At 37.9% G+C, this 72089-nt stretch overlaps 3 protein-coding genes and 1 long non-coding RNA gene across 9 annotated transcripts in view; 1 reads left to right on the top strand and 3 right to left on the bottom strand.

Moving 5' to 3' along the window:
* The first annotated feature begins 5865 nt into the window (after positions 1 to 5865).
* LOC307006926 lies at positions 5866 to 7707 on the top strand. The gene is made up of 3 exons (XR_013799547.1): positions 5866 to 5989; positions 6135 to 6247; positions 7262 to 7707. It is a non-coding gene; the product is annotated as an uncharacterized lncRNA (long non-coding RNA).
* A 7035-nt stretch (positions 7708 to 14742) lies between these two features.
* Positions 14743 to 28430, bottom strand: pik3r6a (phosphoinositide-3-kinase, regulatory subunit 6a). The gene is made up of 6 exons (XM_079628915.1): positions 27967 to 28430; positions 22955 to 23075; positions 19490 to 19563; positions 19069 to 19183; positions 16754 to 16824; positions 14743 to 15784 (listed from the first exon to the last, which is right to left on the bottom strand). The coding sequence occupies exons 1-6, from the start codon at positions 28043 to 28045 to the stop codon at positions 15675 to 15677; spliced, it is 570 nt and encodes a 189-aa protein (XP_079485041.1). The 5' UTR covers positions 28046 to 28430; the 3' UTR covers positions 14743 to 15674.
* Positions 28401 to 53932, bottom strand: pik3r6 (phosphoinositide-3-kinase regulatory subunit 6). 4 transcript variants are annotated; one of them, XM_079628913.1, is made up of 20 exons: positions 53745 to 53932; positions 50931 to 51035; positions 50308 to 50397; positions 49483 to 49574; positions 48582 to 48650; positions 47837 to 47969; positions 47563 to 47632; positions 46362 to 46545; positions 44884 to 45028; positions 44550 to 44636; positions 42984 to 43446; positions 34868 to 34967; positions 34589 to 34711; positions 33673 to 33780; positions 33310 to 33412; positions 33105 to 33172; positions 32794 to 32884; positions 32627 to 32679; positions 30204 to 30310; positions 28401 to 29663 (listed from the first exon to the last, which is right to left on the bottom strand). In XM_079628913.1, the coding sequence occupies exons 2-20, from the start codon at positions 50977 to 50979 to the stop codon at positions 29507 to 29509; spliced, it is 2292 nt and encodes a 763-aa protein (XP_079485039.1). In that variant the 5' UTR covers positions 50980 to 51035; positions 53745 to 53932; the 3' UTR covers positions 28401 to 29506. The 4 variants fall into 4 exon arrangements, with proteins under 4 accessions (XP_079485039.1, XP_079485038.1, XP_079485037.1 ...); XM_079628912.1 differs by lacking the exon at positions 53745 to 53932 and adding an exon at positions 51990 to 52131 and having other exon boundaries at positions 50931 to 51032; XM_079628911.1 differs by lacking the exon at positions 53745 to 53932 and adding an exon at positions 51990 to 52131.
* Positions 53933 to 63653: 9721 nt separating this feature from the next.
* Positions 63654 to 72089, bottom strand: part of pik3r5 (phosphoinositide-3-kinase, regulatory subunit 5) — a 26806-nt gene continuing 18370 nt past the window's right edge. For all 3 annotated transcript variants that reach the window (XM_079627432.1, XM_079627431.1, XM_079627433.1), the window contains exons 10-18: positions 71999 to 72089; positions 70459 to 70584; positions 70060 to 70191; positions 69581 to 69674; positions 68767 to 68843; positions 68559 to 68652; positions 68091 to 68173; positions 67416 to 67531; positions 63654 to 65348 (exon numbers count right to left, since the gene is read on the bottom strand). The exon at positions 71999 to 72089 is cut by the window's right edge and continues 778 nt beyond it. In XM_079627432.1, the coding sequence (XP_079483558.1) occupies positions 65201 to 65348; positions 67416 to 67531; positions 68091 to 68173; positions 68559 to 68652; positions 68767 to 68843; positions 69581 to 69674; positions 70060 to 70191; positions 70459 to 70584; positions 71999 to 72089 (961 nt within the window). In that variant the 3' untranslated portion in view covers positions 63654 to 65200. The remainder of the gene's footprint in view (positions 65349 to 67415; positions 67532 to 68090; positions 68174 to 68558; positions 68653 to 68766; positions 68844 to 69580; positions 69675 to 70059; positions 70192 to 70458; positions 70585 to 71998) is intronic.

Here is a 72089-nt window from a genome sequence, read left to right on the forward strand (position 1 = left end):
TCCATTCACACCAAACACTCATCCTAATCTCGTCATGCCATTCTGACGTGATTCTTGTGACATGTTCTCGAAACATGTTAATTTTAATACTTGCTTTCTTACAAGCCATAAAGGCCAGTTGTTTACAATTTTTATAGGTCTACACTTTAACTTGCGATACATCTTTTTAGATTGAATAACCTTCCACATGTTGAAAAAGCTTCAGAGTGGAATAAGAAAGGGGGTGAATTACTTGCTGGCATTACAATCCATGTCACCCAGGCAGAAGTGTGAGGAATAGGCCTATGTTTCCTTAATTAATGCACAGAGACTAATGAGAGGAGGCTAGACAGGCCAGTTTGCTGATTCTCCATGTGGGATAATTCAACGCTATCTCACGACCAATTCGTACGAGTGATTAAAAGGTGGCTAATTCGTACGAATTTGTACGACCTCACTCGTACGAATTTGTACGATTTGTCTAAACCCACGTGACGGTTGGGTTTAGGGGCGGGGTCAGGAGTAGGTCATTCGTATCAATTCATACGATTTTGGCAAATCGTAAAATATGTACGATTTAGCAAAAAACGTACAAATTCGTACGAGTGAGGTCGTATGAATTGGTACGAATTAGCCACCTCGTAAAATTCGTACGAATTGCCGTGAGATCGGGTTGGATAATTACCCAGTTGGGCTTGAATATGATATTTCTGTGGTTACACTGAAGTTCAGTGACTGAACTCTGTCAATGCTCCGTGGTCGCACTTACTTCAACTAACTGAAGCATCCAAGTGCAGTTAACCAAAGCCTCAGTGTCATGGTAACAATCTGAACTGAAAAAAAGGTGTTAGACATATTGCAAGAGGTGGGAGTTGTCGTGGTCTGTTGTTTTGCTCTTGAAGGGCCTTTTGGATCTTCATTTGAACACTTTTCTTGAAAAATAATAGCTTACAACATTTGTATTTACCAGCTTTTCAATATGATCACAGTCCTGGATGACTTGTAACATCAGTTTCCTATTATTTATGCACTGGTTTTAAATGCTAATATTAATAAATCATGTGTTCACACCCTTCAATTTCCTGTGATCAGTGAAACCTGTGGGTGAGTCATCAGACTCTGCAATGCACCACAATAACCTATACTGAGGGAGGGAGGAGACTGACAGAAGCTTCCCATGAGAGCTTTGGTTCCACCACAGACACAAGCTACATAAGATCAGATGTAGACCATCATGGTGCTGGCTGAATAGTGGGCATTTCCGATGTGTTTTTGTTTGTTCACTAGTTTGTTTCTCTGTTGTACACAACACACACTGAACGAACAGGCTCTCATGAAAATGCCCACAGCAGCCTGATGATGTGAAATCAAAGAGGAGGCAGTGTGTTCTTGCTCTTACATGCGAAGACTACTGGCAAATCAGAACATCACTGCGTCTGCAACCAGTTGCTTCACTGTTATACACGATTATCAAGGAGGAAAGTGACTGGATACCAGTCTGATGTACTCAGTTTTCCATGATGCCATTTTCTGTGGGAATATTATGCAGAGGACTCGCTGACACATTGACTGAAAAAAACCCCCTCAATTATGATCAAATTTGCATTTTCGTCCTTTGGCAATTTTTTTTTTTACAAAAAAACAAAACAAAGCACACAAGACTCAAAAAAACTTAATTCACAGAAGACAAGGTTTCCATGGTTATTCATTGAGTTTGCGCTTGTTCCTAAGTTACGTTAATCATCCCCTGTCTGTTTAAGCCCTGCAGTGAAATCATTTATGTATGGATAAATAGAATAATAAAAGGTCCCACTTTATTTAGGGTGTCTTTAACTACTATATACATTTAAATCAATCATTTGATACAATGCACTTATTGTGTACAGTTAAATTACACTTATATTTAAAAAATATGAATTAATTAATTAACATAATTCATTTATGTAATTACATCTATTATAACACTGTTGACTCTTCTCTTAACCCTTACCACTAAACCTGTCCCTAACCTTACCCGTCTCCCACCTCAATAGCAGCAAAAGTGTTTTGCAATACAACATCAACACACAATACATTGTACTTATTTTGTGATGTAACTACATAGTAGTTAAAGACACCTAATATAAAATGTGACTGTTATTTAGGCAAATAGAGTACAATGCACAAGACTTCTGTACTCAAAATGGAATGATTAAACACTCAAACTACCATGGCAACCTTATATGTCTCAGACTACCCTCAGTATTGCATATGACAGATATGCATATGCATACATATTTTGTGTAATCAGGCATTTGCATGCTATTCTGGTCTACATAATGTGAGAAAAATAAGCAGTGAGATGGATTAGTGTCTGACATCGCCCTGAATCTGAATGAATGGATTTATCGCACTGGCCGTGTGCACCTGGACTCTTGAGTACCTCATTGGCAGGAAGCACCCAAACAAAAGCCTTGGAATGATTCATTTACAAAACACATGTATCATAAATCTAAGGTTTATTTGAGCCCTGAGTACAGGAGCCAGAGACATGGTTCTGTTGTGTAATGTTCAGAGCACATCTGTAAACAGCTGAAGTACAAACTCTTTTATTTGAACATGTATACAGATTTTTACAGATTAACACTGTTCTTCTTCACAATGGGGAAATGTGCTGGCTGGTCCAGGTGGGTTTGTATAGATCTGTGAATAAAATATGAAGTGAAAAATCTCTCAAGGACTTAAAATGAGATTTCACACATCATACAGTGTAAGTGAATAAGACTGACGGACGTGCTGGTGTCATTAATTAGGGAGACAGACACCCTTGGGTCATTAGCATGCATATTTCATGATAGAGGGACTGGATTTATTGGAGTGTGTAGCCTGTCCTGTGCAAAGATCAGATATAAACGTGTGCCATTCTAATAGGGAGCCATCTGATCAAATAATGCCCATCATTTTCAGTGTGTTAATTTATCATTAAAATGTATCCTTCTTATATAATTAAAATGCAAAAATCATAACCAGTGTCTGATCTAAATGAAAAACGGCAATCAATCTAGAGCATTTAGAGATTCATTATTTGAAATAATAATCATGAAATAAATATTTACAGTAATACAATCAGTGAATATATCGCTTTTTTATCTTAGAACAATGATTTAATCTGTCTGTTTTTTTTAAATCTGTTTTTTCTCAAGCAACTGACAGTCAGATAAGCATAAATTATTTTGTGTGGTAAAAATATAATGGACCCAAGAAAAACCTAGACAACACAAGAAAAAATTAACACAAACAAAGAAAAACTTAACACAAGCACATCAGTATGGAAAGCAATCGCTGCCAAAATAAGAAATAAATATCATGGCAGCACATTTTTTCCCCCCATAAAAATATGTAAAAATAATACTACTAAAAAGAAAAAGGCAAACAAAGGAATACATAGTAAAAAAAAAAAAAAAAAAAAAAAACTTCAAGGAATTAAAAGTTTAATACAATTTAAAGAGTGGAAGTGCTAAGACTACAGTGATGATGTACAGTATTAATGCCATCAGCTTATTCATCATTAATACTTCAACTTATATTGTGACTTAGCAAATTACGAATATACTACATAATTATTAACAATTATAATCATTCATGTTAATGTAGAGCTGCACGATTAAATGACATTGATTCGGCTATGTCTATTAAATCTTTGACAAAATCACAGTAGAACATTCAAATCTGGGTTGGCGCTGCTACTGACCCAGAGAGAGCAGTTGTCATGTATAGATGTATGACACAACTTCAAAGTCTTTTCAGCCACTCATTTTGTGTTTCAGTAATTCTAATGATCACAGACGTCCTGATAAAAGTTTATGGTTCGGATATAAAGCGCTGATGTCAGGAAGCGTTCAAAATAGAGTAAATCACCTTATGAATGTAACTTTGATATGAACCCAGTCTCACGGCAGTTCGTGATATGGTCACGTAATTTAATCTATTGATTCGTGGCACGGGCACGTTTATTTCGTTATTTTCGTAATTCCAGCACGTTTTTTAAAACTAATGTATTTCAATGGGAAGCATCTTTCGTGATCAAAGCACGATTCTATCTGCCTATCGGGATGCAGTAGAGAAGCTGTTTAATCAACATTTATTCACGAGATCTTATCATGGTTTATGTATTTATTTTAATTATATTATTTCGTTCTTATTGCCAGGGAAGCTGGATTGCTTTGCTGTTTATTGATATTTTAAAAAAATATGTTATTAGTAGGAAATCGCGCTGAAGAAGTCTCATTCCGAACACCTCGCGATATTTGGCATCAGTTCACGTGTGCCAGATGTTGGTAAGTAGTCGTAAATACGCTGTCCTAATAATGTTTGATATAATGTATTTTCTGTGTGTCGAAATTAATCAGATTAGCTCAAGTTCAGTCACTGCATTATATCTGTCATCTCAACGGAGGCTTTGCGTTTCATTGCTTTCTATGAAAATGGTTTCTATGGTGATTAAACACTGTCTGTCACGTGATGTGCTATACAGTAGGCCTAGAGTAGACCTTCAATCAGTTAATCATATTCATATCAGGTTTTTAAGTTGTACAATTAGTTCCAAAGTTGTATGTGTAGTAGAAGCACAGTAAAAACAACACCATGCTTTTACCACAGTAACATTAGTTTTACTGTGATAAGTAGTAAAAAGACAGTAATCACACAACTTACCATGCTTTTACCACACTATTGGTAGTTTTAATGTGGTACTTATTGTAAATGCACAGTAACCACAACACTAACCATGCTTTTACCTCAGTAACCTTAGTTTTACTGTGATGGGTAGTAAAGGACAGCAATCACAAAACTTACCATGCTTTTACCTCTGTATTTGGTAGTTTTAAAGTGATAATTGTTGTAAATTATGCATATTAACCACAACACCTACCATGCTTTTAATGCTTAATAATGTAACATCCAATATTTGTAAGGAAAATCAGTACTTTTTCCTTTAAATAATCCTATATATTATACATAATGATATTTTATTTTCTCTGTTTTCAGCTGAAAAGACCAAAAGGGCCTTTCCGACTCAGTCAGCCCATTATTGTTTGAGGACAAGTAAACGGAGGAGACGGACCACTGCAAAGACAAATATTCGCAATGGTACGTAGGCTATGTGTTGGTTTTAACCCTAAATCAAACATTTTATCAAGCATTTGTTGTTTCTTAAACCTGTTCTTACAAAACCCATAGCCCAATCAGTATGAACAGTCTCAAAGTCTTAATAATTCACAAGATTTAACAAGTTGTCAAATTCGTACGATACTAGTACATATTTGTATACTCGTACATAATCCTGCAGCTTTTACTCCTAGTGCTCATTGGCTACTGCCTCAATTCCTGTACATATTTATCGCAATATTTATAAATCAGTTGCGCCCCTTCTTGGATAGCAGTCTGATGTCCCACACACTGTCAGAAAGTTTATATTAATTGCATTGTGTATTCATTAAAATTATTACAAATTAGTCCCTGTCTGTTGTGTTCATGTTCCAATGTCCAATGATACATGATGTCTCTCCACACCTCATAACCTACCTCTGTTTGCAAGAGTGGAAAAGCTCATCTGACTTGTCACATGACATCAGATACGCGATTATTTTGTCGTAATCAGATCAGTTACACTGCTGATAACTGTCCCGTTTCCATATAAATCATGTTATTTTTAAACAAGTTCATATGATTATTGCTTGCTATTAAAGACATACTTTTATTAGAAATTCCCACATATCAGTGAACGTATAACATAAAAATGCTTTTAACATTTAATTATGCAACACTCTTTACAGAAATATATCCTACAGTTGTATAACTGACTGCTTGCATGTAATGTAATAAAATTACCTTCCTTTCTGTATTGCAGGATTACTTTGTCCTTTTTTTTTAGATCTCTACAACATCAAACTCAACAGCTCTTTTAAGAGCCAACCCTGACACGAGCTACTAGTGAGTCGCAGCGGATCTTGCCTTGATCAGCCCTTCCCAGGTAAAGTTTCTAGAACATTTCAATCAGTATTTACTCATCAAATGCTCTCTCCTGAATCGTAAGGTAAATTATAACTGTCTTAATTTATGTTTCAAGAACAATAGTAATTGCACGAGTAAGTAGATACTTTCTTGTTTTATAGCAGAGAAGGAAGACCAGTCCTTATATCAACACAAGCTAATCGAATAAGTCCTTTGTTTCGGGTGAGGAAGGAACATCTGGTGCCCAAAGAAGACAGAAAGGTGCGCAAATCCATTGGTATGTCTTGTATTGAAACAATGCTGTAATATGTAGTACATAATTTGATGTTGACAATTTTACATTGTACAGGTTATCACTTGATTTTTGACCAAGTGAAGCTCTTGAAACAAGTGACAGAAGAGTATGTTGTCTTGAAAAAAATCAAGCATTACTTGCAAAGGCAAAAGGGACCATGCCTTTCTTAAAGATATTTTAAAATAGGTTGCTGTTGATATGGGTAAAACATTTTTTGTTCAGTACTTAGCTTATATAATGTGCTGAAATATTATATATATATATATATATATATATATATATATATATATATATATAAAATAAATCAATGTGTATATTATATAATGTACTGACTGCTGCTTTGTAAATTTAAATCAGGAACGGGCAACTCTGGCCCTTTTGCGTTCTCCTTTTTAAGGTTGAGAGTTTACCTCCAACCCTAATTGAGCACATCTGAAAGTCTTCAGCTTTACTTATAGACAATAGGCAGGAGGGTTTGAGGTTGGAGCTAAATCTGCAGGACAGTGGACGCTAAGGGCCAGAGTATCCCATCACTGCTTAATATATCGCAGAACATAGGCCCCGTTTACACGAAGTGAAGACACCGATATTTCCCTGCGGTTTGGCCTCTCGTTTACACGAAAACCCAGTTTTTATCACAGAAAACGATTATTTCTAAAAACTCCGGCCAAAGTGGAGATTTTGGAAAACTTTGTTTGCATGTAAACTGAGAAAAACTGAGTTTTAGGCAGCGACGTCACAATATGAGACTATTTTTGGGATTCTGATTGGCTAACGTGGGCTTGAGCTTCTCGTTACACTGCCACCTACAGGTTTGGCATGCTCTGGACGGCATATACACGGGTTCGTGTGCACGATGTTATTTTTGAAAACGAAGAGGGGTGAAATGTCCGTTTATGAAAATAGCCATCCGCGTGTAAACGTAGCCATAAGCTGACCTGACTGTCCATTAAACAACTTAATTTGTATTGTTTGTGTTTTTTGCTTTACTTTCAGACCAGGACTGGGGAACGCCTGACAATGGGATGTTGAGACTTCTTCCTCTGGTTGAGAAAAAGCTACACCACATCAGTGATCACATCTTCTGTTCTTCTGTTGTACTGTAGGGTACACCTGAACAAACTGTTTAGACGAGGAAGAAGAACATGAACATGATCGAGACATGTACAGGGAAGAGCAAGAAACCAGTTTAGCTGTGATAATGAATCATTATTTTCCAACACAATATCAAATCTGTTTTCTGTATCATAGGTGACTGAATATGATTATCTGGCACTCATTTTGTGGCTCAGCAGCTGTGAATGGATTAATATGATGTTAATGTATTTTTGAAGACACATTTTTATTTATCTTGAATCTCATTGTCTTTATGCTACTTTATCAACTTTATGCTGTGTCCTCCAATAAAGTGTTGTGTAATAAAGTATGGTGAATATTGTTTATTGAAAGTGGTGTTTGGTACAGTAAATAAAAACAATATTTGAGAAATTTTAATTTCTTATTTCTTTAGTTTAGTTCATAATTTAAAAACAACTACATATAATTAATTACCATGATTCTTTTTCTTAGGACATACACATTTAGATCTGGTTAATGATATTTGGGACAAAAATTGCAACAAAACAATGCAACAAAAGTTGCACATACTTGCATGTATAAGCTGCAACTGCAATGTTTGCAGTGAAATAAAGGGAAGCTATGTGAATAACAAGAGGCTGCAGTGGCTATCTTGCTATAAACACTTCAAGCATAATTGAAGATGATCCATGTTGATCATTCTAGTACATCTACTAGCCTACTGCATTTAAAATGAAAGCATAGACGTTACTGATGTCAGGCATATAAGCAGCAACCAGAGGGGGTGAAAAGGAAATGTAGGCACTGTTTTGTTTTGTTTGTTTTACTGAATGGTGCATTATCCCTGTGTAATAGTGTGTGTAGATCTGTGTAGATTGTACTGCACTTCCACCCCCAAGGGCCCCCCAGAAGAGCAAAAAACTGCACATTTCAAATGGCTGTAACTCACAGTCCGGTTAGTGTATCAAAGAGAAAATCGGCAGGACAACTGCTTATGCTATGTTTACTAAATAATGTTGGGCCCAGTTTTCTGACATATACGGAAAGCTGGCATAAAGGTTATTTTTAAAGTGCTCACAGTAAATTATCAAATTTCAGCCTGTCCCTCATATATGTCATAAAGGTTTGCACAATGAACTAATTTAGATATCCAGTTGTCCATTAAAGATATTATGTATTTAACATTTATTGTTTCATTACTAAACGTTTTAAACTACATTACCCACATATCTCTGTCATGCTATCAATGGAACAGGAAACATTGTCCTGTAGTTCATTGAAATGGGCAGCCATGCTTAGGGTTAGGGTAGGGATCTCAGTAAAGGAGCAATTTCTCACAAAACAGAGACGCTTTATCATTAACTTTATGTATAACTAACGCAATAATAACACCAAAACATACTTTGTAACATGAAGCGCCGTTTTATATGGGTTAAACGATAGTCCAATCACAGCGAGTTCTGCGATAAAGTCACAGCCAATAACAATCCAGCTGTACAGATGCGTCACACTTACTTGCCCATTTATGGTAAATGATGACAGATCTCTTCTGGTTCCGGCTACAGGGATAGATACCTTAAATATTTCATATTTAAACCCAAACAATATTTGGGCTGTAATGTATTAATTCTAATTAAATTATAAAACTCACATTTAAAAACAAAAGACTCCTTTGTGTGGTTACCATCCAAAAACGAGATCACATGATCAATGACACAAATGTTTTTATTTGATTAGACTAATTCATAAATACATTTGAAAGATAAACTTTTTTATAAGCAATGGCCTACAGCAGGGGTAGTTTTGCAGTATTTTAATTAAAGATAATTACATATACTAAAGTGCTTCTAACATTTACAGTGTATGTATAGTATATCAAAGGTATATCAATTATATTCAAATAAATGTAACAAAATCACAATGAATGCACACAATTTTGAAAGCATATTCCAATATTTAATGTCAAACTGTTTAAAGACAAATGTAGTGCCAAACCTACTGCACAACAGTATAAAAATAAGTTAATTATATAAAAATATATTTTTTTATATTATATTTTTACAAACCAAGAGATGAGATTCAACTTTGTTATGTGAAAATATATTTGTTTCTTCGCTTTAAAGAACAAATAGGCAAAAACGTAAGCACAACGTTTTACATTCTCACCTTTAATTCTATATCCTTGTGATCATTAATCACTTTTATTGTCACTAAATGAAAGGCAACTTAAAATAGTTAATGATTATAAACGTCAGTAAGAAAATGCTTCAATAAAATACATTCACGGGTATATTACATTTACATTAACCAGGTAGTGATGTAATGATGATACCATAGATGTAGTTATGGTGGACATTTACTATAGTGACCACTGTAATAAAAGGTTTAATGAAGCTAAATGTAAGACATTAAGTCCATCTAAATGTAAAGGTAACAAACTCAGAATAATGTCCATTATGTCAAGTGTCTCATTTCTGTAATATTCTTTCAGCACCAATAAGATTTCCATAAATATGGATTGTTTTCTAAAGGTTTTCCTGAACACTCTCACTATCTTCAATTGTTCGGACAAACACCTGCCATACACTTGCAGAAATATACATGTGTCTATTGCATCATGAAGTCACTGCATGACTAGAACTAATGGATGGCAATGAATATGTCCTTTAGCAAAACACCTGATGCGCACTGACACTTCTTTGATGAAGGCATTAGGCAGACATCAAGCACAGTTTATGAAGCTGAAAAGAGAAAACAAAATGCTTTAACAATATGGAAAAAAGATAAATCACTATTTTCAATATTGGTTCTGCATATATCAAAGAGATCCTGAGGAGGAGTGGGACTTCACATGAAGACTTTCAGAAACTGTGACAGAGCAAAGGGTGCACCTCGCTGGACACATCCGACACATGCCCAAACAACACCACCCAAAGACAGTGATGAAGTGTCATCCACCACCAGGAGGATGCAGGAGACAGGGAAGACCAAGGAAGACATGGAGACAGATGTTTCACGAAGACCTGAACAATGTCAGTGTCCCATGGGAAGATGCGGAGAACTTGGCATGCGGAATCACGGATCGAATACGTTGGAGGACACTTGTTGCCCAATGTGCCCAGCACAGGACTTGATGATGATGTTGGGAGTTTATCCATAACTGTAGGATATATTTCTGTAAAGAGTGTTGCATAATTAAATGTTAAAAGCATTTTTATGTTATACGTTCACTGATATGTGGGCATTTCTATGAATAAAAGTATGTCTTTAATAGCAAGCAATAATCATATGAACTCGTTTAAAAATAACATGATTTATATGGAAACGGGACAGTTATCAGCAGTGTAACTGATCTGATTACGACAAAATAATCGCGTATCTGATGTCATGTGACAAGTCAGATGAGCTTTTCCACTCTTGCAAACAGAGGTAGGTTATGAGGTGTGGAGAGACATCATGTATCATTGGACATTGGAACATGAACACAACAGACAGGGACTAATTTGTAATAATTTTAATGAATACACAATGCAATTAATATAAACTTTCTGACAGTGTGTGGGACATCAGACTACTATCCAAGAAGGGGCGCAACTGATTTACAAATATCGCGATAAATATGTACAGGAATTGAGGCAGTAGCCAATGAGCACTAGGAGTAAAAGCTGCAGGATTATGTACGAGTATACAAATATGTACTAGTATCTTTACGAATTTGACAACTTGTTAAATCTTGTGAATTATTAAGACTTTGAGACTGTTCATACTGATTGGGCTATGGGTTTTGTAAGAACAGGTTTAAGAAACAACAAATGCTTGATAAAATGTTTGATTTAGGGTTAAAAGCAACACATACGTACCATTGCGAATATTTGTCTTTGCAGTGGTCCGTCTCCTCCGTTTACTTGTCCTCAAACAATAATGGGCTGACTGAGTCGGAAAGGCCCTTTTGGTCTTTTCAGCTGAAAACAGAGAAAATAAAATATCATTATGTATAATATATAGGATTATTTAAAGGAAAAAGTACTGATTTTCCTTACAAATATTGGATGTTACATTATTAAGCATTAAAAGCATGGTAGGTGTTGTGGTTAATATGCATAATTTACAACAATTATCACTTTAAAACTACCAAATACAGAGGTAAAAGCATGGTAAGTTTTGTGATTGCTGTCCTTTACTACCCATCACAGTAAAACTAAGGTTACTGAGGTAAAAGCGTGGTTAGTGTTGTGGTTACTGTGCATTTACAATAAGTACCACATTAAAACTACCAATAGTGTGGTAAAAGCATGGTAAGTTGTGTGATTACTGTCTTTTTACTACACTTATCACAGTAAAACTAATATTACTGTGGTAAAAGCATGGTGTTGTTTTTACTGTGCTTCTACTACACATACAACTTTGGAACTAATTGTACAACTTAAAAACCTGATATGAATATGATTAACTGATTGAAGGTCTACTCTAGGCCTACTGTAAAGCACATCACGTGACAGACAGTGTTTAATCACCATAGAAACCATTTTCATAGAAAGCAATGAAACGCAAAGCCTCCGTTGAGATGACAGATATAATGCAGTGACTGAACTTGAGCTAATCTGATTAATTTCGACACACAGAAAATACATTATATCAAACATTATTAGGACAGCGTATTTACTACTTACCAACATCTGGAACACGTGAACTGATGCCAAATATCGCGAGGTGTTCGGAATGAGACTTCTTCAGCGCGATTTCCTACTAATAACATATTTTTTTTAAATATCAATAAACAGCAAAGCAATCCAGCTTCCCTGGCAATAAGAACGAAATAATATAATTAAAATAAATACATAAACCATGATAAGATCTCGTGAATAAATGTTGATTAAACAGCTTCTCTACTGCATCCCGATAGGCAGATAGAATCGTGCTTTGATCACGAAAGATGCTTCCCATTGAAATACATTAGTTTTAAAAAACGTGCTGGAATTACGAAAATAACGAAATAAACGTGCCCGTGCCACGAATCAATAGATTAAATTACGTGACCATATCACGAACTGCCGTGAGACTGGGTTGGTTATTAATGTGCTTTAAATAAATATTGTATCAATTACATCTTTGCACCAATAGGTGACTGTTAAAAATGTATTTGTCATTGCATCATTCATTCAAAAGATTTGCCAATTCATCCTGTAATGAAACAAGTGAAGTTTTTATAAGTGAGTCATTGAATCATCAATTCAAACAAAAATACATAATATATTTTTTTACATTTTATCAGACCCTCTGGTAAATTACATGCTATTTTGTTTAGTTGTCCATTTAAAATAGTGAGAGAGTCATGATTTCTATATTTTAAGGGAAAAAAAAGAAAAAGGAAAAAATGATCCAGAATCATCCAGCTCAACTTTAATGTAAATATACTAAATAAGATACCAGTTGCTAAAGACAACAAAAATAGTTACAGTTTTGCTCCAGCAGTTTTATCAAAATAAATTTGACAGTGTAGCATAGCAAGACAACCTGATGTAACCACTGAACATAACTGTAAGATCGTGCATGAACTACAGTGTCTAGCAAAAGCAAAAGAGATGAGAGCGATATGAAAGAACGCATCAGAGTGCAACCTGATGCGAACTTATAATTCCATAAAGGAGACGACCTCGGGGGAAACAGTTACTCTAATTGTAGTTGCAGTTTTCTATATACTTCAAGTCATTCAGAGACACAGCCTTTATGTTTTTACATCCAGTCACCATACTGAAGGCAGCAGATGTTTTCCAGATAAAATTTAAAGGGAAATCCCTTCGGGCCACAGTCACATTGAAAAGGGATATCTGTTGTTTGTGGATCAGAACTGAAATGACAACCATGTTATAACTAAAACTAAAATGATTGTAAAACATATCTCAAATTAAGTATAAATGTTAGACGTTTAAATGAAATAAAACTAAAACTAAAAATTTCAATGAATGAAAACTATTTCATTAGAAATATTAAATAGCAAAAATGACAAACGCACATAAAAAAAAGAATAATAATTGAATTCAAATTGAAGCTAATTCAATTAATAAAAACTATATAAATAATGCTGACACACTTTCATGACAATTCACTTTTTGGCGAATTGATAAATAATGAATTAATATAAATCCGTATATATCTTTCATACATTTTCGGTTGCAATTTTGTCCAGAGACTTTACACATGAAGAAAAAACAGGAAAAAAAAGAAATCACTTAATTCAATACAGGTTAATGGCTTATTTTTTTCATATGTAAAAAATAAAATAAAAAAAATGACAGAAAAGAAAGAAAGTACAACATAAAACCAAATGGAATGTTTAACAAAAATGAAAAATAGAAGTTCAAAAATCAGCTCATTTCATGTTTGATGAGCAGAAGAGACAGACTGCAGGCAGGTGATTAGTGTATGAGTGACAGGCCCGACCTTTAACTAGCGATAAAGACTCACTAAGACCGGAGTCAACAGGGGTTTCCACACACAATGCTCACCGCTGAGAACTGTGGGTCACAGCAGTCTAACATACTAATTAAAAGGCTCCTTAAAGCAATGCCTCATGATGCTTATTAATACCGTAATTAATCCTGTAATAAAGTAGATAAGCATAATTAAAATTCGGGGTCAAAGCTGATTAGTTGAATTATTGATACGTTTTAGTACAGTCCTCCACTCATGCAAACAAAATCCAAACTGTTAACCATTATTCTTGGATCCACCTGGTCATAATGGCCTGTTGATCTTTTCCATTGCCATCCACAATTGACTCCTGATTAACAACATTTTTAGCTACTACTAAAGCGACTAAAGATGAATTGTTCTATGCGCTGGTTGCTATGGAACCTTGTCTCCGCAGAGAAGAGCCCTTGACACTGTTGAAAGCACTCTACTAGAGAACATAAACAAGTGCTTTGGCACTGCGAGTGATGCTGGACTTCAAGCTGTGGATATACAGGCTCCTAGTGTGACTATCAGATGATGTTCAGCAGAATGAAATGTTCTTCATTTAATTATTGTGTGTGTGTGTGTGTGTGTGTGTGTGTGTGTGTGTGTGTGTGTGTGTGTGTGTGTGTGTGTGTGTGTGTGTGTGTGTGTCTGCACTCCTGTGAACATTTTTACGGAGAAAACTATTGTCAATTATGGAAATTGTTGTAACATAATAAAATAACTAATTTAGCTTAATTGTTCAACTCGTGGTGTAATAACTCATTAGCCACAATGTACAAGGCAGTTTGGAAATACATGCCTCTACCTCTATTTTTGCAAAACTCCAAAAACGTACCTATGCATATACAGTACAATTCACTTCAGTCTCCATCTGAAATTAACATTAGAGGCAGTCAAATGCCAACAACTTTTATCTCACAAAGTATGATTATAGGGCAGATTACTAAATAATAAAGGCTTATTTTCGCATGGCTCATTGCACAACACAATGACCTCAAAACACTTTTATCATATCCATGGATTGTGAATACATTTAACTGTTCCCATCGCATAACCAGCTCCATATGTAAGGCTTTTCTGACATACAGTAGTAAACTTGCTTGGTAGCTCATCTGGAGCAGCTTTGGGACACAAGTCATGATAAAAGAGCTAAAAGAAGCAAGTTCGCATGCTTGCTTCAGCAAATGCACGTTTATGCTTTTGTTAACACAGTCAGTCTAGGTTTAGGGTAAGGTTTAGGTGCTACATCATTTTTAAACACAACAGAGCATTAACCTTTTAGTGCCACTATCTAGACATTTCGAAACCTCAGCAATACTATACAAATGTTGCCAGATTCACGTTCATCTTTTTTTAGCCCCACTCAGTGGATATTTCACTTTGAAAGTGTCATGAAACTTGCAAAAAGCAATGTAATATATTTTTGTAGAAATGTCGCCACAGGTATACACCACTGGTACGGAATGTAATCTCTACTGAAACTTGAGCATTTATGGATGATGAAGTCACAGGTTCTGCAGTGCGGTGGCAATGTCTCCTGAGGGAAAAGATAAGGGTAGGGAATGACAGCAAACCAGCTGAGCTGCTGACAGCAGGACCCAGGAGAAATGTTCTTTGTAATGCAGTCAAACAGAATTTTGGACAGAAGAAAGCAGTTACTGTAGGTATAGAAAGCTAGCAAATTGGAGCGAAAGAATATAAGAAAGATGCATGGACCGCTTTTCTTTAACAGACAACTTCATAGCTTCGTCTTTCAGAGACCTCTAGTGTTGGCTTCTATTCTTTGAGTCTCCTGATGTCATTAAAAGGTCACCCTCTTCCAAGGCTCCAGAATCGCATTGTGTTCCTGCTGCCACTGCCCAAAGTGTGTCTTTTACATTATAGAGCAGGTGAATCCACAGCACTCTTTCAGTAAAGTGAGGCCAGTCTTGGTTGCAAAGGGAGTTGTGTTCTGCTGGGCTCTGCGGGGTCTCCTCATAACATCTACATAAAGAGGTTCATAGACAAAGAGCTTCATATACAGTACACATGATGCAGTGAGTTTACCAAGGGAAAATGTGTAGGTTGTATCATGGCGAGGACAGTTAGGATATTTTCCCACCCACCCTAAGGCAATAAAAATACTAAATATGATATACTGTAATTATGATATTAATTTTTACTGATAAAAAGTTTGAGGGCGGAATGATTTTGTTTTGTTTTTGAAAGTATATAAAGTATATTATGCTCACCAAGGGTGCATTTATTTGATTTTTTTTTTTGAATATTGTGAAATATTATTACAATTTAATGGACTGCATTTATACCCAAACTTCTGAACAATATTGTATGCCAATCAGATTTTTTCATGTAACTTTTATTTTCTTTGTCTAACGACATTCACACTGTCCCAGGTTTCCCACAGTTTTTTATTAAACTGGGACGATGCATTATTGGTGAACTGGGAAAGCCACTTATGTCATTTTAATGAGGGGAATAAATGTGTACTTGACTGTCATAAGAGTAGAATTTCGAATCATATAATTCATATAATTCATGCGTGTTAAATACATTTGCTTTTCAGATTTATTAGTTAGCTCTACTTGTATGCTGACCCATTCACTAGAATAATGAAGCGCATATTTCAGAATCCACAATAGACATTAAAGGAAGAACAGACCAATGAAGGCTGAATGTTAAATCAGCAGAATCTAAAATTACTTTATTGTTAATAAGTTACAATGTTGTGTTATTATTATTATGCATTTTATTAACATTGACAGTTAGCCAGTAAGGGCTGGAAAATTGTGATTTGAGGTCTTCATGTTTGACGATAATATTTCATATTTTTGTTTAATAAGTGTGTTAACCTTTAGATAGCTTACTGAGTAACAGTTAGTAGATAAAATATTCTATTCATAAAAATTGAAATAAACATTACTTTGTTTAACCAACCATAAAAGAATGACTTACTCTTGGTTTGCGAGCTTTTTGGTAATTTGGACTTAAGAAACTCAGCCATCTCTTTGTCCTCCTCCCGTTCCCTGTGTAGCAGAGGTAACTATGATGATTATGGTGCAAAGCATTATGGGAAGACTGACTATTTCATTAATGTTTGCATGGTTTTCATGTCTTTCAGTTAGTTCAAGGTCTGATATTACTGCTGGGAAATTAAATCTAAAAATACAACATGTGCATTCATTTATCATGCATTTCTGTTTATTTATTTATTCATAGTATTCTGTCGGCTTTAAAAAGGATTTCTGCACACTGGAAGGAAATAGTTTGCAACTTATTTCATGACTTCTATTCCAGCTTTTCAGAATTGTCTGGTAATGGACCTAAAGAGCCGGCAACAGGATGGTCACTGCATCTTTAACACCATGCTGGACTAAAAATACATCCAGTGCTGTTCAATCTTTCCGCATCTGATACTTCTTATCATGGTGCTGCAATATAGTAATTGTTATTTAGCACCCATAATAAGAATGTACTAAAACTGAAAGAATAGATAAAAAAAATAATACATTAAATCTTTGAAGCATTTTTGGGGTCAGCTGCCTTTAAATTATGTAAATATAGTACCATAATTATAGACAACCCTTACTTTAAAAAAAGTTTATTATTATAGCTCAAGTGTGCTATGTGTATATATTTATTATAACTAAAAATAAGAAAGTATACTTTCAGTCCACTTTTTATGTACTTATTATGTACTTCTCAGAAATATACTTACACTGCACTAAATGACTTATACTGGCATAAAAGTCTAATATACTTACTAATATACTTGCGAGATATACTTAGCAATATAATGAAGTATTCTATAGGCAATACTTGGCTTGTAGATGTGTTTACTCTTTTGATTGAGTAGCCTATTACATACTTATTTCACATAGTTTTACATACTGTCTTATAAACTAACATTGTTTTAAATTATTGAATTATAAAGAAAAATATGTTCCTAATTCTGAGTATTTAATTTTTGAATCATTTACTTCAGTTCAAAGCCATTGACTGAATTTTTCGGCTATCCATTTTTTCACTGTTATACGGTATTACACATTTTCTGTAATAGTACAGAATCTCTGGATCAAAGCACAGAAGAAGCAGATACACGTGATATAAGATTGCTTACGTAAATGTAAAATAACGCGATCATCATCAAACATTAAAAAGCATATAAGTTCAAAGTGCCTAACGTTATAGAATTAAATATCGAAACTCATAAAGAGGGAACGTCTGTAAGGCTTTGGGGGTGTTGATACACACGATCAGCTCCATCTGTGTTTTGATCATTGGTCTGAATCCCATCCAGATTTGGTCTTTGACAAAAAAATAATTTTCTCAGCTTTTGTTTAAAATGCTGCTTTTTTTCAAATGAAGCTTCATAGAATAAAATATTTAGGTTTTTTTTTGTATGGAAAAAGTTAAAGGTATATTTTAAGTATAATTTTTTTTATACCGAAATAGAAGCATAGTAAAATACTTAAATTAACTATGTATGATAAGAATGTTCACTTAAAGAAAACTTACAAGTATACTGCAAGACAAGTACAACTTAAGCAGTTGTTTACTGACAGTATAATTCGAAGTGTACTTTCATAAATAAAATGAGCTACAAGTATTTGACTGTATAAGTACTTTTACTTAGTATAGTTGCAGTACAAATGAAAAGCTTAGTTGTAAACTAGTTGTGTACTCAAAGTTTACTACTTTTACTACTAAACGATATGCGTGAGCATTCTGTCCTTTTTTAGAGCAATCACATCAGGGTTCGTTTTAATCGAACCAAACATGCCAAGTGTGAACACACTCTAAAAAGTGGGCCAATTTAGTCCAAAGTAGTATTGAAACAATACACGTACAAGTAGTACATTGATATTAGTTTACTTACTATATACGTAAAGTATATTTTAAAAATATACCTGAACTTTACTTAAGTATAGTTAATAACTTGAAGTATAGGCTACTTGTTTTCTGTAAGGGAAGGCAAAACATAAACATATAAACACTGAGTCCAGATTCAATCACAAATTTGTGGAGACGCCACAACCACTGAGCAGAATTTCTCAAATTAAATTCCTGAAATCACAGCAGCCTGGCTTTATTACAAATACAATCCTATTACTTATGTACATAGAGTGTGAGTAATGTTTTTTTCCCCTCAGGCCTTGGACAGAATCCTGTCTGCCTCGGAATTGAGCTCAGTCAGAGATTTAATAAAGGGTGCAAATGAATTGTGTGTCAGCCTGCATCTTTTTCCAGCATTGCTGAAATTGGCTCACCTGAGGCGCTCAAACTCCACGTCATCTACCAGGAAGTCTCTTGCCTCCACTAATTTATGAATTTGTTTCAGAAACTCTTCCTCCTTTTGTTTGTCTTCATTAGACTTGTCATTATCTGAAAATGGATTTTAACACTTCTTACTCAAACAGAAAAAAAACGAAACAAAATAATCTATGCAAAATGAGGTTGGGATTTAGTGGTTTAATTAGTACTGCATGTTTTCTTGTTGTGCTACTTTTAGAAAATTGTAAAACATTTTAACACACAGAGAGAGATCTCTAATTGACTTTAGCAAAGGTACAGTGAAAGGGACTTTTAAATGGGTAAACTGTAACAACAAAAACATTGATCGCTAATAAAGTTTTACTTAGCGTGTTCATTTTATTTTATTTTATGTAATTTATGATTTTCAGATCTCACCTGGGATAGACAGAAGCTTTTGAAGCTCTTTCTTCAGTCTTGTAATTTCTTTACATAACTGGATATCATCCATCCTGCAAAATAAAAGGACACGCAAACATGTTAAGTTCATATTGTTCTAAAGCATGAGAAGCATTTAAATTCTTCACTAAAAACAACACCAATGATAACCTATAAAGCTTAATTTAAATTAATTTTTATTTTACTCTAAATTAAAACTGAGCAGAATGTCAAAACCAAACATAATCATTACAAACACTTTACACTGCCTAGTTAAAAAAATGATTAAAAAGTAAAATAGTAGGCATTATTCTACCATTTACATTTAAACAGTTGTTTTCTACACTGTTGTCACATGACCTTTTCATGTTGAAAGTATAATTCAATGAGTTGTCAGATAGCCAGATAGTTATTTAGAATGCATTTAGTCCGTAAACCTGTTTGCTCATGTCATTAATCACTGTTTTCTACGCATTTCAGTCCCATAAGAAAATATGCAGGAAAATGGTGAAGCAGAATTTCTCTCTCTGGTTTAGTTGAGACAGGCAGTTGAGGCTGAGCACCAATCAAACACTCGGGAAGAAATGCCCCACTGATTTTGTAATAGGCAATGCTCTTCCCCAAACGATTGTGAGGGGAAACCGATATACATGCATTAGACACTCTGAGTCTGGCAGCATCAAAAGCAAAGCATTAGCATTTTAATGAGGGGCAGCTGGCTGATTGTAGCTCTTGTTAATGGGAATAAGGACGGATGACTGTACATGTGATCTCAGATCAACTTTTCAAACCGCTCAAGGCTTGTGCTTTTGAGTTTGGCTGTTGACTATCATTTATAATTGACAAAACTGTTTTTTGTTGCATTCATTAGTAGTTTATTGTCCATGTAGTCATTGTGTTTTATTATATCTGGAGTCTGAAAATGTATACTAATAAAATAATATTCATATTATTGTAATATTGTTGTTTTGGTTTTATTTTTAGTGTTCTGTTCCTGGTTGCCTGTGTTCCCTTTGCTAGTCTCCATGGTTTTTGATTGAGCTCATACATGTTTCTAGTTACGTTAATTATCCCTGTGTGTATTTAAGCCCTTACGGTTGCATTTATGTTGACGTGGTTGTGATTTATTGTATTCCTGAGTATTTGCTATTAAATATAAAGCTTTTTGAAATCTCCTTGGTCGTGTGATTTCTATAGCCACCAACCGAACCAAGACTGGATTTTTTTGTAGGATTTTTTCTCCCCCTTCACTATTGACCAGCCATCCATCCAACTGCTCTGTCTTGAGCAAAAGGACCATTTACTTTTTTTACCCCACCAGCCTCAGCGAGTGGTCCAAGGCAGGGTTCGAAGCGAACAGTCCTCGGGAAGATTTCGATGCATATGTGGAGTGGGTGCTGGTGAATATCAGATCGGCATTCGCCATCTGTCGTGCTGAGGACGACATCACCAGCCCGACTCCGAACCCAGAGTCCAGCCAGCCACCACCCACACACTGCATGGAGCTAACATTAGGGTCCCCCGCAGATGGAGAGCCCGAGTCTGCTTCTATGCATGAGCCAGTGCCAGAGAAGAGGACTGAGCAAGACCATCGCCCCAAACCCCACATAGAGTCTGACCAAGTGCATGAGCCGACAACACTGTAAGTGAGTGAGCTCCAGCTGGCCTCTGCAAATATTTATGAAGATTTGGAAGAGCATATTTACCTGATTCTCCCATCCCCACTGGTCCCACCCAGCTCTAAGTATTCTGTGCCTCCAATGGATCCACCCAGGTCAAAGTCTCATGTGTTCCCGCTGGTTCCATCCAGCTCGAAGTCTCCTGTGTCTCCAGGGTTCCACCCAGCCTCCCTCTCCCACCTCCTCTTCCAAAATCATCCAGTCTGTCAGACCCACCTCCGCTAATTCCTTTCAGCTCCTCGACTTCTCCTCTAATACCACTCTGTTGTGTGAGCCTACCTAGCTCCGCCCAGCTAAGAGGATCCCCTGGCTCTGCCTCCAGCCTCTGAGCCCATCACTCCACCTCGGCCTGTCAGCTCCTCCCTCCCTCGGCTCCACCTGGGACCATCATCCTTATGGCTCCACCGGGCTCCCTCGTCCCTCCGGCTACGCCTTTGTCAGTCGTCACCCAGTCTGCGCCGCGGACTTACGGGCCTACTTACGTAAAGTGTCCCTTCACCTCTTAGGCTCTGTGGGGCTCCGCCTTCTCTCCAGGTCCAACTTGGTCGCTCAGCCACATTCCTCCGGTGCCCTGGTTCCACCTCGGATGCTCGTCGCTGCGGCTCTGCCTCAGTCTCAAGAGCCATTGGTGTTGTGTGATCACTTTAGCACTCCGTCTGCACCCTGGTCTCCTCTTTCATTGGCTCTATCTCAATTAGTTATCCCCCTGGTTTCATCATTTAAACCTCCACCTTGGCTTCTCCCTCAACTTCGCCGTGGGACATCGTCCTGGCTGCACTTTGGTTGCCTGTCTGGCTCCTCCAGCTCCTGGCTTCTGTCTGGCTCCTCCTTCCCTCCACTCCACCATGGACTGTTCTGCCTGACCCTGATTGGTTACATCCCTGTCCAGCTCCATATCCTCCACCTCAGCCCCCTCCCTTTTGACTGTTAAGTGTAATCTTCAGTCAGCAGGATATTATAACAAAATAAACCCTGATGTGATCTGGGCACATTTATTACATTGCTACTGTACCTACAAAATAAACACATACAGTATATGGCACCAGGATAATTGATTCACGTGCTTAGAAAGAGACTGTTGAGTGATTCAAGAAAAATGTAAGAATTCAGTTGCCTGGGACAACAGTGAGTTGTACAATGGACACAGCAAGGATGATAATAAGTATAACGATAACTATAACTACAAAGTTTTAAAGACACAGAGGAATGATATCATTGGAATCACTTTCAGAACGATTCCTCTGATGTAGTAAGTATAAATACAGGGTCCAAATTTAGGTTCCATATGTCTAAGGCAACACTGAAAATATGCCGTTCAAATTCAAATTTAAACCTGAAAATACAATAAAAATTTTAAGATTGAAAGAAAATGAAACCCACAAAATGTTGGGGTCTATTGTTTTAATAAAGAACATACAAAACAAATTGTGGTTAATTAATATTATTTATATTGACATTTCCAGTTACTTCTAATACATTTTCTTAATACAAGCTGCTTTGTCATAATTACAGCAGAGCATATAACCATATAGCTTGTATGGGGGGTATTTGATATTTAGAGTTCATGTCAGTTCAAATGCTGCTGACATTAAATTAAAAAAATAAATTGAAAAAATATGAAATTCTGAAATTCATGTATGCCTACATTTTTAAATTAAACGTTTCACCGTTGGCCCTAATAACATAATGTGTAATACAAAAGAAGAAGCATTTTCACTAGTGGTTACAGGTATTTGGGCCCCACAGTATATATTATATGTATTTACATGAAAATCAGTTTACTCACATGTATCTGAGCTCAGATTCCCTCCTGACCAAAATGTCTCTGATCCGTTCAATCTTACAGAGTTCCCCCTCAATGTCTCCCACTGTGGTAGTAGAGTCCGCCATTGAGACCACATCTGCTTCTGTAAACACAGAAACAAGAAGATCTGGACTGAAACCACACTGATCACAACCACAAAGATATGAATAGAGCTCAAATTGCATTCTATAAAAAATATCAGATTTGATGCAATGTCTCTCTCAAGATTAGCAGTGCTTGTGCAGAATTTCTGAAAAGTGAGGTACATTTGATTTGAAGATGCACCAATCAATAAACAACCACTGAGCCTCTTTAAATAGCACACGTAAAGGAAGCGCAAGTGTAAAATAAACCTCTACAATTCCTTCAGGTCTATCATTACTACCTTCTTCCTTTTCTTTAAGAAGTTCTTAACCTCTTAAACCTCTTCACCAACTTCACCCGTATCCCTCCTGCACCAATTAATCAAAGCTTTAGCAGTAGGAGAAAATTGCAGCATGTCGAGGTTACCAGCCTTGGCTGTCAGACAACAAATTATTACTTGCAAGGGTTTAGGAGGCCTAGCATAACTCTTCGCCCGATCCTACAATTGGTAATGTCACTGCTACTTTCTCATGAGTGGCATGGTAACCATCATGCAATGCAAGGCTGAGGCTAATATGTTCTGTCAGTTTTACATTTACATTTAATCAGACGCTTTCATCCAAGGCAAATTAGAATTGAGGAGAACAGAAGCAATCAAACCAACAATAGGGCAACAAAATCAAAAGCACCGTAAGCCTAAGTAGATTCTAGAACCATTGGCACCAATGGTCTCTACGATCAACTTAGCTCTCAATGCTTTTGATAAACGCAGCCCTGGCCAATATACAGGGGTCTGTTTTCTAGAAAACAAATGAAGACGCTCTATATTATTTGGAGAAATATTCAAATAATATTATATTCATTGTGGGCTCTCGTCAGTGTGTACGTTGTGTTGGACTGCTATTCTAAGGGGGCTTTCACACTGGTCTCGTTTGCTGCTGTTCCCGGCGCCCCCCGCAGCGTTGGTCTGGTTTCACACTCAACTTGAATCTATCGAACCCTGTTGCGTTTGCGTGCATAATAAGTCATCGCAAACGTGAACGACACATGATAGAAAACAGAACGCGGGTCAGTATATTGTGTTTTTTATTAATTCGGTGCTATTATGTGCAGTTGAGTGAACAACAAAGGTTTACTGTGCATGTGTTGCATAAGGTGGTCTTCTGCTGCTTGCAAACAAACTATTTTGAGGAGACAGTGGAATTCCAAATTTGTTGCCCTGATTCCACGCACTATGCGTGAATAGCCTACACTGCAGGCTCACTCTCGCTCGTATCCAAAGTAAATCATCAACACTATCATCCCTTACATGTGTTTTATTTAACTTAATACATCATAATCAGCTAAAACGCATGCGCAGGTCACTTTACTTCCTGAACAAGTGCACACCCGAGTCCGTGTTGCTTTCACATTCCGAAACTCAGACCACCTCCTCCAGGTAGTCTCGGGTTCGGTACCCTAGTGCGCACCCGGGTCCGCATGACGGCGTTCACATTAGCGATTTTTCATGCGAACCACGCCCCGTTCCGAACTAAACTGCCAGTGTGAAAGCCCCCTAAGTTGAAATTTGCCTTGAGGATTATTAAAAACCTGTTATACTTCATCTTCTTCGTTGTGCGTTTGTCTTGCACCACACAACCCGTGACAGAAGACTTGAAAGTAAGCGGTTTGCCTGTTTTTGTTTGTTATGGACATCCCTGCTGTGAAGCTATTGTGCCTTGAGCAGGGAGAACTCTCCCTCAAGGCTCAGCTAGAGGATTTCCTCGATCTGGCCTACCTAACGACTTTCCTGGACGACTGCCTTATCTCGTTTCTGCTCACTGGACTGAACACATCAATACGAGAGCAGTTGTACAGGGAGGCTCCTCGAGGGAGCTTAACCGCCTTTGTGGAGTGGGTTCTGGTATCCTGTGGATCTGTATTCACCGTGGATGACGTTACCTGCCCCACTCCCAACCCACTGTGTGGAGCAGCATAAGCCTGTAGACGTCGAGCCCTTCTCTGCCACGAACTGTGAGCCAACACCATCGAAGGTGTGTGAGCTGAACATCGCCACGATGCCTGAGTTGTGCAAGTCTGGCCAGGTGCGCGTGCCAGCTGCGCCATCTGCCGCCAAGGGAGTGTTTGTGGAATCAGAGGGCAAGGATGAGAGCCCCGCCTGCCTTACCGCCACTGAGAGTGAGACTCTGGCAGCACTAAATATTGACTGTGAGGCTGTGAGAGAAAATTATTCCGTAAGTATTACTACCCCTTATCTTGTTCGCATAATCTTCCATCTGTCTCGTCAGTCCCGCCCAGCCTCCCTGTCCCACCATCTCTCTTAACCACTATAAAAGATTTGACTGGTCTCATTAGACTATTTATTATTCTCCAGTTTCGTCCTCAGCCACTCCTGCCACCCAGTCATCACTGTCTCTCACCAATCCCTCTGTGTCATCTCCTCTTCTCAGTGGTGTGGTTCCACCTCGGGGCTGCTGGGAGCCATCTCCTCTTGAGCGAGAAGAGCCTGTGACTCTGCCTACACCCTCTGCGGACTTCGCTCCTCCTCGACCTGTCGCCCTGGCTCCTGCACTCCTCCCGCCCTCGATTCCAGGACTTCTCCAGCCCTCTAGCCCTTTGACTACGGCCCATGCTCAGCCCTCCCTCAGTCGCTCCAACTGGCCTTCAGAGTTCAGACCCACACTTCCATCTTGAGAGGTCGTCTCTGCATTATCCTGCTGAAAGAAGCCTCAGCCACCGGAATACAGTTTCCATGAAAGGGTGTACATGGTCTGTAACAATGCTTAGGTGTTACTTGTCAAAGTAACATTCACATGGATGGCAGGACCTAAGGTTTCCCAGCAAAACATTGCCCAAAGCATAACACTGCCTCCGCCAGCTTGCCTTCTTCCCATAGTGCACCCTGGAGCCATGTGTTCCCTAGGAAAGCGACGCATGCGCACCCGGCCATCCACATGAAAACATGATTCATCAGACCAAGCCACCTTCTTCCATTGCTCTGTGGTCCAGTTCTGATGCTCACTGTTGGCGCATTCGGTAGTGGACAGGGGTCAGCATGGGCACCCTGACTGGTCTGCGGCTATGCAGCAATGCGGCTATGCAACAAACTGCGATGCACTGTTTATTCTGACAGCTTTCTATCAGAATGCTGCAGCATTCATTTCTTGAGCAATTTGAGCTACAGTAGCTTGTCTGTTGGATCGGACCACATGAGCAGCCTTAGCTACCCACGCGCATCAATGAGCCTTGGCCGCCCATGACCCTGTCCACCGGTTCACCACTGTTCCTTCCTTGGACCACTTCTGATAGATACTGACCACTGCAGACCGGGAACACCCCACAAGAGCTGCAGTTTTGGATATGCTCTGACCCAGTCGTATAGCCATCACAATTTGGCCCTTGTCAAACTCGCTCAAATCCTTACGCTTGCCCATTTTTCCTGCTTCAAACACATCAACTTTGAGGATAAAATGTTCACTTGCTGCCTAATATATCCCACCCACTAACAGATGCCATATTGAAGAGATAATCAGTGTTATTCACTTCACCCGTCAGTGGTCATAATGTTATGCCTGATCGGTATTGTTTGCCCTGTTATTCTTGTATTATTTATACCAGTATTTATGAACATTTTAATGTGTGTGTGTGTGTGTGTGTGTGTGTGTGTGTGTGTGTGTGCGTGTGTTGTTTTTAAACAGATTAAACAGCTCTTTGGTATTCCTGTACTTTCTACGAGCCAGAAGTAAGAACAACATGTTATAAATTTCTTGTCTGACTCACTGATATTAATGGTATGACCTTTTCCTCTTTCTTATTTGGCTCACATGACCCTATGTATTTCCAAAACATCAACAGGCATCTTAAGGTAGGTACTGAGAAGACACTACTATCTAGATTACAAATGCTTGCAAAAAGAGAATTTCAAAAAGCCAAGAAGCAAGTGGCTCCGTCATGCACAAGTTAACTACTCCACTGAAGCATTGAGGCTTTTTATGTCAAGATAGATAAGGAAAAAACATTCAAATGCTTATACTCTGAGTGAGAAAGTAGTAGAACGGATTTGGTACAGTACAGAAAAGAACTTGGATTTTGAGATATAATAGAAAGCATGTAAAGGAAACAAAATACAATCTGTGTCACGCTGAAATTTCCACAGATGTCCTTTTACTGTTTTTCTTCATAAATCGTGGTCATTCAGTTCTTACTTCAAAAAAGCATATATTTGACAGTAGCCTATTTTTACGGTAACAATAACTAAACATTTACAAGTTCATCATACACATATGATAAGGTAACAAATTAACAGTTTTTTTACTGTAGCATTTTTCTGTATAAATGTAAAAAAAATAAAAATTTTAAAGTGTAGGTACAATTGATTAGTTTAAATAAAACAAAATGAAATTGCTTATTTGAGTGGACCCTTTACCCTGATGATCTCCATAAGTTTATTTAGCAAAAATCTATTAGTAAGGTTCAGTAGCTTCTGGGAGATAGCAGAAGGTTTACTGCCCTGTGCTAGAAGAGCAGAGGGGTATACACACATTTAAGCAAATTGAATGAAACCAAGACACTGTAAACTCAACAGCAGCACCGGGAAAAACACGTTCTTTCTTTCCCGAATCCCCTTCATACATCTCTATTTGTGACTGTGACTTCAAATGATCTTTTGTTACTAAATCCTCATTAATACGATAATATCAATCGACACATCCTCCAAAGACAAACGTAGAACATTTAAGTTATCAACGGATAAACTATGCTATTTTCAGATCTCACCATAACATCTCTTTTGACCTGAACCCAATCTCTACATGAGCAGAAGTTCCACCTGTGGCATTCAATCTGCACAAAGTCCAAAGAAAATGCAAGTGTTCTGACAGGTTTTGATACAGTGACAGGTGTAGGGATACCTGTTTGGTCCACATCTGTTTTCCATTTCGTGCATTCCAGGGATCCATACTGACAGGATGCTCTGCGCTTTTCATCCATCACGAGTCACTTAAGCCTTGTCTTATACGAGTATAAAAAACAAATCCTGACTTAGTTGAGATATGCAAAGCAAGAGAGCACGCTAAAATAATGCAGCGGAACCAGCGGTTCTCGTTACTGAGGAAAATAACGACGGCAGAGGATTACTTGGACATCATTACTGCTGTTGCACTGCTGTTCCTGACTCGTTGGCGACATCGTGTGGTCATTGGAAGAACAAAAACAATAACAAAATTCAAGCTAGCATTCCTTCAAGGTTTGTGCAGTATTATGATAAACGCTTCTTTTTCTTCTTAGAAATATATGTTTTTTTCTATTTAATTTGTGGTAAAAGTTTTATACATTGTAACTGTGTGAATAAATCTGGATCCATGCTTATTGCAGGGTTTTGCATTTGAAAATGCTATATTTATTTTTAACATATGCATTTGCAAATTCAAATCACAATATTTACAAAACCAGAGGTCAAATCAACAACTGTGCAAAATGTTGGCATGAATGAAATCCATAAAAATAAAAGACATAGAGCTCAATTAGTTTGGCTAATTATATTGTTGAGATTATGTTTGTTCTTCAAAAGAAATGGATACTGGAAGACTGGAAAGATAAAAAACAAAATACTGTACAGAGAATGAAGTGAGGAAGTCAGATCAAAATATTTGCACCAATAATTGTTGAAAGAAAGATTTTCACTCATGACCAGCTTAATGCACAACACAACCTTTCAAAGATTGAACCATTTGTGTAACAATACTAGTGCTGTTCTACACATCAGTCACATAGACAGTAATAAAAATGTATATCCACTATGCTTTATAATTTTAAACATAATATATTTGATGCTGCAAAACATGTCATTCTCATGAAACACTCCAAATGTAAACAAACATCATCACCAAATGTCATCAAATATGTATCAAAGAAGTGCAAAACATGGGGGTTGTTTAAGGTAATGTCAGTTTCTCTGAAACACTTGGTCAAATGGCATACGGTGTGCAGACTAACTACTGCACATCATTCCTGCATCATATTGTAATAAAACATAATTTTTAATGTGGAAAATCCTGATGAAAGACTTGGCAAAACTTGGCGTGGAGAATTCTCTCTTTCACATGCACTTCATTTTTACACATTAAGGAACAGGTTCATTGTTAATGCAGAGAACAAGGTCAAACAAGTTCAAGTAACTCTTAAGTCTTTGAGAAACTCAATACCATGACTACATTTAGTGTTAGTAAGTTAGCTGTGTCGCAGATTAAAATACTTCCTGGATTGATCAACTTGTGATTCACAAAGTACATAATGCAGTAAAACCTGCTTGGTGAAGTGTCTTAGCTGATCATTTGATCACATACAGACACTACTGAATAGTGCATTGTTTAAAACACAATACACATATTGCAAGAGTCCAGAACTGGCCTTTATGTTTGCAGCAACCTCTCTATCCTGATCTTTGATCATTTAGTCGATTATTCCGGCAAACGTGTTAATGGGCAAAGGCAATCCTTTGCTCATGTATTTGCTCAGTCCAGCATCGCCGTCGTCTTCTGTCATGAACTTTGACTTTAAGGATTTTTGAATATAATATCCAGGGTCTCGACATGGAGAGACCTCAATGCTGTGTTAGAAAATATAATAAAACACAAACAAATCAATAACAAATCAATATCACTTTAAGACCAGAAAATGGCCAGTCAGTAAGAGCTTTTAATATACTTTTGTTCAGCAAGGATGCAATAAATTGATCAAAAGTGACTGTAAAAAAAGCCATGTTGTCACACAAATATCTATTTCAAATAAATGTTGTTCCTTTAAACTTTAGTTTGATTTAGTTAACTTTCAACTTTGATGTTTGATGTTTCTTGAGCACCAAATCAGCATATTTAAATTATTTCTGAATTATCATGGCACTGAATACTAGAGTAATGGAAAATTCAGATTTGCCATCACAGGAATAATAAATAAATAAAAATTGAAAAAAGAAATAGTAATTAAATTGTAATAATACTCGTTTATTGTATTTTCAATCAAATAAATGCAGCCTTGTAGCGTAAGAGACTTCTTTCAAAAATATAAAAAAAATCTTACTGACACCAAAACTTTAAACAAAAGTATAGGTGATGGATTAAAATTGACAGAAAAAGCATTGATTTCTCACCTCTCAACGTTCATAAATTTCCTTCGAAAGTCTCTGTCCAAACGCACTGTGAAAGTTGATTTTTCTGGCGTCTTCAATTTAAAATTGCATGTTCTGATCTTTGTCTCCTTTTAACAAAAATAACAGCATAATTATCCAAACTTAATCAGGTATATTTGCATTTACTGCAGTAGAAAACACTTTACAGTTGCAGTCCAACAGTGTAAAACATCTTAGCGTTACGTATGTGCGTATGTATTACGCGTCCTCGCGAAACCTGGTGTCTGAGGCACATGTAACATCAAGCCAATCTTTGGCCGACGCAGTGTGATGGCGTCGCAAGGTGCACCTTAGAGTATAAGAAGGGCGCCTGACAACACATCAGATTTGTATTTTCTGAAGAAAGACACACAGGCATGCCCAAAGCATGGAAACATAGTTGGTATTGACGTCCCCATAGCTTCAGAATCTGATGCAGTGTCTCGTTCTCTTCTCAGGGAACTGGGGTTACATGTGTAACCCTAAGACATTCCTTTTCGAGGGAACTCAATGCTGCGTCAGATTCTGACGCCATGGGGACGTCAACACCAACTACACTTTGCTGACCAATGCCTGCCCTCTTGTAGTTAGAAACAATCTAGCAACCTAGGTCTAGGCACTAACTCGAAGGCCTCAGCCCTGAGCCAATAATGCGTCAGAGGGCGAGTGTTACACACCTTGATGGCTCCCAGTATCTAGTATAGCAAAGTAAGGAAAAGCCCTGAAGTTTCTATGACCAAATGTAATGAGGATCTCAAACTAGTCCGAGCCATGCTCCAGGAGAGTCTAGATCCCTATAGTCTAGTAAATCGACATAGCCTTGGCCTAAGTCCATGACCCACATCTAGACTAACCATAGGCTGGGGCAATGAGAAGGAGCCTTGATTATTATCCAGTCCTGGAGAAGTGACAGACAATCTCAATTATCTTATCCAGCTCTACTTCTGAAGGTGAGTCCTTACATAAACCGACCCAACAAGGGGAGCGACTAAACCACTGGACTCATGAATACTTTATCAGGGAGCCAAATAGCGGGCTCATCTGGCTTTAGTAAACCAAACTTAGCTTAGCTTCAGGGTAAGGAGTGGACCTAATCTCAGTTTCGGCCACCCCAATCCAAACATAATTGAGGTGCCACAAGTGGCAGATTCAACCTGATGCCATTCCCTTCTTAAGTTGTTGTTTGAAAGCAACCTCCTGCAACCCAAGAAGGGCTGATGGGGTTTGGGGTGTTGGATGTGGAGACTGGAAGACAGGGAAGAAAAACAAGAAAATGTATAAAATGCGGTGAGAGCTTGGGCAGTGCCCAATGCCTTTTCTCCACACTCACAGCCCTCAGATCTGTGTGCGGTTTCTTCCTATTACAGCACCTCTACTCTCTACTCCTCGGAGGGGAGTCTCGGGCAGCCACACTCACCCTCTGCTCCTTTCTTCAGGAACTTCTTCCTGGTGAGGAAGCAGACGATTTAAGAAGAGACTTGACCCGGCGAAGGATATACTTCCCAAAGACGGCCGGACTCCGTTCTCGCCTCTCTAAACCTGTCCACCACCATCTCTCAACTGCAGTGCCAAAAAGTCCAGAGGGCGATAGAGTGGCATCAAGGAGGACCGTTTTATCACTCTCCTTGATGCCTGACAAATGAAGTGATAGATGTATTTCCGTCGCCACCATAGCCATCATTCATAGACCAGCCAATGGAGCGGACCACACGCTTGGTGGCACGAAGAGCTAGATCTGTGGCTATACACAGTGCAGAGACTGTACCAGCAGATCTACCTGGTAAGCTTGCAGTACTGCCATAGTGTGCAAAGCTCCACCGGTTTGAGCGGCCGCTGCATCCCCTTTACCCACCAGCCTGGATGTTGCCTGAGATGGCTTAGACTTAGAGGGCAAAACAGGAGCCTTTAGCATTATGAGGATGTCCCTGGATGGATGCATCCTCCTTTAACCCTGCTCACACAGCCCCTCCACATTCAAATAACTAACTATGCGAGCAGAGTAATGGATGTCCCCACGAATCTGACACCTCAGTGTGCAGGTCTGGAAGATTATGGTTAATCTAAGCAACCATCTGCAATCTCGTGTTTCGAGCCGGACCAGTCCAGTCTTAGCCAGGCTGTGGCATGAATCATAAGCTCCAAAAGCTCATCGTATTCATTGCTTTGCTGCGTGAAGCAGGAAACAGATCTTTTAGATATATCCATCTCAACTGACAACACGTCTATATTGTCAAAATCAGAGGTGAGCAATCCTCGTCCTCGTTCACTCGCTTGTCTAACCAGCCAAGCATCTGCATACTAATATCCCAAGCTGACAGCCAGCACAATATATTCCATTATATGCTCTGTTTTAAAATGCACAGTTTTCTCAGTTTGTACAGTTTCTAAGGTTTGGCCAGACTTACCGTGTTACTCTTTGGCTTTGTGTCATTGAAAGTGACTGTGAGACAGTTGAGATCTACAAATGGAAAGAAAAAAATAGTCGTTGATTTAAATTTATTTAGGATTTTAATTTAAGTTTATCTAAATTGATTAACAAAAATACCTTTTAATTAAAATAATTTCACTTTACCTTCAGTTTTGTTTTCTGGTATTGCTGAAATCTGGGCGCCAGTGGTTCTGAGTGAGAACCCTTTTTCAACCTCCCTGTTGCTTAGAGACACCTAGAAGAAACGTGCAGGGTCATATGAGGTCAACTAACATTTGCTGGTCATTTCATTTTGAACTCTAGAAGAAAAATCTAGAATGCTTCTTTGAAACTATAGAATGTGGCTCACTGAAAAAAGAAAAGAAAATCCAGAACAGTCACATTGTGTATGACTACATGAAAGTACCGTTTAAATACTTCATCATATAAGCATAGACAGCATAAGTCACACTCACTTTTAAGTAGCTAAAGGAGATCAGAGCCCCACACAGCTCAGCAGGCATCTTCTTCTGTTTGGCAGTGTCTGTGGGAAGAATGTGGGCTCTAAATATTGGACGAATAAACCACTGGCTTTTTTGTGTGTGTGCCAATGACTATACTTATCCTGACTTTTGTTGCTGAATATAGTTAAAAAGTTAAAAACACAAATCTCTCTCACACCTTTTTGTGCTACTTGGGCCATTTTGAAGTCTGGGAAATCCACTTCCAGGTCTGTGACAAAAACTTCTTCCAAAGGTTCTTTGGACTTGTTGGAAAAGTACATCTGCACAAGTAGAACGGAAAATAAAAACAAGACTGTTATGTTATAGTTCAGAAAGTCTTCAATATATCATTCAACAACTCGTGGCTCATTATGTAACAATATCGATTACTATTTATGCATTCTCTTCTCTCATACTGCTTTCACATCCTTTATGCTTATTTATTATTTTGCGAACTATTAAATTACACCTTATTCTCATTGCATCATAGCTGAAAAAAAGCTGACTACATAAAACATTACTAAAGGTCATTCATTCTCACCTTGATGTAGTAAATGTTGAAGTACACTGGCTGCTGGCCCATTCGGACGTAGTACGATATGATGTCAGCTAAGAAAAGGTCAGATTCGTGTGGTTTGCCACTGTTGGCCTGGAAGAGTAAAAATAAAACATGGCAGAACAATTTGCATGTAAAGTTATTTATAATTTAAAGTTACATTGACAACATTTACTGGGAGTGATGTTATTGACTCTTGTGAAAAACAAGTGTGGAAAATTGTATGGAATGTGCACTTGTAATATACTTGTACTTGTAGATAATATACTGTATATTAATGAAACGAAAAGCCACTTTCATGACAATGTTTATTTAAACAAAGTAGACTTTCAAAAGATGCACTTCAGCCATATTTCCAAGACTATAAAAGTAGGTTACACTTTGTTTCGATGGTCCACTGTAAACATTCTACTTCAATGTCTAAAAAAGTTGATGTATTTAAAATACATTTAAACTATAATATATTTTATTTAATTTAAGATGCAATTTAGAACCCGGAAACATTACATTCAGTTTGCACTTTGCACAAGTATTTTTTAAAGTATATTATTTTCATAATGAGTAGGGGTTTTTTTTAGAAGTAAGTGGATGTTAAAATATGTGTCAAGAGCACTGTAATGTAAATATATTTCGGATTAAATTATTAATCACAAATTTCTTTATATACAAAGCAATAAACAACCTAACAAATTAAAACAAACGTATAAGCTAAAATGCCAATTAAGTGTTCTTCACAATGAACAGTTGCTGGCTTTGCATTTATACGAGGAAATGACTGAAAAGAAAAATACCTGACAGAGAAACTTCCAAACTTCCTCATTCCATTCTGACTGGCATCACTTGCTAAATATACACATCATTTGTACCCAAGAATGGCTAATATCCAAAAGTTTTGACATACCGTTTTCGCAAGATCAGGAATCATCTGTCCAAGACTACAGACATTGCAGTCGTACCACGGATCCACCATTCCAAGATAAGAGCCCAGAGCACAAAAGTTACTGCTTACAGAGGGCACGGTCTCCTAAAACAAAAGTGCTATAAGATCATGCCAGTTCTGCTAAAATGGAAGGTATTTTTAAAGCTTTTTTTCCTACACTAGTAAACTATTCACAGGTATCCATTACAGTACACTTGCCACACGTGAACTTAAAGAGAGAAAGGGTATCATTCTTTGTACCTTCACAGGGGAGGTTGCAGACGACTGCCGAGCAACAGGGATGTAGTACATCTGTAGGTTGACTTTCGTAGTAAGAAACCGTCTCCTGGCTTCCCGTTTCCTGCGAAGCAAAGGCAAACAATTGTCATAGACTGTTTTAGAAAAAGGAAACTTACTGAGAACTTCCTCATTACAGAAAATTAAGAGGCTTGGCAACAATAACTGAAGTGATCTGCTTATAGGGTCTTTACACTGTTTACTCTATAACAACCATTGAAATCAAGTCACCTTTAATCTGCAGTGTATATGAATGATGTTACTGTTTTAAGCCATTTTTAGGACTATTAGCTTGTCCCCTTCCAATCAAATTGTATCAAAAACAGCAGGGAGAACTGTCCTGATATAATTATGGTCAAAAAGCCTCATTAAAAGCATAAAATTACTGAAGAGAAAACCCTAATAAGTAGTTTGGCAAAATCTTTTATTATTATTATTTCTTGGGAGAAAAATATATTTGAATATTTGGAAAAATGTGGTGCAACCAACAAAATCGTGTGGTGCAAACAACTTTCAGAAACATGAAGAACATATCATTCAGGAAATTATATTATAGGTAGGACCACACAGATTATTAATATTTGAAAAAAAAGAGACAAGTGGTGTGACTGACTTAATGGCTACACCACATGAGTTTTTTTTATGTTTTAAACTAGATATTTCGGTAACACTTTAGAATACTGTTTTGCATTAATGAACAACTACACAGGAACAAATGAGTAATGCACTATTAACATGCTAACTATTATTAAGAACAAGAAACTCTGATTAATGAATTAGTAAGTATCAGTGCTTAGTCAAATGTTGTAGTTCACTGTTAGCTAATCAAAAACTAATACTTTATTATTGTTATTATTATAGATATTGCAGTGTCTTGTTAATCCACCTGAGGGGTTTAAGTGTGTGGGGTGGGGTGGTTTGTCTAGTTCTTGTCTGAATTCACCCAGTTTTTTTTTCCTTTTTCCTTCTTCTTTTTCTTCCTACTGTTTTGTCTTAAATGGGGGGATTTGAAAAAGTCCAGATAATGTTCCATTGACTGTATTGCTCTGTTTTTTTTAACTGTCTGTGTAATAATAAAACAATAAATAAATAAAAAGATTACTTTTTTCATACCTCCCAGAGGACTAACTAATATGTACAGGTTCATAGTTAATGTGCATAATGTATAACATGATCGTGAAGATCATGGCAACCCACTATAATGACTCAAGAATGACTAAATCCTTCAGAGTGAATTACTAATGATTTGGATCAGTATTCTAAAGTGAAAAACATGATAACTTCCTAATATTGACTGTAGTCATTGTAAGCTTTTAAGGTTTTGGAGAGTAATGACTCAAGTATTACCAAATCATTCTAAAGTAACTACTCATTATCTGGATCAGTATTCTAAAGTAAAGATCATACCCACTAGTATGACTCAAGTGTTACTTAATACCTCAGAAGGAATTACTATCCAAAACCTTACAAAAACTTACAATCCAAATAATTAGTAATTCCTTCTGAAGGTAATACTTGAGTCATTACTAGTGGGTCACCATGATCTTCACTTTAGAATTAATTATAAATTATGCATTATTCATGTTAATTATGAACCTGCTATAGTAGTTCCCTATCAAGGGAACTCCCGCTGCGTTTACGCAATGGGAACACTTCCAAGTGTCTCGTCATGAAGCACATGTATAATCAATCCAATGAATGAGCGGGACGTCAGGTGACGTCATAGACCAGGAAACTATAAATCACCCCTGAACGCAGAGCGTGACAGCTTCTGTTTCTTCAGCGAAGTGCTCTCTGTATTTGTCCTTTGTCTGATTTATTGTTGTCTGTTACAAACACACTCAATATATATATATTATGGCGAGCAAGCGCAGCGCCAGGCAAGGCACAGCGGCGAAACGTATCTTGGGGTTCGCAGATGGATCTAGCAGCGGGGTTTGAGACGGGCACCGCCCTATCTCAGCCTTTACCAGCTGGATCCAGTGTCTCTGCCCAGGGGGAAGCCCGCCCTGCGGTTTCTTCTCCCCGGGTTGAGGCACCAATGCCGCAGCTATCCAGTTCCGAGGAATTGGACGCTGTCAGTGTTGATACAGGGGATTATGAGTTTTCGCCAGCTCATACCTCTGGTGATGAGGAGCTTATGGAGGTTTTATCTCGCGCTGTAGCTAAATTAAATATTGACTGGCCAGCCGATGATTTTGAATGTGATTCTAAAAAGAGTTTACTAGATGATCACTATTTTCCATCTAGATCACAGCCTCCCCGTTGGGAACTCCCGTTTTTTCCCGATCTCCACACTGAGGTGTCGAAATCGTGGAATAAACCGGTATCTTTCAGAGTTTTTAATCCCCAAACATCTATTTATAGTAATGTTAAAGGTATTAAAGATTTTGGTTATGTGACAATGCCTCAGGCTGAAGAGACGCTTGCGAGCTATCTCTCTCCCGAGTCAGCGTCATCACTGAAAGCCCCGACATTACCCACTAAACCATTAAAAGCTACATCATTGTTTGTGGGTAAAGCGTTTTCGGCAGCAGGTCAGGCAGCAGCGTGCTTGCATACAATGTCTATTTTGCAAGCTTATCAAGCCGACCTGCTGAGGGATATCGATCAAAGTGAGGAAGTTAGTGCTGACGCAATTCGAGAATTGCGTCGCGCGACAGATTTATCTCTCCGTGCCACCAAGGAGACGGCCAAATCAGTGGGCCGGTCTATGGCAGCCCTGGTGGCCACGGAGCGCCATTTATGGTTAAATCTTTCTGAAATCAAAGATAAAGATAGATCTGTTCTTCTGGACGCCCCGCTTTCTCCTACAAGTCTGTTCGGCGATGCTATAAATTGTGTCGTTGATAGGTTTCAAGAAGAAACAAGAAGAAGAAGTCCTGACGCCTATGGTGTCAAACTTCTGAGGGTGGTCCCCTCTGGGGAGGGACGGTTTCGAGAAATCGTTCCTCCTCGGCGCCCTCTGGGGGACGAATTTCTGAGGAAAGTCGCAGCGCTGCCACAACGGTTGTTCCCTGCCGGTTCGCCGTTACAGGGCACCGTGGTGTCAGCGTCCCCATACGATCCTCCGAGGAGGGTCGTGGAGCAGTCAGTTCGGTTGTTCCCTGCCGGTTCGCCGTTTCAGGGCGCCGAAGTGACTGTTCAACCAAATCCAGAGGCCAGTCTCGAGAGACTGGTTCCCTTAGCGGAATTTCTGGCAGCGTGGAAACTTCTGCCAAATATTTCTCAGTGGGTCCTGCGTATAGTAGAAAAGGGTTACAGAATTCAGTTCGGTTTTCGTCCACCCAGATTTCTAGGGGTCCTCTCCACAGTAGTGGACCCAGAGCAGGCTCTGGTCATGGAGCAGGAAGTACTGACGCTTCTTCAAAAGGGAGCTATAGAGAAGGTTTCTCCTACCAGCAGAGAGTCAGGGTTTTACAGCCGTTACTTCATCGTTCCGAAGAAGGATGGAGGGTTGCGTCCGATTCTAGACCTGCGTCATTTAAACAGCAGAGTTCAGAAACTCAAGTTCAAAATGCTTACGCTAAAACAGATTGTGTCACAGATTCAGTCCGAGGACTGGTTTGTCACAATAGACTTGAAGGACGCGTACTTCCATGTGTCTATCCATCCTCATCACAGGAAGTTCCTGAGGTTTGCTTTCGGGGGCGAAGCATACCAATATCGGGTTCTTCCGTTCGGCCTAGGATTATCACCCCGCACATTTACAAAATGCGTGGATGCAGCTCTGGCTCCTCTGAGACTCCAGGGCATTCGCGTATTAAATTACATCGACGACTGGTTGATTCTAGCTCAATCCGAGCAGTTGGCAGTTCGGCATCGAGATGTCGTTCTGTCTCATATAAATTTGTTGGGGTTACGGTTAAACGCCAAGAAAAGTGTGCTCCTCCCAGCTCAGAGGACCACTTATCTAGGGGTGGTGTGGGATTCGACAACCATGCAAGCACGATTGTCTCCAGCACGTATCTCTGCGATTCTCACAGCAGTAAAAAGAGTAAAACTAGGCCAGTCACACACTGTGAAACAGTTTCAGAGATTGTTGGGTCTCATGGCAGCTGCGTCCAACGTGATAACTTTTGGCCTTCTGTACATGAGACCCCTGCAGTGGTGGCTCAGGACCAAGGGGTTTTCTCCGAGGGGAAATCCTTTCCGCATGATCAAGGTCACGCGGCGCTGCCTACGTGCCTTGGTCATGTGGAAGAAGCCTTGGTTCCTCGCCCAGGGCCCAGTGTTGGGGGCTTCTTGTCGACGCTTAACGCTATCGACGGATGCATCCCTCACAGGATGGGGGGCGGTCATGAGTGGCCGCTCGGTGACCGGTCTTTGGCAGGACCATCAGCTCTCTTGGCACATAAATCGGCTAGAAACGATGGCGGTATTTCATGCTCTCAAATACTTCCTGCCGGACCTGAGAGGCCACCATGTGCTTGTCCGGTCAGACAACATGTCGGTGGTTTCTTACATCAACCATCAGGGGGGTCTGAGGTCTCGTATACTGTGCAAACTGGCTCATCAGATCCTCCTATGGGCCCAGGGGAAATTGCTGTCTCTCAGGGCAGTTTATATTCCAGGGCATCTGAATGTGGGTGCAGATATCCTGTCGAGGCAGGGGCTGAGGCCCGGGGAGTGGAGACTTCACCCCGAAGTGGTGGAGCTCCTATGGGAGAACTTTGGTCGAGCAGAGATCGATCTTTTTGCATCGTACGATACAACCCATTGTCCGCTGTGGTTCTCCCTCACTCATCCAGCTCCTCTCGGACTGGATGCCATGGTACAGGTGTGGCCGAGGTCACACCTGTACGCCTTCCCCCCGGTATCAATGCTCCCGGGAGTTCTGGAGAGGGTTCGCCGGGAAGGGGCTCATCTATTGTTAGTAGCCCCGTATTGGCCGGCCCGAGTTTGGTTCTCGGATCTAGTGTCTCTTCTGGACGGCTCTCCGTTGGAGATTCCTGTCAGGAGGGACCTGCTGTCCCAAGCAAGGGGCACAATATTTCACCCTCACCCAGAGTTGTGGAGACTGTGGGCTTGGCCTCTGAGGGGGCCCAGCTCATAGAATCCGGTCTCTCGACTGAGGTCGTGGAGACCATCCTGCAATCCAGAGCTCCCTCCACGAGAAAACTTTATGCTTTGAAATGGAAATTATTCTCTACCTGGTGTAGGGGTGGGCGATATGGCAAAAATATCATATCACGATTTTTTTCAGGAAAATCACGATTCACGATTTTATCACGATTCCTTTTCATGTTGGTTTTACTATTTTGCAAGTGACTGAGCATCACAGCCAAACTAATGTCCCTATTTTAAAAACAAAGCCTTAGGTAACAAAATATAAAATAAAAAAGAATGGCAGACATTTAGGCCAAAGTGGCGAAGATAAAACATATTTGTCATTGCATTTGTATTTTAAAAATTAAGAACAAAGATACACATACACAACTTAATATACAAATTAAATAAACAGTGCTTTAACAGTTCAGCTACAGGTGTATTTAACAGCATTGAAGAAAGTAATTAAACGAACAAATATGAAAATAAAACACAACATCGACTTCACTGTATAAATTTTACATTGATTCTTATTAAAGCGACTATTAAAGTTCTCAGTCAAGAGTGAGTGAGATGCTCTTTGTATTTTGTTGTTTTGGGATAGTTCTCCCAAAAATTTAAATTCCCTCAAGCCGCTTTAAACCCGAATAAGTCTCCCTCTTCTGTTGAAAATAAAAGTTATTTGGAGGAATGTGGGTAAACAAACAGTTGATGTACCCCAGTGACTTCCATAATAGTTTTTTCCTACTATGGAAGTCAATGGGGACCAGCAACCGCCCGGTTAGCCACACTCCTCAAAATATCTTCTTTTGTGTTCAGCACAAGAAACAAATTAATACAGGTTTGGAACAACATTAGAGAGTGAGTAAATAATGACACAATTTTTATTTTTGGGTAACTGTCCCTTTAAGGACAAGCGGCAGCATGTTTACTATTAGGGCTACTGTCACTTTAAGATCTGCGCGCAACGAGTCTACACGCATTTGACAAGCAGATTTTTTCTTCATTTTTTCTATTGTTCTTTCACTTTAGACATAACCAACTTTGTTTATGTAAACCTTGTGTGTATTTGACAGTATTAGCGCAATAAGACTCGAAAGATAACTTAGTTCAGTAACGGGCGCTGTTAGACATGCATGCGCACGTCGGGTGTTTGCGCTCAGAAAAGCGCCCGTTAGAACAGCGCATCAGCAGCGAATAACATGTTTAACCGGCAAGGCTTTAAAGCACATGCAAATGATTAATTTTTATGAACTACAGTGTCCCGTTCCTCTGCATTTCATGTGGATATACGTCGCGCTGTACAGTATGTTGAGATGGAGGCGCCAGAAATGCAAACTGATAAAATGGACGATCCTACGATATTTCTTCAAAAGCAGATCGTGGAGACATTTTAATCGTCCACGATCAAAAATCGTAATATCGCACACCCCTAACCTGGTGTGGAGAACGTAATTTGGATCCTGTTAACTGCCCGGTTGGTACAGTTCTCGATTTCCTTCAAGACCGTTTCTCTGCTGGATTATCTCCTTCCACCTTAAAGGTGTATTTAGCAGCTATATCGGCATATCTCACCCCTCTGGGGGCTACTTCTCTGGGGAGAGATCCTTTGGTTAATCGTCTTCTCCGTGGCACATTGAGGCTGAGACCTGCACTGCACTCTAGAGCGCCGGCTTGGGATTTGGCCATTGTACTTGAGGGTCTGGCCCTGGCTCCCTTCGAGCCTAATGAAGAGGTTTCAGAAAAGTTCCTTACACTAAAAACTTTATTCCTACTTACCATTTCTTCAATTAAGAGAATTGGAGATTTGCAGGCCCTGTCGGTTGCTCCAACATGCCTAGAATTTGCACCTGGTATGGTTAAGGCATTTCTTCACCCTAGGCCGGGTTACATTCCTAAAATACTGACTAATGTTGCAGGCCCAATTGTGCTGCAGGCCTTCTGTCCTCCACCTTTTAATACCCCAGATCAGGAAAGACTAAATCTGTTGTGTCCAGTTCGGGCTTTGGATGCCTACGTTCACAGAGCTGCCCTGTGGCGTAGATCAGAGCAGTTATTTGTCTGCTTCGGTTCAACCAAGAAGGGTTGCCCTGCATCGAAACAGGTTATGAGCAAGTGGGTAGTCGAGGCTATCTCACTTGCTTATCAAGCGGTCGGACAGCCTTCACCTTTGGCTGTCCGTGCTCATTCTACAAGGAGTATGGCTGCCTCTACGGCTTTGATTTCGGGAGTTTCCCTTCATGACGTTTGTAATGCGGCAGGCTGGTCCTCACCGCATACATTTGTCAAATTTTATGATTTAGACCTCTCCACTCCGGGGGCGAGGTTGCTCGCTTCTTAGTGTGCGCAGGACTCACACAGAACGGGCACTTGTAATTATGGCGTAGTGGGTATGGGGTTCCCATTGCGTAAACGCAGCGGGAGTTCCCTTGATAGGGAACGTCTCTGGTTACGTATGTAACCTTAGTTCCCTGAGAGGGAACGAAACGCTGCGTTCGCCTGCCATACTTCCTGCATGCCCTGATCGACTTGCTTCAGGTTTTTCAGAAGCTGTCACGCTCTGCGTTCAGGGGTGATTTATAGTTTCCTGGTCTATGACGTCACCTGACGTCCCGCTCATTCATTGGATTGATTATACATGTGCTTCATGACGAGACACTTGGAAGTGTTCCCATTGCGTAAACGCAGCGTTTCGTTCCCTCTCAGGGAACTAAGGTTACATACGTAACCAGAGACGTTCTCAGTAGACATGGAGGTATGAAAAAATACTAGCTATTGGTTAGCTAATAGAGAACTACCACATTCGACAAAGCATTATTAATTACTAATTGGTTAATCAGAGTTTCTTGTTAGTCAATTCTAAATACTAGTGTTAATATTGTGCTACTCATTTGTTCCATGTGTAGTTATTCGTTAATGACGGAACAGTATTCTAAAGTTTTACCGATTTTTATTTTCTTTATCATAGACACTCTCATATGTCTTTGACCCAAATAATAACAAATATCACAGATGACATATTGTCTCCTACCTAAACCAGTAGTACGCTCTGGCTAGCCTTCCTACAGCCCGGTCATCTCCCATCACCACTATTTTAGCAGTGAAGACCCGTTCTTCTTTGGGCAAGGTGGTCCCACTGTTTCCTGCTCTCCTCTGCAGAGTGCCACTGGTGCCAGCTGTGCCCGTCTCCTCCAGTGCGTCCTGCATCAGAGCCATGCTGTCAGTGACCGACGGCTTCACCTTGATTCCTCCGCGCCGTGAGAGGCGCCCACTGGTGTTTTCAGACTTTAAGCTTCTTCCTCCAGCAAATTCCATGTCAGAGGCCTCGGGTCCCTGCATGTCACGCTCTATACCGCTGTCCGTCGACATGACAGAGTGCCGTGGCATCTCTGAGTTGAGCTCTGTGTGGAGGTCCGACATAAAGAACTCATCTGGGTTGAGAGAGAGGCTTTCACAGTAGGATCCGGAACGGATGAATTTGGCCAGTTCTCTCCCTGTGACAGACACGATGAAAGGATATGTTGTATTTTAGTGAACAGCCTCATCTCAGTAATTCTCGTGGGTTTGGATGAGGTTACGTGTGCTAGGATCTATTTTATGTGACCTAACCCTGAAAAATTGTGTTTGTTGCTGTTTTCTAATGCAGACTGTTTTATTCTTTTTAGGCTTCCTGAAAAAACAACCAAACTACTGTGTAATAACTCACATTTATCCTTCTAGATTATCATAAGAGATTTCAATAATGTCATAAACTATGCTCAGATCTGCCAAGATACTAAAATCTGCAATCTAAGAAATTCAAGTATCTTAGATTCTAAGAAACTAAAGTTGTATCTTCTGTTAAAAATTATCATAACACATAACAACACAACACAACATACTTGTATTAATGGAGAAAATATTATTTTAGATTATTTATTTACACTAAGTGCCCATCTTGTGTAGCAAAGACAATTTACACTAACTTACATTCACATTAACAAAATAAACCAAATCAGTAGTGGGGTCAGTGGTGGACACTCAATTTAAATTTTTACATGACTGATCCAAGTTTGAATCTGTCTGTTTCTGATCCCATTTTTATCTCTTTTCCCATTGCATACCAGCTCGGAAAGGTGTTCATTTTAAATAATACAAGTGTAAATAAAGCAATAATGGGTATTTAATAGCAGGAATAAAGTGTTTAATGGGCATTTAATAGGCCTATAATTGAAATTGGATGTGATATCCTTGCATCGATCGGACAGGCCGGCACATCGACTGCAATGTGTGCAGCTCATTGTGTTACAATGCTCGAAAACGTGGGTCCCTTCCTGGACTTTTGAGATGCCTTTACTGATCAGAAGGTTCAATATAGTTAGGGGTAGGTGTAGGGGTGGGCAAGTAAAGTCCAGATAAGGCAGCATTATTTTATGATTTTGATAAATATGCACTGAATATGTTGTTATTACATACTATTTTATACACTGTGCAAATGGAGGCAAATGCTTAGTGCAATGAAAAGTGTACACATTACACTTGCAATATTGTCTTGTAACTAACAGTATTAGTGCAAATAGCCACTTCCAAAATATTTTAGTAAATGAATCCCACTCACAGAGCTCCTCCTCCTCCCACCACAGATGGAAACTAATCTCCGGATTGGGAAGTGGAACATCGCACAAGGAGCCATGGGACAATAGACCTGAAACCCAAAACCGTCACAATAATACCACAAACAAATCCTGCTTCCTGATCCGGCAAACACCTCTGATATCAAAAAGAAAAAAATAACAACACAATATCTAGGTCTAGATCTTTTTTTAGAGAAGATATTTTAGAAAAAGCTATTTTGGTACAGATGGAGTCTGTCAAGTGTTTTTATTTGTGTTTGTGAGACAGAGTATATATAAGAATATAGAAAGAGAGTATGATAGTTTTTTGTAGTGCACCTTTGTTGGTGTCACAGAGGATCTGTGAGTATAACTCTTGTAGTTTCTGTCTGATCTGACCCTTTTCACCTCTGTTCACATCAGTGCTCTGATCTACTGTTGCAAGCACTTCATTGAAGTATGACTCCACGTCCTGGTCCAAGTCCTGCCAAAGCAGAGACACAGATAATCAGACACACAAACACATAGGCATGAAATCACACGTGCAGATGCACACACAACATATAGCCGTAATTCAGACAGACACATGGGATGTCCCGTGGATGTCCTGTCCTGTTGCTTTGAGTTTTCTGAAAACAAACTGCAGGCAGCTGACATGTGGAGACAGAGAGATGCTGACCTGCAATAAATGCTCGCCCTGTGTCTCTATCATTGTATAGTCTAACAACTAAAATTATGGAGTTTTTCGACTGTTATACAGAAGATAATAAGGTACAGGCAATTTCTCAGTCATTTAGAAAAAATTCATGCTTTCTCTTCAAAGAAACTTTTCAGTAAAGGGTCAGTGTTTGTGGTTCACAAACATTTGACTAGGTAAAAGTGAACACAACAAAAATGTAACATCTGAAATTGTGAATTTCAAGACATTAAAAGATTAAAACTTTCAGACTGCGGAGGTTTCAGTTCTATTTCTATATCTATATCAATACAATAAATATCGAAATTTACAGAGATATATTAAACATCAATGTTAGATAATAGAGCTGGGAAAAAGTTATATTTTGAGTTATAAAGAATACATCATAGCAGATTTACACATTTACTTCTATGTACAGACATACACCAAATACTTAACAGTACACTAGCATTTAAAAGTTTGTGGTCGGTCTGATTTGATAAATGTTGTATGGTGTCCTATGCTCAGCAAGGCTACATTTATTTGATCAAAAATACAGTAAAAACAACAATACTGTGAATTTGTTTACAACAGAAAATAACTGTTTTCTATTTTAACATATTTTAAAATGTAATTTATTCATGTGATGCAAAGCTGAATTTTCAGCACAATTGATTAAGTGTCAAATGATTCTTTAGAAATCATTCTAATATGATGATCTTGATGCTGAAGAATCAGTTTTGCAGAGTGGTGCTTAATATTTTTTTGTGGAAAAAGGGATACTTTTTTTCCAGGATTCTTTGCTGAATAGACAAATAAAAATATTTAAATAGATGTTATTTGTAACCATATACATTTTCGGTTTGTTGTGTTTCCCCCTAAAACCTTCCTTCTGTTAAACACTTTTTTGGGGGGCCAAATGAATGTCAGGGGGTCCAGTGTTCTTTTGTACACCACTGACTTTTATTGTATGGACAAAAAAAAAAGTTGAAGCATTCGTCAAAACATCTTCTTGAAAGAAATTCATGCAGGATTTGAATGACGTGAAACAAGTCTGAACAGCAAGATCAATCAGAGACTTGCAAAAAAAACTTGACTATGCTAGTCCAAAACTTCAGCTTTTCTAAATAACATGACCAACCTGCAGTGCATCATTGAGAGAGGGTCCGTGACAATCCTCTCCCAGTATCGCCTGAATACTGTGCTGCACTACACAGCGCATCATGCTCAACGGTGTCCGGACCATTCCTTGAGCCTCAATGTCAGCCTTCAGAACAGCGCTGAGAGACTCGGAAAACACTGCAGGATCCGCAAACACAAACACCCTGAACACAGAATACAGCCAATCAAACGTCACACACATACAATTAGTCACACAGTGAAAAAAACAACAACATTCTGATTCACTTCTGTCTGGGCGGACGTAAGGTTAATTTGATAAAGCTTCCTGCTGACATCAACCCTGTAGAATGGAAGCAATTTATTACCATTGCAAAACAATCAGTAACTGGGTTAACAGGCTTTGAAATATCTGGATGCACAACATTAAAAAATGCGGACTTTACAAATAATTCATCTTCTAGTTTCCCCTTCTATGTTATGTGGGGTTCTTTAGAAAAGGGCACACCTTTATTTTAATAACCAATCAAATGAGTATTATCTTTTTTATAAACAGCCCTGACAACAGTTGTTTCCTTGTTGTTCCTTTCTAGCTTTAAAACATTTAGAAAGCCTTTCAAATAACTAAAAAATCTGGTAGTTCAAGTGTCAACAATTAGTAAGCACAGAAACTCCACTCAGTTAACTTGAAATGTATACGTATATAGAAATGAACATTACCCAATATTAACAAATCCTATACAAGTATTATCATTTCATATTAGCTTGTACTATAGCTCATGTTGCATTAATGTTGAAGAAAACATGAAATGAAAATGAACAGTTTGTATTTGTTTAAAGAATGTTGCTGTAAAAAGATAAGAAAGAAAATCACATTTTTGTAACATGAAACGTTTGCAGCAACTACGCGACAATGATTCAACCAACTCCGATGGACAAAAACAAGTCACGCCCTACATTTCTTCTCATTGTAGAAACTTCTTTTTGTTAAACAATTTGTATGTTTGTGCAAATGTTTGCCAGTTATAAAACACACTCTTTTTAAAATATGGTTTAAATAAGTGTGTATTAGTTTTTAGGGTCACTATAGGTTAATGAACTATATTAGCAGTTGTGTGAGGATGATGACGATGATATAGCCCTCATGCAAAAGGAAAGGCATTGAATACACATAACAACTGTTTACAAATATAAGTTTTGCTAAGGTATAAGAATATAGATACCTCTCCTGCTGAGGATAGTGTTCATTTTTTAGATTTTGTTCTGCAAGTATCCTTTTCTGATACAAAAGGCCTATGAGAAAAGAAACAAGACAAACTCAAGCAAGAAAGTACTTCAGACTCGAAGGGATCATCTTTTTTTGTTTACAACTTGATTGACTGATAAGTTTGACTGATAAGTTTGTTTTTTTGTCTGCAAGCCAAAATCAACACCAAAATCAAGAGAGATGAGAATGTTTGTCATAATTTTGTCTGAAGATTTAAAAAGGTGACTAACCTGGAGCTAATCGTTCTGCTTTAATTTGCCCAGCATAACTGAAGCCCACAGTACAGTACGGCTGAGGCAGAGTCAACAACCTCTTGCACAAGTCATAAACTCTTTTATAGAGGTCATCAGGAATGTGTACTGTCTGCAAAGAAACACGTGGGTGTCACGCAGGGTGTTAGTTAAGCAGCTTCGTTGAACTGACCAATTTAGACATGAGAATGTGTGATTTTTGGTACAGAGTTTGAGACTTTTATACATATGAAAATCACATCTGAACAATCATGTGTGCCATCATCAATAACAATGCTTCTTAACACGTTAATCTGTTCCAATGTTTGCTTAATGCAAGTATAAAATGTAATCAACCATATAATCATCCACAGTTTTACGATGGCTTGCATTTTATAAATAACACATATATATATTGTTGTAGACGTCAAAAACTGTGCCTCCAATCAAACTATTTTAGTGTTATAATATGGTAAGCACTAATACAATTAAAATATCCTATTCATTGTGTGTCAAGTAAAGTTTTTTTTCAGTTTAGATTCAGTTTATGGTAATAACAACACATTTAAATTTTATTTAATTTTAATGACATAAAATTGTGTGCGATAAACAATTTGACTGTGTTGGATCACCACTTGATGTAAAATCTGGATCATATTATGGAGCAAATCCAGTTGAGAATCACTTGTTTAAAAGAAAAATAAAGGAACGTAAAAGGTTTAAAAGTATAGCCAATTTTTCTTACCTGCATCACAGCATAGATGAGTGTATTAAGCAGAGGAATGAGATGTTTCTTGCAGTCAATTCTTTCAGCCTATGTACAAAAAGGTTTCAGAAAATCATGTTTACCATCTATTCATCCGGTCATTCACAACATTCTATGAATCCTCACAGCAGTCCTTTGTGGGTTTAAATGACGTTAATCATCATTAATTATGAGACAATTAACTAATAATAGTTAACTGTTATTATAATGAATCAACTTTTCTTTCTTTTTTTCAGCAGCAACAGATGATCAGGGGTTTCAGGCAGGTATTTTCAAGTAACCAATGTTCTCATAATAAACACTATATGTGACCGCCTGGACCACAAAATGGGTCTTATGGGTAAATTTATTTACATTGGGATTTATACATCATCTGAAAGGTGAATAAAAAAGCTTTCAATTGATGTATTGTTTGTTAGGATAGGAAAACATTTGGCCGAGAGATACAACTATTTGAAAATCTGGAATCTGAGGGTGCAAAAAAATCTAAATATTGAGAAAATCGCCTTTAAAGTTGTCCATTTATGTTCGTGATTTTGCGGCATCCACTCACAAAAATAATTTTTTATATATATTTAAGGTAGGAAATTTACAAAATATATTCATAGATCATGATCTTTACTTAATATCCTAATGATTTTTGGCATAAAAGAAAAATCGATAAGTTTGACCCATACAATGTTTTGTTGGCTATTGCCACAAATATACCCGTGCGACTTATGACTGGTTTCGTGGTCCAGGGTCACATATGGTCATTTCTTAAAGTAATAGCATTTATGTTATACTCACTAAACATGCTTAAACTGTTGTGTCACTCACTAAAGTGGGAATTACACTGAAGAATTTTAACAAGCATTATGCATAGAAACTGGTGACTCACTCTTTCTAGTTCCTTGATGGCCACCCTCACCAGAGCCAGACTCCTGACAGAACTGGCTTGCACTTTCTTGTGTAATGTCCATCTCAGCATTCCTGCAGAAAGAACGAAAAACGAACAATTCAGACCAAGCTAGAATATGTATTTGTCAGATTTTGTGTATTGATATTGTCACTCTGGCACATCAATGTTTCAAAAATAGTGCGACTTGTTGTTGACATGAAATGTATATATGCTAACATAAAGAGATTACACTACTGATTAGATTGTAGATTTTGATTCTTAAATGCTCAAACCCTCAGTTGGCATTAAAAACTACTGTCAGGATTTACTAAAGACGCAGTAAAAAAATTTGCGCTGAAAAGGAGTGGACAGAGTTATTTTTGCGGCTGACCTTATTGCATATGCATTTGTAGGAGTTTCCCTTTCAGATGGGAGGAGAGTATTTAAATGAATCATGCAACACGATTTACTAAGGTTTGCGCTCGTCAATTTAATGGTATTTGCGCCATTATTTACCGCCCACCAAAAAAGTGACTATAAAAAGCATTCAGCTTTAATGCAGGATCAGATGTTAGGCAGAATGCATAGATACAAACAAACAAAAAACCAACAAACATATTGCTTAGAGGGCTATAACCTTAACAGACTTTGATTGGCTGAACATAATGTATGTGTGTTAAACCCAGAGATGTGTTAAAGCAGTGGTTTAGAAACACAAACACACTGGCCATGGCGGTTATCGTTTTTTTTCCACTGAAGCTACTGGCCATCTACTGGGTCAGGTTTAGTGTGTTCATTTAGTGAGTGTGATCTGTTAAATCCTACCTTTGTTGACAGCTGGTTGCTCATTGTCCATTTCTCTCATAATGGTTAGCAGGCTACGGTAGACTTCGGATTCGATTGCAGCATATTCAGCTTTTTAAAGAGAAGCCAACAACATAGCATTTGAATGCTGATCAAATCACATGTGTGTGAGATACACTACTGTTCAAAAGTTTATTTTTTTAAAATAAATTACAACTTTTATTCAGCAAGGATGCATTAAATTGATCAAACTGTTTATAGATCAACTGTGATAATAACAATAAGAAATGTTAATTGAGCATCGAATTAACATTTTAGTCTTCTGAAGGATCATGTGACTGAAGAATTGAGTAATGGATTGAGTTATCACAGGAATTAATTACTTTTTTAAATATATTAAAACAGTCATTTTAAACTGCAATCATATTTCACAATATGACTTGTTTTTACTGTATTTTTTAACAAATAAATGCAGCCTTGGTGAGCATGAGATACTTCTTTAAAAAAAATATTTAAAAATCTTAAAAGACCCAAACTTTTGAATAGTAGTGTACATTTAAAATGGATACAAACGGATAATCAAATATTATTTCTCAAAAACGACCCATCTTATTTAAGAGTTTTACAAAAGGTGTGAGTCTCACCTGCCGAGTCCATAATATTAATACTGCTAGAATTTCTCCAAGATGCCATAATGTAGCTTGGTCCTTACATAATGAGGTAAAAGGAAATAATCACCACTGTGACTGCTGACACAAAGACAAGCACAAATTATATGGAACATTAATTATTGCATAAAATCAAGAGAAAATAAGAACACTATACATTGAAAATGTACTAAAGCATTCAAAGATCATCATTTACTCACTCTCATGTTGTTCTATTTCACGCTAGGGTCCAAGCAACATTGGACCTGACTGACTTTCATTGTACGACATTTTCCAACAAATATATATTTTTTGTGTTCCACAGGCAAAATAAATGTACAGTGTACTGGTTTGGAATGACATGAGCATGAATAAATAATTTCCTTAAATAACCCTTTAACGTGCTGTTCATATCAATGTGACTCTTCTATTTACCACTTCATGATGCTAAAAGTTTTCTCACTTTAATTGCATATTTTTCAGCTTATAAACACAGTAGGTAACATCAAGTTATTTTGGGCATGATTATGTGTTAACAGTGACCTCTTTACTGTAATTGATAGTTAAAGCTGTTTACCAAAAAGAAAACACACACTCACACACAGGACACAACCATGCCTAACAGCCTCAGGTGCATTTTTACCCACTACTGATTACACAATAAAACTTCCTCTTCATTTCACCCTCTCAGATACGGTTTACAACTGACCAGCAACGGAATGCAACTAACTGCTCCACTTCTGAGACACTTTTAAGTCACAACAGTATCTACTTCCAAGAAAAAAAGTGAGGAAATGAAAAAGCAATGAACCTACTACGATGTCCAGAAAGTCAGAACTGAACAGAAACAGAACAGAAAAATAAATAACTGACTAAACAAAGGGGCCTTTTTCAGTGACCGACACAGCACGTAATTACGCAACTTTCCGATAGCTTGGTTTCTCAGTGCTGATCTCAGAGTCACATTTCACAGGCTACCTCCAGTAAGCTGCAACTGTCTGTTTGTTGACAAAATACAATGTTGAAGTTCAAGAGAAAGAAAGTTTACTGACTTACCTTTCGTGCTTGTAAGTACATTAATGGACTACATCGTATGGCACATGTATAAAAAAAAAAACTTGTTCTGGCCAGATAGTCAGAATGAGAGCAGCACTCTATGTAACACTTCCTCTAACTGCTGCGGCTGTTACTGAGGACAAATGCAACTGTGACTCAAAGCTGAGTGAACGCGAGGGAGGGACAAGAAAGAGAGAGAAAGAGAGAGAGTTTGACAGAGGCAATGCAGAGGAAAGATTAGAAGGAAGATTAGGGGGAGAAATGTGTGAAAGAAGCGTGCAGGGTGGGTGTGTGGACAAACTGAAGGGAAAGTTTTCTGTAATATGAATGATAAATTAAGCAAATTATATACTTAAACAACACCTTGAACCTGATTTTGGATAAGTTCAGGGTGAACTTAGTATATCCAGCCAAACAACGTGATGCATACATGCGGTCTGCATAAGCCTTGTGCTGCAGAATGGCAAGCGTGCAAAGATTAAGCCCCTGATCCTGCACATAAAGGCATTGAACAAGTGAAGAGAAACAGGGTCAAGAGCGCTGTATCAGCACAGAAAGCAGCTCACTAAACCACACGCTTCCTGTCGCGCACTTGGCCCTCACTCTCGGAGAGATAGTACATGACAGGACCTGACACACATCCTGGACACACATCCCCCATAAATGTGGGGGCGGACGGCACTCACGCCTGAGATATTTTTAGTACCAGACAGGAGGGAAAAAAAGTTACACTTTTACTTGTACTTTTTCACTTTAGGTTCAGTCTTACTTAAGATAAGAACTCTCTTTAAACATATAATCTTAAGGTGTGGAGATGAGGGTCAATGACAAATAAAAGGCCAGTAGCATACTGACTTATAATAAGGCTCGTTACAAAAACATTCTTAAAAGCTGTGTTTAAGTCATTGTATACATGAATTTAAATGTTAATGTATTTGTGGCTAAATTATAGCCTACTGACAACAATGGTAACATTTACAATAAGGTTTGTTAGTTAACATTAACTAACTAGGCCTACATTAGTTAACATGAACTAAGAATGAACAATAAGTTCATATTAATTTCAACATTTAATACGTTATTAAAATCAAAGGTTGTATTTGTTAACATTAGTTAAAGGGATAGTTTACTTTAAAATTAAAATTCTGTCATCATTTACTCACCGTCAAGTTGTTTCAACCCTGTATTAATTTATTTCTGCTGAACACAAAGAAAGATATTTTGAAGAATGTCGGTCACCAAACAGTAGACTGTAGCCTACTACCCATTGACTTCCATAGTATTTTTTTTACATGAACAGACAACGAATAGCTGTATTTTTTATTAAATAAGATTAACAAAAATGAATAAATACTGTATTGCTCGTTGTTAGTTCATGCTATAATACATTAACTAACTAATGAACCTTATTGTAAAATTTTAGCCAAAAATTTGTGTCATGACAATGGCCAGACAAAAACAAACAAACAGCCAAAATGATTCAAATACAGCAAAGAAAAAGCATACAGTAAATGCATTCAGACAAACAGTAGGCCTAATAAACAACATGCAAAAACATTTGAAAAAACAACTCGAAAAAACAAGATGACGATTGATTGCTACAAGACAAAAATGAAGATATCCGAAAAATGTGGGAGGAAACTTAATTCGTGTGTGTGCCGTGTAGGCCTATGCTATGTTAGTGAGATGGAGAAAGAATGGATAACAGGTTCATGCAAGACGGTTCAAGTGAATGTTGTGCGTGGAGTAGCCTACCTGTATCACTGCCCACTCATTCAAGCGTCGGTGCTGCAGACTTTCCAGTGTCTCAGGAGATGAAATCTGACGGTACTCACAGCCCTGCGTCTGAATAGCATCTTTATTAGCAAGTGCCTGTAGCAGCGTTTCAATTTTTAAGCTGAGGCATGCAGACAGTCCTGTTCAAAGAGTGGGCCTCATCTGGGCTAGACACTAGTACAGTTCTAAGTTCTGTTACAGGAACAACAACCACTTCCTCTGCATGCTATTTTTAGCTGCTGTGTGCATGTGCCCAGCTGTGTATTCCTACAGACTTACGCAGTGTAATGTTGAGCAAAGTAAAAAATAGTTTACATTTAATTTAATTTCATTACGTTTTTAAATAGTGTCTATTATTTTAAAGAAAAATGCTTGTGGCATGCATATTTAAATGTTGGCTAAATAATCTAATTATTCAGTCAGTGGCAAGTAAAAAGCTAAAACTTGTGATGAACTTAAACACCAGATGAACTTGGGCTGCATGAGTTGCACTTCCTCTGAGAACTTTGTACTACCTCAGATAACTGATGCACTATGAAAATACTTTGATTTAGCATTGTTCTAATGCAAATCGTTTTCTATTGCCAGCTAAATAAGCTATGACTGAAATGTTGAACTGAAGGATTAACATGAATAGGCCTATATCGTATGTTTTCCTCTTTACCCGTGTACAGCAGCATGAACTGACAACACAATTTGTGTAAAACCTGATGATCATGTTATCCGTCATGGTTTGCCAATTTTCCAAAGACTTCCACGTTTCAATGAAAACAAGGAAATTTGATGTGTCTGTGGAATTTACATCATCGTCACAAATTTGTTTATTTTATTAGAGACCTAGACACAGTGCAATATCTTTTAAAATACTAAAGCTGTAGCTACTAAAAAACAGTAGGAAAGAAAACAGGGACTTCTGTTCCGTTTTTGCGTCTCCACAAACGTCTCCCAAAACAGGATATCTCTCTGAAACACACCTTCAGATGGGAAGACAGCCTGCAGAGCTGTGGAAATCCCCACACTTGGACAGTGGCAGCACACACTTCACCCTCACAGAGAGGAAGACCCCTTCCAGTCTGCACACGCCTCAGTGAACAATGATCTTTCTATCAGAACAGCAAGTATTGACTGAACCAATTACCAAAGCTATCAGGAAAGTTCACATAAAAATTAATATTCTGTCATCATTTACTCGCCCCTTTTGTTTTTCCAAACCTGTATGACCCTACTTATTCTGTAGAACACAAAAGAATATATCTTGAACAATGTCTCTATGGGTAACATTTTACAACAATCCCACATTAGTTCATTTTAATATAAGTAAATGTTTAAATTAACATTAACTAAGAATAATAAATGCATTATTAGAAATATTTTCATTGTTAGTTCATGTTACCTAATGTAGATAACTATTATTGTTATGGTTTTTATTGGAATGATATGAGGGTGAACAGATATATACTTTAGTCAATATATTATTACTATCGAATGTCAAATAAAGCCATATATTATATTAAAATGAGCAGGCCTGTACAAAGCCGTTTATACAGTTATGGAGTAGTAATTACTCAGATATCCTGTATTCACTGCTAGACAATATAAGGAAGCAGCGCACAGTGATCAGTGCCTACCGCCAACATCAGCGGCCTGCTTGGGAAATGAGTTTGTGTAAGGGAGAGCTACCTAAAATGATCTTGGCCAAATGCAATGGAGCCAAAGGCAGATATGACATGAACATTTAGCAAACCTGCCAAAAGACTAGGCGAGTCTGCCGAGGGAAGTGTGAAGTGGTGGGTCAGCAACCCAATATTAAAGTCACCTATTGTCTGAGATCGTAGAGGACACAGTGACATGGAAGTTGCTGATACAAAATGACCTTATAACATTTTTTATTCTTGTTTGGTAAGAATGTTTATCACCATGCCCATTGTTTTTAGACTAATACTTCTGCATGCTTAGATAGTTTACCCCCATAGTTCACCTTAATTTTATTCCAAAATTATAAGACTTTTGTTGATCTTCGGAATACAAAGTCCAACCAAAACCTTCACACATCAATAAGTACAAAAAGACATAGTAAAAATGGCTCAACATGAGATCAAATAATTGGAGCAACATTGAAAAGTCACTGTGGATGAATAGCAGCTTGTATCAGAATGAATCACAGTTGCCGGACTATTACAATCAGTAAACTGGACAGTCTATGCAGTTAAGCATCATTCCATGATGTATCAGGTTTAACAAGGAGTCTGTGACGTAGCAAAATCTATTTTTATATAGTAAACATGCTCAAAGAAAAGTGCAAAAAAGATGCCTTTGGGCAGACTGAAACTTTGACACTTACATACCTGAACTGAACAGTGAAAAACCACAGGCAGCTGGAATGAAGTCAATAACCAACACTGTCTTTCGGTCTTTCTCCACTAATTCTCTTCTACCAGTATCTTAAGCTTTGATTAGAAGCATAAACAATAGCATTTGATTTTATCTGATACCATACGTTTATCATCAACTTCACACCCAAATTACCCAGGGCTTTGGCAAAAATGCCATTGAGAGATTTAAAATCTTTTCAATAAAGATTTAAAATTGTGTTTTTTATGTTATGGAACATTGTAAAGGCCTATATATTGTATCCTCCCTAATATCCTGTTGTTTTGAATAATTTACCACCTTCCGCAACAGTAATACAGGCCCGGAAATGCTGGCTGAAAACATGGGAGGAGACTATTGGATCTATTTCTAGCATCAATGTTATTGTGATTATTTGACCACACAGAGAGAAAAAAAAACCTACATGTAAATATAATTTCTTCCTGAAGAGGGGTGTGTGTTGCATGTGCAGGAATGAGACTACTGTGTGACTTCCTGCAAGTAAATTAGTCTAGGTTTCCCATTCCAGTCAAATGCATTCATGAAAGAGCCTTCCTGATCTACATTAACAGACAAAAATGTATGAATTCAAAGACTCAAGTTTGTTTTAAGGTACATTTTAAAGAGGACCTGTTATGCTTTTTTACATTTTCAACTTTCTTTTATAGTGTATGTTGCTGTTTGAGCATGAAAAAGGTCTACAAAGTTGCAAAGCACAAAGTCCACTCTAAAGGGTGTTATCATCTATATCAGTAAGCAGTGCACTATTTTGTACTCACTGAAATTAAGTTTTCTTCCAGAAACGTACATGTCACAATATTCCCAATGCATACACAAAATAAAGGGGGCGAGTCCTGGTTGTGTTGGTAGTACTGTCACCATGAGACAATGGGCCTGTCCTAATACCCACACTTGTGATCTCGGCCATTTAATAGCACATTCACGCGACAGGAATTAAGTGCTCAACATTGTCCCAGGTCTAAAAAATGCAGCACAGTACACTTAAAGCACACTAAATCCACACTATTTCTAATACCGCTTCGGAGCAGCTTAGCATCGTCATTCTTTACATTCAGAAACTTACATGCCCAGATGTCTAGGAAAAAGTTAAATTATAATACCAGCATACACCCCCTTAAAGGATAGCTCGGGTTGTCATTAAATGTCATTAATGTTTTAATGACATTTTTTTGACAATGGTTCCTCTCTCGAGTTTTTGACTATAATAGAATTGGCCATGGACCCATTTAACATTGGAGTCAATGGGCATGTCCGAAAATGTCATTAAAACAGCCAATAATGTTCGTTTACAAAACTGTTAAACTCACCGAGTGGTTAGTGGTGTTCGTTGATGATTATAAACAATATATCGTCGCAATATATGATTCCAATCCGTTTATTTTGCTATAGTGGAACTATTTTTTCAGACACTTCACAACTGTGTAACTTCCGCTCAATATTTGAATCTGAAGCGTTAGCACACTCCCGACCACTTGATGACCAACTGATGTTTATGTCTCGCGGGACACTCACGGTCACAGTCGAGTTCAACTTCATATTACAAGTAACAATTAATGAAGGTTTTGTTTGTTTATTTCGCTTACTCTCCCGGAGCACAGTTGCTCTGCTCGCTAGCCTTATGAGAAACGGAAGCGAGCAAAAAGACTACATCGACCAAATGTAAACAGCCCCCTTTCCGTTTCCGGTAGCGCATTTATATTAACGAGCACTCAGTCCTTCAACAGAATTCAATGGGATTTTACAAAATGACGGATAAAACACGACAGAAACTGTATTTCGCAACACTTTTTGTTTCTGGAACATCAACTAACATCACTAATCACTCGGTGAGTTGCACAGTTTTGAAAACTAATGTTAAAGGTTGTTTTAATTACATTTTCGGACATGCCCATTGACTCCAATGTTAAATGGGTTTCTATTATAGTCAAAAACTCGAGAGAGGAACCATTGTCAAAAAAATGTTGTCCACCACTCTTGTTCATCCAAAACAAACTACAATATAGACTCAAGGTGTTAAATACCGGAATTATCCTTTAAGAAGGAAAGCTCCCACCACTACCATGACTGTGAAAAAATGGCCAGATGGAGCCTCTTCTCAGCTCCAAGACTGTTTCGAAAGAACAAATTGGGATGTCTTCGACAATCAGGATTTAGAGGTGTACACATCAACAGCACTCTGCTATATTAAGGACCGTGTCGACAATGTCAGTGTCGACAAACGCATCCGGATTTACTCCAACCAGAAGCCCTGGACGTCGACTAGAGAGGTCAGGACCCGCTTAAAAGACCGTAATGCTCCCTTCAGGTCCAAATATAAAGCCCTCTACAGTGCAGCCAGAGCTAACCTTAAGAGAGCCAACAATGGTGTGACTTCAAAGCATTACTCACAAAACCTCTGATGCTAATGACTCGTTGGCAGAAGAATTTAACTTCTTTGCCCGCTTTGAAGAGAGAGTGACAGAGACGGTCACACCACCCACAGCAGCCTTCAACGGACATGCACCCCCATTTATTATACAGGAACACAGGGTGAGGAGTGTGCTCAGAGCTGTTAATACAAGGAAGGCTGCAGGCCCAGATGGAGAGACGGTAAGGGTGCTCAGAGAATGTGCAGACCAGCTCTCTTCAGTCTTCACAAAGATCTTCAATGTCCCTGTCAACAGCCACCATCCCATCTTGCCTGAAGTCAGCAACAGTTATCCCACTACTGAAGAAAACAGTCATCAGTGGTCTTAACGACTACTGCCCGGTTGCACTTACCCCAGTTATTATGAAGTGCGTTAAGAGGCTGGTTCAACAGTACATCAAAGCAAGCATTCCAGACATCTTCGACCTACATCAGTTCGCATTCAGAACCAATAGATCCACAGAAGATGCCATCGCTACTGCCGTGCACACAGCATTGCTCCACCTAGAACACTGCCGTGCACACAGCATTGCTCCACCTAGTCAGCTATATAAGGATGTTTTTTTATTGTCTATTGTTCAGCTTTTAACACAGTCATTCCTGACAGGCTGGTAGCTAAATTGCTGGGCTTCGGTCTCTCCTCATCTATCTGTCACTGGATTAAGGACTTCCTGACCAACCGCCCCCAGGCGGTTAGGTTAGGTCCCTATTCCTCCTCCACCTTAATTCTCAGCACAGGTGCCCCACAAGGCTGCGTGCTTAGTCCACTTCTCTACATCCTTAGTTTACACTCATGACTGTACCCCCCCCCCCCCCCTCCCCAACCCAACCCAACCCAACCCATTCTACCAACACTATCATCAAGAACCACCTACAAGAGCAGCTGCTAGTGTCCTTCTATCGCTGTTCCATCAAGAGTGTGATAACTGCATCTCTACGTGGTGCGCAAGCAGCTCAGCGGCAGATAAGAAAGCTCTCCAGAGAGTAATCAATTCTGCACTAAAAATTATTGGCTGCCCTTTGCCTTCCCTAAAAGAGCTTTACTTCTGCGCTTCCCAGAAGAGCAGGAAACATTTTAAAGGATCCTTTCCATCCTGGTCATCATTTGTTTGAATTGCTGCCCTCTGGTAAACGTTTTAGGTCCATCAAATCGTGGACCAATGGACTCTAGAACAGTTTTTACCCCAGCGCCATACAGGAGTTGAACACTGCAAGCACACACACACACACATACTCATAAAATGAGAAATGCACCAATCTGATGGTGGGGCATGTTATATCTCAACCTATAGAAGGTTAACAACACCCTCTGTATATTTCATACGTTACACTATTATTAAATTTGGGTTACATTCTGCTGCACTTACCTGTTTTAATCTCTTTTTACCTCTTAATCTTTTCATTATGTGGAATGTCATGTAGTACTTACTGCACAATATTTTTGTGCACTATTTGACTATCGCCTTGCTTGCACTGGTTTTGTGAGTATTGTTTTATATTGTCTTTGTGTTGTCTTGATTATGGCATATTGTTTACTGATGTATTTTACTGTATATTGGTCATTATCGTACTGTTAAATCTAGGCTACTTAAATTGTATTATTTAAATTAAATGTTAGTCCGCACAGGCTATATGTGATGGTACCGTAAGGATTGCATCAATTTCGCTATACCTAGCTTGTATAGTTTTTGAATCTTGAAATATGATCATAACACCATGTTTATAATCTCTACACTGGTTAACCTAAGTTCCGTATCAATTACAAAGTATTATACTGACCTAAGGCACTAATGGTTTATCTCCTGTGTATTTAACCAATCCACTGCCACATTTTCTTTATATTGTGATCATTATGATCAACTTGTAATTGCTGCTTTAATCAGATCATTGTTTCTGCCTAAATTAATACATGATGTTAGCAAACTGCATGATTTGTATTATCTTAGAGCTGTACTTTTCTGACATATGGACATGGACAGTCACCTCTCTGATCTCTATACTCACTCTAAAACCATGTTTGGGTCAAATATGGACAAACCCAACCGTTGGGTTTAATATTTCAATTTAAAAACGTAAACCAATGGTTGGGTTTGTCCATATTTGACCCAAACATGGATTGAAACAACCAAGCATTTTTCTGCCTTTTCTGTAAAGCTGCGTTGAAACGACATGTGTGGTGAAAAGCACTATACAAATAAATGAAAAATGCAAACTTGGTTGTAAAACAAAGAGTTGTAAATTTTATTGATGCAGAGATGTGTGTATTTTCTAAAATGGTGCAACTGCTTTGTTTTTACTGCTTAATTAGAAGCACCACAATTAAACTTTGATTGGGCACTGAACAGACATTTTAAATGTTGTTTTAAAGTGTATTGCCAATCAGAATCAGAACAGTGTGCATTTAATAAATAGAAAAACTAGAAATAGTGTAACTGAATGAATAGTTATATTAATAGTTATATGCACACGTGGTCACACTTGAGCCAAATACAGGAAATACGTCATGTAAGTAGACAAGAAGTCAAGTACGAAAGACCACAATTGTGGGTACTGGGGGAGTCCCATTGTTTTTTTCCACCCTGTATCTAACACAGTTATAGTAAGAGGTGTGACATTTGACCGATCAGAGCACATTGCACTTATCAGAATAAGGCGGGTCTTCACAGCAACAGGAACTTGGACATACATTGCCAATTATCATATGACCTTCCAGCGTCAGTTCACTGCCATTTATAAATCCTCTCCCGTTGCCTCATGGGATAGTAAAGCGTCCATCGTATACACTCAGAATCTCGCTGGAAGTTGGTCATCCAGATACTTTTTGCCTACTCTTTTACGAGTATTGTGAATTCAGACATACACATTTTGTCACATAGGCTTACTCTTTTTCACCTATGTGTAGGGAAGTATGCGATTTCGGATGTAGCCAATGTGTTTAATTGTCATAAAAATAATTCCATGATGGAACAAAGGCCTGGGAAGTCTTCCTGGCCGTGACACGGGGTATAGACAATCTGAGAACAGCCTCTCGTCAACCGTCCACACCTTGAAGAAGGCGAAGCAAACAAACTGCTGGGTTTATATTCGGAACTAGCTTTCTGTAATGAGAGTCCATTGAAGGCAAGTTGACCTGAACCCATGTGCAGTTTATTCACACAAAACATGAACAAACACAAAATAAACAAAGCCATGGCTTGAGCATAAAACAAACCAGCAGCTACACGAACAAACAAGAGATATGGAAACATGAGGCCTATTTATATACACCAAGACAAATTACTAAACAAGACAAACCTGAAAGCAATGAACACAATCAACCAATCAGAACATATCATATGAGACTAAAGCCCTATTTGCATGAAAAGTATTACCTGGTGACGACCTCTAGTCATTTGTAATAATAGCGGAGGTTGTCTGTGATCTTAATCCCGTGTGAATCGGCCATACTGTAATTTGTAAAGTAAAAATTCCCCCGCAAATGACCTAGGCTACCATAATAGGGCTTACATGACAAAGATATGCGAAGACGTTTTTCCTTTAAAGTCAGTTTTCAAAAGTTTGCGTTTTCAACTAAAACTGGAAGAATTGTTATGCATTTTTGGCTGTTAATTTACACTACAATGGCGTTTTGGGTGCCTGAAAACGCAAACTTTTGAAAACGAGTTTCAAAGTGCAAGTTTTTGAAAAAACGGTCTCCAGTGTGTAAACAACCAAAACGCGAAAACTAAATGTTTGACGTCGATGACGAAAACGAAACCGTCGAGTCATGCACATGCATATCTAGTGCTTCATTGCCACCTGATGGCCTGGCAGCAGAATATAGCGTTTTTAGTCGTTTTCGCGGATCCGTGTCAATGGGAATCGTTTTGACAATGGTGTCGTCTGTACGCAGAAAACTCAAAGGAAAAACTTCTCCGTTTTAAGCATTTCGTTATTGTGTGTAATACAAGTGTGTAAGCACAAGAGGGCAAGGAATCACAGACAGTATAAGAAATGGACACAGCGACCCCATAGGTTTCAACAGAGAAAAGTGAAGTAAATTAGAAGCACTCACTTCCTGATGGCTGAGCGTACTGCGCAGTCTCAAACTGAGCTTGACGACGTAGATGTGACAGTAATTTCTCTACTGTGCGACAGAGAGTTGCGTAGTTATGACGCAATCGATAGCATATTTTTACAAAAACTGCCATAAAATGGGGCCATAAGGTAAAATACAAGGTAATGGAGCCTTTTATACATTGTCGTGTTTCTTTAGAAATAAATAATGGACAAATGGAGTCTTTAAATGCCTCAGATGTAAAGTTATATAAATGGGAGTCAAAATGCTAGGTGATGGTCTGCTAATCAATGGCGGCTCCCAGGGAAGCTTCAGTTTCCGGCTGATGGATTACCCCCTTGGGAATCACATGAAGGAACCATGGCTATGAGAATTTCAAAATAAAAGACAATAAAAAAAATTGTCATTCTTTAAGCAAAATTGTATTCCTTATTCCTCCCTTTTAATTTTGGAATAAAATATGACTCGGACATGTTATTGAACGGTTTTGTGAGATGTAGCCTACCAATTTACTATTAATGTTATTTTTTAAAGAAGAATAGCTGTGAAGAATAGCAGCTGTGATAAATGCTTATGCCTGCTCATGTGAGACATTCTTATTAATAATAAATGAAGACAGGCATCCAGGGCCGACCCAATTTCAAACCCTTTAATGATCTTATTTCCTATATTAACAAAGGCTATTTATCCTCGAACTTGATCATAACTGACATAATCCAATTTTGTGTGCACATTCAAGCTTTTACTTAAAGGCTGTTTTTTATTTTTTTTATTTAATAGCCAGTCATCTTGTGAAAAATAATAATAATATATATAATAACATAGAACGGGCTAACAGTTCCTACACACCCTGAGCAAAACAAGGAACATGAAAGACTGCTGTTTTAGCAGACAGAGGTGTCATTGTTTAGTTATTAACCTAACATTTGATCACATGAATGCCTCTAAAAACTGCAGGGCACAGAGGAAAAAACAAAAGCAAGCAAGTCTATGTAATATGTGATGACAGACGCATTAAAAATCACCTCCATGTAATGCGTAAAACATTGGTTTATTACTATGTGACAAGGGTAGACTCCTGACAATTGGCAATAATATCATTGTTAGTCAGTATAGGCCTATGTAACCATATACACAGACTTGTTAGTAATTAAATTTGAATGGGACTTTATTTAATATATATTTTTTATTTGGCATGTTACAGTGTACAAATATTTAAAAAAATGAATGCACCTCACGAATATACATGTCACATGAAACGTACCGCTTTAGTTCTCTGGGATGCTAGGATCACAAAAAAAATAATATATATATATATATTTGCATTACAGTGTACATTTCAGTAGCACTGGTCATTAATCTGTACCCACAACAGTCTTTCCAACATGTTATCACACCAAAATGAAATGTAGTATGGAATGCACCTACACATTTTAATAAAAAAATATTTTAAAACTGCCCTGAGAGGGAGTAAAATCCCTCAATTTTCTCAAAATGTTATTTTTTAATAAAAACACATAGTACATATGTACATTGAACACAGTTGCTTGATAAGCTTGCTAAAATATATACAAGTAAAGTGTTTGTAAAATAATCAGGAGAAAAAAAATATTGTTTTGACAGTTATACTGATTATTTTAGATTATAAATATACACATATTTGAAAGAAAGAAAGAAAGATATCAGTTTGTCAGTTTGTTTCACTTACAAACTGCGCCAGTATTACACAGTGTACTGACTGAACTGTCATGGTTTTTTTATTCACTGGCGTTCAGCCTCCAGCGGTGTCCACATGAGTAGAACTCAACAACTGCTTTATAAGGACCTCTATTGGCCAACCGACCAAACAACAAGTAGATGTATTTAAACCAGACAGGTTTCAAATGGTTTTAAAGTCATAACACCAAAAATAAAACAACAGAAGATGTACAAATATATACAAAAACAATCACTGAATGCATTCGATTTTTTTAAGGCTCCACTGTCTTAATTCTCTGGCCAGACCGAAATGGGATTAAATAAACAATTAAAAAAGGAAAGACTGTAAATGAACATATATTTCCTGAGAATTTTAATTATAGCTAAATAAAATAATTACGTCATATATACAAACAAATTATTAAGTTGTCCAGAGTGCTTATTTGGATGCTGGTTAATATGTACATTAACAAGAGTATTCTAGTTAGAAATCCATGGCAGTTGTACAAGAACCAGGACTGGCCTCGTTTCAAATAAATCCAGCAATAACATGCCACAAAATTTGAAAGTCCACAAAAATTGTCTCAGTTTGCCCACCGAATTATATTCAGTAGGTTGTACCCTTAGAAAAAACAACAACTTCTGATCCGATTATCCTAATCTCAGAAGTTTGAAGCAAACAACCCCACATTTACATAGACATGATGCTCATATAATGTAATAAAAGGGAACTTTTATTCAAAAGTGTATCTTAGTTTTCGTCCTGAGAGTCGATATGCATAGTTATAGTTTGAAACTGAGAGTGGAATACTGGTATGAATGTTTTACCCAGACTTGCGGCTTCTCAGGCTGGAGGTCGGAGTTAAAGCCTGATCTCTGGGTTTAAGGCTGAGGTCCACTGAAAGTGGCAATAGGGAGGCAAAGAAGAGAGCAGAAGGTTGGCTGCAGAGACTGGGTCTGAGATGTGAACACCCTTCCTTTCGTCCAATCAGTCGAACTATCTGGCTTATAACACACCGATACCTCACACCTGCAAAGAAAGAAATCATTTTGGGTTGTTTGGCATTGTAGAAGTGCTCAATGGAGTTTACATTCAAATACTAATATACAGGGTCCAAAAAGTAATTGCAGATGGCTGGCACATTGAAAAAGTTTACCCGTTGCTGGCCACCAAACTATTTTTATAACAAATATTTTAAGTGTCTCTATGGCAATGGAATTATTAAACATTTTTTTCTTTGTGACACACAGTGATGGTCACTGACTCACTTTCAGTGACAAATGCTAGTTTCCATCTCACAGTAAAACATGAACATTTCATGATTTTGTTCCTTTTTTTTTTTTTTTTTTTTTTTGCTGGCTTAATGCAAAAAATGCTGAAACAAAATTAAGGATGAAATACTTATATTGCGAAATAGTATTACAATTTAAAATAACTTTTCTGAAATGTAATTTAAGATGGCAAAGCTGAATATTCAGCAGCCATTAGTCTTCAATGTCACATGATCCTTCAGAAATTCATGATCATTCTAATATGCTTATTTGATTTGGTGCTTAATGTTGAAAAAGGTTGTGCTGCTTAATATTTTTGTGTAAACCACGATACATTGTTTTGCAGGATTCTTTGATTTGATTATTTTTAAAGGAACAGCATTTATTAGATTTTTTTTTAACAATGTACATGTTTAACTGTCATTTTTAATCAATTGAATGCATCATTGCTGATTTTTAAAAATATTTAAAATCTAATAAATTACATGATGTGCTGAGTAATTAATCGCATAACTCCCATTCATTCATTCGATTTGTTAAAACGGTTAGACATTTTTAATGCACATTTCTGTAATTAATTGCGATTAATCGCACCAAACATTAAAGTTTATTATATATACTGTATTTTTATATTGTAATCATTTTAAATTGAATCTCCAAATTAATGTAGAAGTCATTAACTTTTTTAAAGTCTTTATTTTAAATATGTATACCAATAGTGCTACTGATGTCTCTATGAAATAGATTTTTTCCCTTAATTTTAAGTCATTAATTATAGCCATTCAACATTTCAGTATAATTGAAAGCTACCAATTTTAACATTTATTAGGCTTTAAAAAAATATAACAACGTTTAATTTAAGTGACCTTAAAACAATCTTTACATAAACCCATTATAATAAATGTCACATTTACTAAATACCCTTCAATATATCAGGACAACATTTTTTCTATTGGCCCAGTTAGACAAGTTCAGATTTTTGCTTGCCCTGTCAAAATGCTAAATGTTTTTGACCCATGTAACCTTGTAAACGGTGCTTTAAGATTTTCAGGTAGGTCATTAACACGTAGGATATACTGTATACAGAAATACAAGATATTAAACACTTCACGGTCTTCACTGCATAAATTATAAATTAAATATTATAATTATAGAATTAAATATAGATTAGGGCTTATTCAAGCTACAAATGTTATTCAGTCTTTTTATTTTGCTCTTTGATTATCCTTAAAGACAAACGGCAGCAGGTTTATTAGGCTGCTGTCACTTTAAGACTGGCAGCACATGACACGGAGCTGACACACATTTTCCCACAACTTTTTACATTCATTTAAGACTTCATTTAACTCATTTAACTGTGATTGCGAGGATACTCGACAAAACTGGCATTTTTGTTCAAGCGATGTCTGAAGCGGCTATCTGTGCGCACGAGTCGTGTGTGTTAGTGTTACACAGACAGGAGATTCACAGGATCAGTACAGCACTGTGTTCTCTTTTGAGTCTTATTGTGCTTGAATGGTTTAAAAGCATTTGCATGAATAAGAGCGTCATAATATTATAAGCCAAAGGATGTCAGGATTTTTTTTCTTTTTAATATACATACATACTGGAATCGGATGCAGTAATTAAAGTAGATTACTCCAGTAAAAGTATAAACGTACTTTTAACAGATCAATGGTGATACCAATGCCAAAGGCATGGGTTTGATACACAGGGAACATGTGTAAACACCTGTCTTGTCTATCTACCACTGCTGGGAAGGAAATAAATATATTTTCTTTTTAGCCAAACTTTAGCTTAAAAAGCCAACAAAAACAAACAGTACCTGGTCACACTCTGCAAAATCTTCTTCTCATCTTGGTCCAGACAAACTGCAAAGGTGGTGTTGCAAGTTCCGCTAACCTGAACCTTATCCACTTTTACTTGTGTGGTGGTCAGTTGCTGGAATACAAACAACATTATCTGAATAAAACATTAACATACTGTAACTTGAATCCCCCAAATAACTTTAACATTCATAAACATTTGAACTTAATCTATGCAAGAATAAAAGAGCTTTGTGAATGGTGTTTACATTAGACTTGCAAAAGGAGTAACGTGTTTTTTCATACTCAGTCTAATCTACAGTATGCTTTATTTATTTCAAACATTTATAACAAACAGTATATTTTCTATTAAATCGATAACAAAACAAGATGGAGTACAGTCAGTGTGTGGTGTAATTGAACCAAAGAGTAACCACAGGCACTGTAAAAATGAAAGTGCAACTGACACCAAATACACAAAGGTGTAAAAACAACAGCCATGTCGTGTAAACCGGCACAGAAACAGGTAAATAAAACCAAAATGTTTGCTCTTGGTAAGAAAAAATGTTGTTTGTCGGCTGCTACACATTGCTGCAGAAACCACATGAGAGAGTAACTGTAGGTGTTTGCACTAAGTTTGTTTCGGTCTGTTTAAACCGCAGTTTAGTTTTCTCCCATACTTCCTTCCTGCTCACCTGATTGTAGCCTTTCTTTGATTTAGAGTTTTGTCTCTTCAGCACTTCTGTCATTGTCAAATGAAGGCACTCCATTTTAGAATCTAAAGAAAAATAAATAAATTAAGCACTTGTGATTTGGTTGATTTGGATTTACATGCACTAACAAATAAAAATTGTAAAAAAAAAAAAAAAAAAAAGGTAAAATAATTGATGGCTTTAACAAAAGCATATACAATTGATTAAAAAACCTTTTAGCTCACAGTAAGTTTGTCTTTAAAGTTATCATTAAAAGTTAATTCCCCTATGGTGAAAATGAATGGGATTTTACACTGTTGAACTCCTTTTTTACGGTGTAACAGTGATTTTACAGTTCATAAGTATATCAATTCATTTCATTACTCATTTCATTAAATTTAAACAATTAACATTCCTAATTAAAATGTTTTAAAAAGTACTGTCTATACTGAAGTCAATGTTATTTTCTACCTAGTTCCTCAGGATTCCTGCAGGCTTTTAACAGGTTTATGGAGGTGCAGGACTTTTCTGACATCGTCTTTTGACTTCTGCCACTGACATGTATCTGAAAGTAAAGACAAAAAAAGAAAGAGGAAAAATGAAAATGGGATTTCTTGCATTAAAATGAAAATGGATCGTCATTTAAACCTAATCAAAACACTGGAATGGTTCGTCTTACTCTGTTGTAAGTCACTTCCAGTGACAAAGGAACAGCCTCACGGTCTCCATCAATGCCAAATCTCTTACTGGCAGCACCTGCAAAATAATACAAAGATTTGATTCTTTAGAAAAGAAGTCAAGTTAGTAACCTTAACTACAGCAAAACACAATACAGCTATTATAACAGGATCCGAAAAGTTCTTCTTCCTTTTTTTATGATGTATAAACATGTTTGATTAATCTGAATTTAAAGCTGCTTCCGTTGCTCAAAAATATCTTCTGAGAAGTGAAGATCTGCGACTACCCCAAAAAAACATTTTAATGAATTATGCAGACAACAGCATGCTGCACAATGACAACGTGTAAAGAGCAATACACACTAAAAGCCCTTTCGCATGACTCGTGTCAGCGATTCCAATGTTATGCGCCGCTTTGACCTCCATATGCATGCAGAATTATGGAAGGGTGATTGTACAGGGTTGCAAGATAGCAAAGAAACAGAAGTAAACAGTGTAAACAGTGTAAACGCCAAAAACATTATGACCAGTCACAGGTGATGCAAATAATATCATTGGTCATCTTCTAGCAAGGTCACATATTAAGGACTTGGTAGATTAGATGGTAAGCAAACAAATTAGTTCTCGTAATCAAGGTGGTCATAATTGTTTGGCTTATTTGTGTATACAGTATATGCTTAGAAATGAAAATTGTCCTGGTGATTGCTTTAATATACCCATGGAAAAGCATACTAAGTAAACATCAAATTATGTGAAATTGGGACATTCATAGAAACAAAGATCTGAAATGATATCTTGATGTTTGTTCACACTCACCCATGGCCTTGATGGCTCTTGTACCAGCTGTGTGGCCCAGCTCCAGAGAATGAATAAACACTTCAGTCCGTCTCTCTCCTCCAGCTAGTGTCAACTATAGTCAAGAATAGGAATAAAACTTTTGTGAATCTATTGGATTGCATTATGGTCGTAAAAGATGCAAGACAAGTTACAAAATAGGCCAGAAAAGATGAATGAAATACTGTAGTCAATAGTTAACACCAAGAAACATCTACAAAATGTATGTAGATGTCATAGAGCATGTCTTTTTTTTTTTTTCATAGAGCAACAATTTCTGCAGTGAAACTAACAAATTTGAATGAATGTATAGTTTATATATGTATAAAAAAAACATATTGCCCGACAGGCTATAATATATAATAGATTTATAACTTAAAAGTCTATCTATTCATTCACTTTTTAATAAAGTCTTTGACTGCAACTGCCACAGAATGAGGAAATGGTATATTTTTATTCACCTCTGCTTGATAGAGCTGAATGAGGGCAGGGCGGGCGGCATGGCGGCAGTAATGGAGCACCAGGTCAGCAAATATCGGTAAACGCCCCTCAGCAGCGCCCTCGGACGAGTCTGAGTCAATCTTTGATGTTTGCTGTTAAGGCAAGAACATTTGATGTAAACACATTGTCCATCAGTCATTAGATCCTGGGGTTATGGTGATAATCAAAACAATACAAAACACACGTTCACACACGCAAGTTCCTCATATAAATGGCTTTATGGGATGTGGTTTTTTTTGTGTGCGTGTGTGACCCTGCCGAAAACTGCTTGCCATATAATGAAAGGTTTACTGATGTTTGTTCTTCTCACTGATTATTTGGATGTGAATGCATTCTCTGTTCATGTGAATGAGTATCACCTGGCACAACACATTAACGGGCAGGTCCAGCAGGCTCAGAGTGTTACGCTCATACCAGGGATCCAGCATTCCCAGCAGATTAGCTATGTCATTAGTGCTGTCCTCCGTCCCATTCACACTGAGTTCCTGTTGAAAGAAAAATGAAAAAAATTCTGTATCAAAATCTTACATGTGAATGTCTGGACTACCAATTGAATGAAAACAAAAATAATCTTTGTCTTGACTTCAAAGTGTGTACAAGTAGTGTTGGACTTTATTAGCTTAGACCAGGAACAAAAATCTACATCCAAATGCCTGATGAAACCTGAAGTCTAGCGGTCTTCAAACCTGGCTAAGTTTGTCTTTAAATGGTCCCAGCATGACCTGCTGGGGGAAAAAATGCCCAAATTCTTACTAAAACAATTAAGAGAGACCAGAATATCTTAGCCAGGCTGGGATACCATCTAGACCAGATTAACACCATCAGAGATGTGGTTTGATATCCAATTAAGCAAAGTGGTCCATACACACTAAAAGATCTGAGAGATAACCACACTTAAATGTGGGAGTAAATCTCCTAAATTGGCGATTCAAGTGTGTCTGGAATACAGGAACCACATGTGAAACTGTAATGATTGACGCAGTGATAATTACAGCCATGGCTTGTGGCTGCAAGCAAGAAACACGAATGGCAACAATATAAGCAGTTTGGTGTTTGCTACTTTTCATCATCGTGAATTTTGTAGTTGCATTCTCTGCAGGGCTGGTGAGAGCTACGGAGGTGAGCAACGCATCTAGGACAAAATTTACAAAAGAGTCAAGACAGCACTGAACTGCTTGGAGAAGAAAGGCACACATTTCTAATGTACTTTTCATTAAAAACTGGTTCTGTACACACTTTAAGCAAATTCAACTGTCTCTACCTAATTTTTCATTGCAGGTTGAATGTGTTGTCATGCCAGTAAAATTCTGTGTACCGAATAATAGGAATTAGCACTTGAGTAGAGAAGTGAAAATTTGGCTGCAGTGTGTATGTGCCTGTCCAAACTGATAATTGTTTATTAATAAACTAGTGTTTTCTGAGTCAGTGTGGCTGCAAAGATGAAGGTGACGTTGCTGACTCGACATCTCTGCAGTATAGTGTATGCGCGCACGGCTATGTGAAGAAATACACCTTTCATTTGGATTACATAATCGGAGAGTGTTTGTTTTCGATTTGAATTGGATCGTTTAAAAGTTTCATTTCAAGCATTCTATATGCCTTGTCCATATTTCAAGTAGTCTCTGGGCGTAACCGGAGCAAACTAGTGTTTTTCCTTGATGCCTCGTCACAGCCAATCATGCTGCATGCTTATTGGCTCACTGATGTTGAAGAGATTAACCCCTTGGGTATAGAAATTTCATACCGCACGACAAGACATTTTTTGATACTCAATGGTATTGAGGCAATTCGGTCGGTGCCAAAAAAGTATTGAACTTGATTCCCAGCCCTACACATCACTATACGCATACCTTAGTGTACATGAAAAAAACAAAGCATCAGTGTTGTAATTTCACTCACAATGCTAGAGATGGCTGATTTCAGCGGACTTGCTGAGAGTTGCAGAGAAGAACCCGAGTTCTTCAACGAAGAGTTGGCTGGAGATGTATCC

This window comes from Phoxinus phoxinus (genome assembly GCF_949152265.1).
Source record: "Phoxinus phoxinus genome assembly, chromosome: 11".
NCBI classification, from domain to species: Eukaryota; Metazoa; Chordata; class Actinopteri; order Cypriniformes; family Leuciscidae; genus Phoxinus; species Phoxinus phoxinus.

Bases quoted from the DNA above. Each gene is read 5' to 3' on its own strand.
- pik3r6a (XM_079628915.1), bottom strand. From the start codon at position 28,045: ATGGATGAAAAGCGCAGAGCATCCTGTCAGTATGGATCCCTGGAATGC. The intron at 19,564-22,954 runs GTGAGTAAACTG...TTTATTTTGCAG, and splicing joins GAATCTGAGCTCAGATACAT to GATGGATGATATCCAGTTAT. The intron at 16,825-19,068 runs GTGAGCCAATTT...TCTGCTACACAG, and splicing joins GTGGAGTTTGAGCGCCTCAG to GGAACGGGAGGAGGACAAAG.
- pik3r6 (XM_079628913.1), bottom strand. From the start codon at position 50,979: ATGGCATCTTGGAGAAATTCTAGCAGTATTAATATTATGGACTCGGCA. The intron at 32,885-33,104 runs GTGAGTGTGACT...CGTTTCTTCTAG, and splicing joins TCTCCTTTAGCTACTTAAAA to GTGTCTCTAAGCAACAGGGA. The intron at 32,680-32,793 runs GTAAAGTGAAAT...TTCCATTTGTAG, and splicing joins ACCAGAAAACAAAACTGAAG to ATCTCAACTGTCTCACAGTC.